This window comes from Eublepharis macularius, chromosome 18 (assembly GCF_028583425.1).
Source record: "Eublepharis macularius isolate TG4126 chromosome 18, MPM_Emac_v1.0, whole genome shotgun sequence".
In the NCBI taxonomy this organism is placed as follows: Eukaryota; Metazoa; Chordata; class Lepidosauria; order Squamata; family Eublepharidae; genus Eublepharis; species Eublepharis macularius.
Window position 1 is genome coordinate 26,899,774 of NC_072807.1, and position 71,215 is coordinate 26,970,988.

Here is a 71,215-nt window from a genome sequence, read left to right on the forward strand (position 1 = left end):
TCACTTAAGGAAGTCGCCGCACCAGCCATGGGCGTGCCCTGGTACTTTGCTGGGGCCACGTCTAGTACGCGCTGCTAATGACTGAGCACCCTGAAAACCTATTTCTGCTTCGAGCCTTTCAACAAATACTCTGACAGAAATAGGCAAAAACACAGGATGGGAACTTCCAAGCCCATAAGTACTGTTTTCTTGATTCATATATACTCAACAGCAGTAAAAGAAAGATAACCAATGTATTATAAGCACATTCACATAGCTGTAACAGTATAAAAGGGAAGGGACCCAACACCGCATGTGTGGAAAAGATATTTAATTGTAAATAGAAAAAGTAGGCCAGAGTACAGTTTTAAGGGCAATTATTTTGTATAGGTAATCTAGATGATTTGTAAAGTTATACATTTTCATAAAAGCACTGAAACATAGACACAGCAAAGCACAAATCAAAGACAAGGTATATGCTGAAATAAAGGAGCTGCACAGTAGTTCCAAGTGTAATGCAATACAGCACTCAATCTTTAAGGCAGTATGGTCTAAGTAAAAGTCTAGAAGCCACAAATATGTCTGAATTTTATTTCCTGGTTCTGTCCCTACAGCAGAATGAGGCGGCAAAGCCCTGAGGAAGTAAAATGGGCTATACCACTTGAGACTACTTCGGGATGGGGAGATCACGTTTCTGAATATTCCCATGTAAAACATGTCCTGCAAGTAGAAAAGAGAGGGAGAGGGGCAGAACAGTTCTCCTTGATGCACTAATGTTCTTAATGAAGACAGGTGTTTTTTTTTTAAAAAAACACATGGGGGGAGGGAGCATTCAAAATGACAATTCTCACCTGCAGTCTCAAGTGGTACCAGTCCCCTACCACCTCATTCTGGGGTATATGTAGACAATGCCTGAGTTGTAGGGCCCTTGGTACGCCACTTAACATGTGTTCCCCTTAAACCCAATTTAGGTACAAATGCTTACTTACCTACCTAATTCCCAGGGATGTGCTAAAGATGAGGGTTCCATTCCTTAAAAAAAAAACCCAGACGCTTATTTCCAATAATCAGTCAGGAACGCTAAACATGTAAGAGCATTTAGGGCTGCTATTACAATGCTTTAAAAAAAAGGTCAACTCTACACTAGAAATGCTAAGTATAATGCCTTTGATTACTGCACAAACACAAACATTATCATAGCAGTCAGAAACAACTGCAGGTGACAACAATGTCAACCCAGAACTTTTTTTTAAAAGGTGATTTTAAATGCAGAAATCTGCTTCTCAAACTCACAATGAGGGCAATCTTCATTTTCGTTTGCTGTGTGAAAAAATCAACAAAGAGACTATTTCGGTTAAGTGCTGCATAGGGACAACAGGCACGCAAGGAACAGGATGCCACACACTCTGTGGCGTCCTAAACTCCCATTAACCGCTCAGTAGCCTTGTGCTACCCCTCTGCGATGTAAGCGCTGCTATCCAATGGCCATAAGGTTCTCTTCTGTGAACCCCACCGAAACGAATGAGAGCCAAAATGACCGGAGCACTAAGTAGCACATGAACATGGATGGAAGCGTCGTCATGCAGTCCCTGTTTTAACTGAATGCAAGCCAATCAAGAGCCCATTTCAGCAAGGGGTCTACAGTCCTCTAGGGGGACCCCTAGTTAATCACCTGTTTGCCCACCATGCCGCTTCCACGCCCAGCAGGCCTCCGCCATTCCACGCATGCTACTCAGTCTTGTGTTGCAGGCAGGGAAATTCATTTGTGACCAATCAGAAAGAATCCAGAACTACGTACAAATAGCCGTTTACTCACTCTCTTCTGTAAGAGATTTCCTTTGGGGAACCCCCGTCCCTATTTCCCCTCCCAAGACAGTGGCCTATATCCTTTGAGGGTTCACCACTTCTGCCTTATTTATAACGCTGTAAAGCAAACAGGCCACCAAATTGTGGCATGTCTGGCATTGCTTGTCAGCCATGGAGGGAATATGGCAGGAAAGGATAGGTTAAGCTAGAAACCTACTGAGAACAGCTCCACATTTTGATCTTTACTTGCAGGACCTTGAGCCAAGTTAAATGAAGACACACTGGAAACATGCTCCCAGTTGTCAAACTCTCAAATAATTAATATATTACAGGAATACTGGTTTTGGTTTACTTTTTTTTCCTGTCAACATACATTCTTTGAAGAAATGCCACTCCCAGTTTAAAAATAAAAAACTGTCCATTGGCTTCCCCTCCCCGTGACCTATAGGCTAAACATTTTTATCATAATTTCCCCCCCACACACACTCTTTCCTGAAAAATGCTTATGTAAGATGTGTATAGAAATTATAAAAAACATGCAGCATATGTACAAACTGAAACATTTAAAAAATATCAGCTTCATATACATGTCAATCTACTTGAATATATCAGAAATTAAATATAAAAAATTACAGTTTTTCTTAAAAAAAAAAAACCACAACACACAAAACATGGTTTTCAGAGGTTGAGGACAACTACTTAAAGCTGTACAAAAAGTTCCCATCAGAAAATGCGTTTTCTCGGCGGCTTGCTAGCTTTCGGGATTGGTTCTGTCACATAATTCATTTTCACACTGTCAGTTTAAATCAACAATTATTACCCTTAAAACTGCTCTGTATTTCAGCAATTTTGTACTAAAATCAAAAAAGTCACAAAAATGTTGGCTTGGCATGTTTGTGGATCCCTTCAAAAAGATTGAGCAACTAATTTTGGAACTGTAAAAAAAAAACTATTTACAGTATTTTTTTAAAATATTTTTGCACAAAATGTCTAAATTTGAGTTTGTTTTTTTTTATGATACAAGAAAATTTCATCAGAGCTCATGGCTTTTTAAGTCCAGTTTCACACCTGTAGCATCTTCTCTAGTCTGTAATTCCTGGGTCTGTGCCTATTACAGCAGACAAATCCAGACTGTGCTGCGGTTTTTAACTGGCGTTATTGCTCCCTTCAAACAGCTTCTTTGTTAGTCTGAAGGCGGGTCATTGCCTCCAACTTCTGCCTATAGGCCTCTGCCTCCTGCTCTTTCTTTAGTAGCTGCTGGCGATACTTCTGCGCCTCCCGATTGGCCTCATCCAGCTGTTTTTGTAAAGTTTCTCTTTCCTGTTAAAAAAACCAGAAAGATCTTGTCAAACATTTAACAGTAAAAATAAACCCATGGGCTGAGTTGACCATTTTTGCTAGAATCTAAGTTAGAGGATTTCCCAGGTCTGGTAAGGGGACTTATGGCCAGCGTCATAGTTACAGTGGGAATTTAGAAGGACAAGGAAGTGGGAGCAAGCTCCTCCTTCTCTGCCACTTTTTTTTGTCAAATGTATTGCCTTTTGTATTGTAGCACCATCCTGTGAGCGATTTAGGAACAAACCCCCGTGAAACAGCTGTTTACAGTCTTAATCAGATTAAGCCTGAGTGCCTGCATTGAAATTTGGTTTTCCTACTCTCACCAATCCGTGTAAGTAAGTATACTGGAAACAAAGCAGCAAGGACAGTAAATATCGCTTGAAAGATTGGGTCACAGGTATCCAAGAGATCACAATTTAGACAAACAATTTAGATTTATTTCCCTCTCTATTTTATTGCATTTTGTAAACCACAGCCTTACATCAAAGTGCTGGGAAAAAACCCCACCAAACTGACTTGGGCAGACAAGTGTCGTTCAAAGGTTTGTGGTGTAGACACAATAGTCAGGCTGCTTGATTTAACAAAACCTGGTAAACGGATCTTGGAATACACACTCTGTGGAGTCCTAAACTCCCATGAGCCGCTCAGTAGCCTTGCGCTGCCCCTCCGCGAGGTAAGAGCTGCTATCCAATGGCCGTTAGAGGAGCTGTGGCTCCTCTGCCTGAGTCGTCATCCCCTTGTCATCGGAACAAATGAGCTGCTTGCTGTCAAGGTCTGATGCAGCATGTTATCATGAACAGGCGTGATCCTCTTTGCTTATGATTTGCAGGCCAAGGAAACAAGCAGGGGGGGGACTGGAGTCTGGGACGTGCGTAGGGCCCCTATTCTCATATCTTGGTGCCTCTAGCTAGCTCCCTCCCCACTACAGGGCTTGACTCCCACACACAAAAAACTGGAGAGGACTTGACCTGCGTCATCTGTTCCCTGTGCCTTCCTATAAGACCCTATGGGAACAAACTCATCCACCGCACCACACCCAGCTATCCAGGCCATGGTTTCTTATCGAAATACTTCTTGCTTAGTAATTACTGGTACTACAGTATTCTCTGTCTTGAGCAGTGTAAGGAAATATAGTACACATGGCTTTGACTGGAGACAGCCACTAGAAGCAGAGTGACAGCTGCACAGCTAATAGAATGGGAGGAAAGATGGGGGGAGCCGAGAAATGGCAACATCTTGGAAGGTTAATGGGAGAGAGGCAACGGGCCAGTGGGCTGCCTCTGTAGGAAGTGGGCACTGTACCTTCACGCAAGGCATGGCAGAGGGAAAAGAAAGGATTGTTGAAAAAGCCCTACTGCTTTCTGGCTGAAAGACGTCAGGTTGGACTCTGCTCCCAACAGTGGCAAAAATATTTCCCGTTCCTGTTACAATCACTATATAGTACCATGATCAAAACGTTACTGCGAGGATGGCTATTGCCATCTGCTAGGATCTTTGGTAATTTGCTCACATTTCTGTTCTCCTTTCTACCTGAGATTCTTATTTAAAGTTATTTTTCCAAAGGACATTCATCTTTAAATGACATTTGTGTAGCTTTTCTTTTTAAACAAACAAGATGTCTTTTAATTCATTCAGCAAGTCAACTGCTACCTAGCCTTCCTAGATAATTTTTTCTTTTGGATGACAGAAAAAAAGAGAATGGGTCCTTAGTAAAGGAAGATACTTGAGTTCAAAGCAACAGACGTGTCCTCCATCCTATAAGGTATCCTGGATTTTTTTTTAATCCAATAGATCAGATCATGAGATTCAGTCATTTTACATGATGCAAAAGGCAGCATTGCTACCTTATTAAAAATAATTGCCTTGGAAGCAGCTTTGTTTTGATCCTTACCCGAGCCAAAATTCTCTGCCTTATTTAAAAGTACTCCATGCTTTTATGAATAAGCGAATTTCAGTCTGGGTTTCCACTTCAATCACTGAATAAAAGGTACTGAGGAAGTTCAGCCGCAAACACAGCTTTGTTGAAACGAGGCGGCAAAAATAATGACAACGATCAACACACACACACACCCTCTATTATATCAGCTCTTTTTGTCCCTTACAGTGTGAGCCTAACCATACTTACTGGGAAGTAAGGCTCACCGATATTTTGTGAAATTCCTTCCAGTTTAGGATTGCAACCTAACTAGCAAATTACTGCACAATATTAGAGATCCTTTACTTTCCCCGTTCTCCAATTCTATGGATTTGTAGGGGAGGGGAGGGGTGTTCCCTTCTTCCAAACCCCTATCCTGTTAGAACTTTTCACACCACCCAATTGAAGCTACACTTTAAAACTCCAAACTGTAACAATCTGGGTATTTAAGAGTGCAGTCCTAAGCAGAGTTACATGCTTCTATGGCTGTTGAAATCAATGGGTTTACAAGGGTGTAACTGTGTTTAGTAAGATCACTGCTGATCAGGTAGTACCTCTAACAACCCCAAAGGGTTCCACCTCTCAAGTCCGCCCTCTCTCTTGCTGCCCATTAGGCCTGGGACTCCCCCTCTGAATAAATAAGTGCATGAACAACTTCCGTGCTTTCGTACCCTTCCTCAGTGCCCATATTTTCCATCAAGCTTTTGGCTTAATCTCTTCGTCTACCTGTATAACAGAAACAGAGCTCACTTTGCTCACAATTATCTCTAGTTGTCTTTGCTTCTCCCTCCCATCTCCATATATTGTCTTTCCCACCATCAAAATACAGATTGACACACACTTCTGTTATTGTCTAAATAATACTAAAACCAGTAAGTCATTTATCTCACAGGGAAGATGGATTCGCATTTGGAATCAGAAGGCAATTAATTATGTTAAATTGAGGATGCCCTGTAAGAATAGCGAGCTTTGCGCAAGAGGAAACAGCCTTACTCTTGTCTAAATCTAGGTATGCTCTGTACCCACGGAGTACTCAAAGTTTCAATTAAAATCTCAATTTACAGCTGACTTTTTGGTGTCTGACTAAATCTTGTTATTGAAAATTTGCTATAAAGGACAATACAAAGAAAATTCAGAGAGATTTTTTTGTGTGCAAACAGAACCTTGTTTATATTGACGAAACTTGTTTGTTTCTATTTTATCTAAATAAACAAAATGTCCACTAAAAAAATCTGTACTAAAGGTCATGCCTGTGAAGGCTTACAAAAAAAACATTTTAAGAGAAGTCACTGAAGAAAGATGATAGCTAAACATTTACTGGATCAACATACTGTTTCTTCCCATACTGTATTCTAGGCACAAAGTAGTAATTTTAAAAATTACTTAATAGGTCTGTGGCTTGGAGTCCAAATGAGAATGAAATTAAAAGGAAAGTTCCTGATACAAGAGCATATATGTGCTCGAGAATGCCTAAATTTTAAGAAACCTCTTTAAACACTGAATGAATACAATACCCATTTTTAAGACAACCCACAGCAAACTATGCCTGGTGGTTAAAATATGTTATCTTTGGGCAAAATCGTAATTTAAGAAATGCAAATTGTTTTTTTCCCAAAAGAAATTCTTTTTTACTTAGCTCCCCCAATAATACTGAGTCTCAGGACAGTGCTGCGGATATTCTTTCATAATTTCTCAATGATCAAAGCGCATGGAACATTCAGAACAGACACACAACTTAAAACAAATCTATGTCCATTCCTTATTTGGCAGCAGCACAACCCCCCCCCCATATAAAGAAAGAAGAAAATAAATATTCACTTGGGGGGTGGGGGGAAGGAATAAAGTCTTTCACAGTTAGCAGATTCCTTACTTCTATTTCCGCAGACTCCATCCGATTTTCAACTATCTCAATGCATTGCCTCTTGACTGGTGGTTCTTCGCTGATCACTGTTTCTTCAGCAATGTCTGTTGCTGGTACTGTAAGTACTTTAATAAAGATAAGTTTCTATCAAAAATATGAAGATCGTGCTTCCAAGTACATAATGTATGCAAATGAAAAACTTGTATAGAAGGCAGAGAAAACTCACATGCTAGAGGAGAGTGGCAGGAGAAAGGGACACACAATCTTGGCTAGTATTAAACCTTCACCAAATCAAGTTGTTGCAAAGTACGGAAGAAGTGTTGAAAATAACAGGAGCCAAACTTTTATAAACATATTTCCCTGAAACTATACTCTACTTCCACAGTGCTTGTTCAGCCAAAAGGAATTGGTCTGGATCTTAGTAAGTACCTACATTTGTCAGCCTTAGCAACACCGTGATTCCTGGACACAAGTAGGGGAAAATGTTCATACATTCATTCAGAGTGGAACAAGACATTTGTGAGAGAAACAAAAGGTTCCCAACCCTGTATAGTTTGTAATCCTACTGTAGGGGATAAAACATACCTTGCAGGAGAGAATTTGCCAATCATGCCCTTACGCAAATAAGTGGCATAAGGACACACCCTTGCTACATCAGAAAAACTAATCAATCTCTGTGAACTATGCAAAAAGCCTCCCAGTGTCTGTCTGTGTGTTTACCCCTTTACCCTCTTCCTTATTCAGGACTTCCGGAGACAAAGGTATCCCTGAAAAGAACATTCCAAGACAGGACACTGGGTTCACTGCATGGAAATTCAGATGTGGTCAGGACTGTTTCCCAAAATTAGAACCTTTCTCTAAACAAACAAGGGATTCCATACTGTTTTCAGTCTCACACCCTTGTTCCTGAATTTGGTCAATCTCAAATTAACTCTGTCAGTCTATCAATTCCACCTGCCTGGCATTTACAAAAACCTTTTATTGTTTACATGATCACTTATCCCGGGTTGACAGAGAAGTGAGCGAAGAGCCTACTTGCCCAGGATTCTCTTACAACTCAACCTGATTCATACCTTGAGTGTGCAAAAGGGTACAGGTCAAACTTACGCTCAACAATTGTAATACCAGCATAACAGATCTTAGTTTAGTTAATTTATTAATAAATAACAGTATCTTTAAGCAATGGAAAGAAATGTGATGGCACAGGAGTGCAGAACTCTTCCCTCCTAGCCTGGAATGTCAGATACATGCTAGCTGCCACCATAACAACTTTTCTTTCTTTCTAACCTATCGGTATTCTTCATTCAATTTTTTTCATAAGGCATTTTTGGGCTGTAGAAAGTACTGAATAAGTCTCTCTAAATTAAAAAAAAAAGATTTGAAGTTCTCATTTCACCACTTGTTCCAACTCACCTTGTTGGCCATCAGGCATGGTCACAATAATAGGCTGACCCATTCCACTGGTCGGAATGGAATGGAGGTTTCCGAGCTGAATGCCGTCTGTTACTATGGTAATCACCTGCTGACCTCCAGAGCTGACAACTTGCTGAATTGCACCATCCACTGATTCTGCAGTCACTACTTCCTCTGTAGCCACAACTGTTTAAAAAAGTATACAATCGATCAGGATGTTTATCATCAAGTCTGCATTTGGAAAAAGAGGTACCCAGCACTTCCAGAAACTGATTTGTGTGTGCTTTGTGTTACTTTCCTACAGACACAGTACTGGTTTGCACAGCAGAGCGCACTACCACAGCAATTCAAACACAAGGCACAGCTAACTGTTCAAAATCTGTGATTATACTACCAAAGCGAGGTTAAAAGTAACTAATGGTTCAGAAGGGGGGAAAAAAGCAAGTAAAACTTTTGTCAGTTTGAAAGTCTGGTATATTTCATATAAATTATGTAGTATTTCTTGCTTTGTTTAAATATATCATGTTTAATATTTATGCCTTCTTTCATATTTCTGCAATTCTAGCCCTATTACATTGTTTATTAGATGTTTCATCCTATTGATTTAATTGACTTTCATTATGTAATCATTATGTAATCTCAGTGAGAAAGGTAAAAAATAAGTTACATAAAGGAACAAACAAAGCTGTAATTTTATACCCAGTTTACATGTAAATGTCTGACGTAAGGCAAACCGGATGTTGCCAGCCGCGCCCCCCCCCCCCCCCGAATCATGGACTCTGTTGCCTGTGCCTGTCTCCTGCCTTCTGAATTATGGACTCTGTTATCTGTGCCTGCTCTTTGCCTCCCTGGATTATGGACTCTCTCTCTCTCTCTCGCCCTGAGACCCGTGGCATGCCTTATGCTGGCCATGAACTGTACCTTGGGCCCAGATCCTGGCAGCTAGCAACGACATGCAAGCAGGAAGAAGTCTCTGTGAAACGGACTAGGCACCCCCTGGCCCGCTTCCACCGGGAAGCCACCGCAGAACAGTCCTGGGTCCGCCTCAATACCCAGAGCAGCATGCCAGCGAGCCCACAGACAGCCATGTTCTCAGGCAACAAGCAGTTACTACAGACGGTTCTCCCTGAGTCCACTATTTCACTGCAAGGCTCCTGTCATGTCCAAAGCTATGCCTTGCCCTGATAGATTGCTTGCAACAGCCCAGGGACGGGAGCGACGTGCCAACTGTACAGGGCGGACAATGGACACTTATCAATATGCCCATCGAACACTGACATTCCAAGCCGATCGCATCAAGAAAAAACTAGCTGCCTGTCAAATTCAATCAACCCACCCTGCACTTCTTCCCTTCCTTTTGTCCAGTCCCAAGGGTGTCACTATCACACAATTAGACTCTAAAGTGGCCCATAAAAGTCATAATACTGGCCCATCATATCCTTTGTTAAAAACATCCTGGGAACCAGTCCAGAGCAGGCAGAAGGGCCCCCACCTCAGGACACATTTCGGCTATTTAAGCAGGCTCAGCCTGATGCTCGGTGCTTGGCGCCATGCCCAGTGCCCAGCGCCATGCTCAGCCAGGCGCTGCGCCCCATCCCCAACCTCGCTGCTGGAATCTCTGCTTCTCGGCGTGATCAGGTACGTATTGCCACTCTGCCATCGATCTCAAGTGGGAACCTGCTAATGCAAATGTCTCTGTAACTCTTTCCAACCTTTATTTCTGAGTTCTTGTATGTCTGCTGTATGTAAGTGCTATGTCAGACATATGCAACACTTTAGTAAACATTATTTATTTGAATATTAGCCTCCTCTTTCTTGTCTGAGAAATCTGAAAGACTGACTGGTATACATTGGTTAAAGATCCGTGCTAGCTCAAGCCGAACTGTGTACTAATTTCCCCTATAAAAATAGCAGTTCTGGTAACACAGATCTAATAGAATATACAGAAACATTGACTTCGCTGACTGCTTAGGTATTAAAAATAGTGAAAAGAACCTCAATAGTACAAGAAGATACCCTGAGATCTGCAAATCCTACATTTTTAACGCTTCTGCCTCTGAAACCCAGATAGGAAATCTGTCTCATAACTGCAGGCAGTATGCCAGAATAGCACCAGCGAACGCACAGAAAGGAGGGAATGCTGGCTTATGGCAGATTCCCCAAACAGGAAGAGGAATCCTCAGTGGAATTATTATTACTTTTATTATTTATTATATTTATATCCTGCCCTCCCTGCAAGTGGGCTCAGGGCGCGTTACAACAGAAGATAAAATATACAAGATAAAATCACAATAAATTAACACAGCTTTCTAATAAAACACCTGCTCACTGTATAAAAACCATATAACATCTGACGGAGGTGGAAGTATGGCTTAACCATGTGTGGTCGCTCATATGTGGGGGGTAGATTGTCAATACCCCCTACAGACATAGAGGAGACCGGGAGAGAGGCTCATTTGGAGGAAACCCTGATGGCCTCAACCATACGCCTGGCAGAACATCTCCATCTTACAGGCCTGCCTGAAGGAGACAAGATCTTGGCGGGCCCGGATGTCCTCAGACAAAGAGTTCCACCAGGTCGGGGCCAGGACTGAAAAGGCCCTGGCCCTGGTTGAGGCAAATTGAGCCTCTCTGGGGTCAGGGACCACCAGTAGGTGCTTACCAGCTGATCTCAGCACCCTCTGGGGAGTATATGGGAAGAGACGGTCCCTCAGGTATGGAAAATATCTATTAGGAAAATATCTATGCTTGCAAACTAAAAGGTAGCCTGAGTATGCACTCAGTACAGTAAAAAAAATTATGCCAAGAAATTGAGGAAGTAATCTTTCTAATAATGTTAGAAGAGTCTACTTTTTCTGGTAAAAGGACTGATTGGCTGAGGAATCCTGTAACTAATTCCAACATCATAAAAATTTCTGTTAAGGAATTTTTTGCAGTTTTCCCCCTAAATTTGCCCTGACCTGGATAGCCCAGGTAAGACTGATCTCATCAGATCTCAGAAGCTAAGCAGGGTTGGTCTTAGTTAGTAATTGGATGGGAGACCGTCAACAGGATTACAGAATACAGGCAATGGCAAACCACCAGGGCCGGATCTAGGGGGAGCGGGGGGGTCGCTTGCCCCAGGCGCTGCCAAACAAAGGGCGCCGAAGCGGCTGCTGGCTGGGAGCATGTGCTCCTGGCCCTCCAGCAGCTGCGCAGGCGGTTGTGCGGGAGAGCTGGGAGGCCACCCATGCCATGCTGGGCACCTGCCACACTGATGGGGCAGTCGGCTTGCCACACGCTCCTGGCCCTCCAGTGGCAGCGTGTGGGGACAAGGGCGCCACTGGATTTGGATTGCCCCGGGTGCTGGCAACCCAAGATATGGCTCTGCAAACCACCTCTGTTACTCTCTTGCCATGAAAACCCCACCTGGGGTCGCCGTAAGTCAGCCACCCCCTAAATTTAAACAGCTACTGTCTGGTCTAATTATAAGTAAATAAATAATGTATTCGCTATTTTAATTATACTAAAGGGTTCAAATTTTACTGGGCCCTTAGAAGTCCTAATAAAACTCAGCAATGAAGTTTTCCAGGCCTCTGGGAACATATTAAGCCCTGTAAAGAAACATGAGGTAGACTCCACACTTGAGTTCTCTAGGTTTTTAAAGAAAAAATACTATCAAAAGTCCATGAAACAATGAATCACGAAAAGCATCATGCAACAGAATCAATTCAAGCATTCAAATTTATATTCAAGTAATGGTAACATCAGGAGCTTTGAAGTATAAAAAATAGGACAGATGCCTGAAGGCTTTCTATCAGAAACAGTAGAGCATGATTTATGTCAGAAATACCAGACACAAAGCTTTCATCTTTGCCATCAATTACAATCCTGTTTACAATGATATTTCCATTCAAACAATCTTTGCAATTATTGTCTTCTGAGGATTTCCTCATCATTGGGACTGTTGTAAGAATCATGTTAAAACTGGTCACAATTTTATGCAGGAGAATTAATTACACCGACTGATCCATAAAACCCTTTCAAAATTTAAAAATAACATCTACTGTCTTCAGCCTTTTCACTCTGAGCAACTGGGGTTGCAGAAAGATAAAAAGCCTTGAACCCTAAGAATCTCAGCAAGCACCTTTTCTCTACCAAGGTAAAATAACAGCACCTCTGTGATGGCACCGTTTTTGTACCATGTTCTAACAGCAAGGTTTTACAGACAGGCAATCCAAGGCCAGGCCCAAAAGGTATAAAAGCTCCTCTTCCCATAGAAGTCCACTATAATCTCAGCCTACACACTTCTCCAGATGAACTGTTGCACATGCTTCTTTACTGAGCAGCCCAAATTAACCATGAGTGTGGGAGCTGTAATTTATTTAGGGGCTTTTTTATTATGTGTTTTATTTTTAAATGGTTATCAGGCCTGAGTGTTGGGAGGGGGGCACAGAATGAAGGAACTAATAAATAGGATTAGTGATTGTGCAGTAGGAATGGCTTCAAAGGACACAAAGTTCCTTCTGCTCGGTTTTCCTGCGTTTTACAAATAGGGTGTCTTTATACTGTACTGACAATTATACTTCTGTGGCACAAGCACCACCTAGAAAAAGCAGAACCATTAGCTTAGAGTTTGGGGGCATAATCAAAATCCTAGCTTTCCTTCTCACAGAATTGTTTCGGTTTTTCTTACATTAACAGATACATACCTATCCACAGATGTAAAAATTTCTGACAGTACATTCCAGAGGGGTAGGTATGTTTCTCTGTTGCAGCAAAAAACAATTCATAGGACACCTTAAAGACTTAACATCTTTATTTGGCATAAACTCTCATGGACTACAGCCCACTTCGCAGAAAAATGTTATGCCATAATAAAACTGTTACTCTTTAAGGTGCCATAATTCAAGCTGCCAATTTTAATGGCAAAATATAGGCAAAAATAAGACACTTAATAAGCATTCATAAATAACTGGTACAGAAAGCGGATTCTAGTACCATGCTTTTCATCTTTCAAAAAAAATTATTAATATCTTTCCCACAATTGCTTGTCCCAAAATTCTAAAACAGCAAATATTTTTAAAGCCAACTTAAAATGAGGAAAGGATGCCCATCTGTCTCCTGTTGCACAAAAGGGAAAGCTGATATCTAATCCCATTTCTTTAAGAAAAAAAATGCAGTTTTACAATAAGCATGCTCTCTCAATGGTTCTTCAGACGGACTTTTGTCCTTCTCTCATCGCTGGTAGTGAGTGACAATGGAATTCACTGTTGATGCGATTTGAAGAGAAACCAGAGTGTAGCAATGTTGACTTAAAGGAATGGGTTTACAAAGAGGATACCCTAACTGATAAATTTTTGATCAGTAAAACAAAATTTGTTCCATGGTATAAAACCATCAAAAAAGACCATACTAGTGCGCATTATCTGACTGATATCACAGTCTATAAGCTCAGGGTAGCATTTACGTCATTACGCTTCCAGTCTATGCCAACTGAGATGCTACTTGGGCGATTCCAAAAAAAACCCCATCGATCAGCGGATATGTATCTGTGGAACCTCAACTGAGGATTTACCACACTATGTTTTAAACTGCCCCTTATACCAGGAACCAAGGGGAAAAATTCTCACAAGTATTTTATCTGGTCTCCATCTTCTGTCTGATTTTGAGAAACTAAATTTTATACTTTCAGATACAGACCCTTTTATTTCGAACAGGATGGCCCTCTACGCCCCGGCTGCTAGGAAAATAAGGGCAAATGTGGCAACCAGGAGAGAAAACACCTGATATAGATTGTTGTCTTATAAGCTGCTAGAAACCATTTGGTTTTAATGTTAACTTTTACATTTTAGGTAAAACGCATTTTATAGTAATCTTATTCATATGCTATTGATGCCATTCATTAATGGCAGCTAACAAGACAAGTTGCTCCTACTTTGTTTGGGGGTTTGATGCTCTCCTATGGGTTTGCACAAGCCACAAGGAGACAAAAAGGGATCTTGTGAAGGAAAACCAAACAGCTTGACAAACCAGGTTGATGGGGCATGGTAACCAAATTGCTTTGCAAGAAACTACAGCGACTGCTAAATTACCGAATCTCAAAATGGAAGGAAAAGCTACTGTCTTCCATTTCTAACTAGGCTTGATTCCTTGTTCTCTTGGATATGGAGACCTAATCCATTTTTGGAGATAATACCAAGGTTTTACATGGTGGGTGAAAAGACTTCAGTTCAATAAAATACAGAACTAAAAAATTTAGCTTATATCTAAATATGGCATTGGCTTACATTACATAAACACTCAGAACTGCAATGAGAATTTATTATGTATCATTTTCTTGTGTGTTTTCTGAAAATAAACATGAATGTATCTTCTAGCAAGCAGGAGTGCGGACATAATGTTATCTGCTTTGCTTACCTGGTGTGTCTGATGAGTTGGATAGTGGAGCTGAAGCTTCTGCTAAGGCAGCCAAAGTTGCCAATACTGAAGTTGAGGAATTACCAAATTGGACAGCAGATACCCCTGTGTCATCTACAAAGAGAAAAAAAAGTAAGTCAGTTCACAAACTACACAGAAATGTAAGAAAATACATTTATTCAAGTTTAATGTGCAAAAAAAAGAGTCTTGTCATGCTTGACAGGCCCTGCAATTGCACACACTCAGGTTCTACATAAGCAGGCCTCCCCTCCATTTTAACAGCAACTCTGGGGTCCACGTCCCTCTGCATGTGTGAAGCTGTAACCTTCACTTAAATCGGTGGGGAAGCACCTATAAGCAGGAATGCTCTAAACATCATTAGAGCTTCTCAAGTCTGCAAGAAAGATGCAACCCACACTACAGCTCCAAAGCCAAGCTTTTATGAAATTTTTAATCACTGTAAACTTCTGTTTTAAAAAAACCTGTTGTTTCAAGAATAAAAATACTAATAATTTCCAAGAGACAAGAAAAGAACGATGCACTTGCTGTAACCTTACCATCACCTTTATTCCCAATCGTTTTTCCTAATACTGTGAAACTCAAATCATTTGCAACGCTCTGTGCATCTGAATACCTGTTGCACGTGATGTATTGGCAGAAGATACCAGACCTGTTAGGTTTACCACCCCGCCAGGTCCAATGATGAACTGCGGTGTTGCTGTGTGTATCGTCACAGTGTCGGGACTTTCTGGGTTGGTGTTGATTTGGTTCTGCATTGCAATCTACAGAAGCACAAAAGGCAATAATCAGATTTCCATACAGTCACCAGGAAAAACGTGTTTTTAAAAAACAAAAGCGTTTGCGGCAGATAAAGGAGACATTTGGAAATTATGCTGGAACTGAATCGCAAGGATTGCAACAGGAATGCAGTTAAGTGCTGTGTGAAACCACAGTTGTAATTCTACTCTCATTTAACAGCAGCAGAGCAACGCAACCACCGAGTTAATAGACATCGGTGTAAAAAAAAGATCCAGGATCCTTGGATACTATGTAAAAACCATTTAAGCAAGCCTATTTAATCACAAAAAAGAATTAAAAACAGCAGTTCTCATATTCACATCTGGAATACGCTCAAGCCTATATAAAAACACAAAAAGCCCCAAACCAAAATATCACAGCTAATTTAAGTCCAACAATCCTGTCGCTTGATTACCAGCAAAGGGGAAAAAACAATGCTGTTACAGAAGAGCAGTAGAGGATTGTTCCTTCGTTTGATTTGTAGGTTGCAATAAATGTCTGTTATGTCAATAAACCACGATCTTATCCCTGAGACCACAATACAGCTTGATGGGTACTTCACCCATAAAAGTCAGGAGAACAGACTTCTCCCCATCAGCTCATTAAATCCCTGCCTGAGAAACCTATGTCTTTTATTCAACCTACTCCTCGTAAATAACTATTATTACTACTCGTAATAATACCTAAGAGTGCAGTGGGCTGCCAGTCTCAAAAGCAGCACAACCAGGCTGTCCATAGATAAGTAAGGAGTTTTACTTGGGAGACTCCCTGGGTATGCTGAGAAATATGGGGGAGGGGAGGGAACACCCAAACCAACTTGGTAAAGTCAGAATACAATCCAGGATGAACAGAAAACTGAGAGTTAATTAAAAGAGGAAACGCAGAGGGAGATGGGGAAATTGGCCTGTTCAAGCTCCTGGGAGTTTTTAGAATCCTGCAGAGGAACAGGTAGGTGAATTTCCATATCATTATTCCCTCCTATCCTTGGTTTGTTCCTTCTAAGTGCAAACATGATGGTCGCACACCTATAGCACTACCCACAGACAAGATAAGATTTCCCTGGTATGCTGGGAAATATGACTTTATCAATTAAAAAGGAGAGGAGAAAAGCCAAAGTTTCATTGAGGAGGACTGAGCATGCTGTAGGAGGTACACTTTGCTGAGGGAAGCTGAGCATAATTATACAGAGGGGTCTCAGGGAACCTATGGTATTTTTGAGGGGGAAATTTTAGTACAGGGAAAAACACTGCCAGTGATTTATTCCTTCTATGATTTCCCCTGGATTCTGAACATCCAGAATTTCTGTTTGTTACACAGAGGCCTACAGACAGAGCCAAGGGGAAGGGAGCGTGCAGGGCCCAGAAAAAGAGACAATGGAACAGACAACGAGAGTCAACAGCATAGAAAAGGTGGTCCAAGAAAGGTTTCGCTGAAGAGATTTTTTTTTAGTTACCTGCAATATTTCTGCTAAGTCTTCATAGCCGTTGTCTACAGCAATATCCAACGCCGTTTTGCAAAATTTACTTTGCGTGTGGACATCAGCTCCGTATTTTATTAAGAGTTCCACTACTTCCTGATGATTGTGTTCTGTAGCCCAATGAAGCGCTGTCATCTTCAGCATGTCCTTTGCATTTACATCGGCGCCATGCTACAATAAAAAATATGACCAAGGACTAGATCAAAACTGCATCAGGATTTTTAAGTACTAAAGGTGCAGCCAATGGAGCAGTGATTTCCATTCCTGCTGCCTTCTATTTCCCTTTTCATAAGCCACAGTGGCAGTCACAAACAGGAAGTGTTTCATTTTCAAATAGAAAAATTAAGAACTCTCATTTTAGCTGCCAGTGCCAAAAGAGAATTTATCTGGGGAAAAACAGAGCATCCAGTTAACTAAAACACACCATGTAAAGCAATATTGCCCATGTTTAGACAAACACATTTGAGGGTTCACATGGCACCAATCTCCCCCTTCCTAGCTGCATCCCCCAAGTTGCGTCAGGTGATTCTTTGACCATCTGGCCTCATGGCTGGAGAAGTCTCAGCATGCACATGAGCCCCTTTGGAGCCCCGCCAATTTTTAAAAATGGTTTTTTTATAGATACTACTGGTCAAAACGAAATTATTCTCATGTTGACTGGAAATTAAGGAGCATTTCAATTTTAACTGCAAGCTACTGTTGGAGAAATGTTTTTACCTTAAGTAAAACTTCTACTATGCTTGCATGGCCTTCGGAAGCAGCCATATGCAATGGAGTTCTGTCCACTTTGGTCCTGGCATCCCGACTGACGCCTGCTCGAAGTAACACTTCAGTGGTTGAGTAATGCCCGTACTGTGCTGCTAGATGAAGCGGAGATGTTCCCAACTGAAACACGATGGACAAGTTAACAAGAATCCATGGAAACTGCTTGCTTTTCTTCCATCTCTTTATAAGTCCTGATTGCACAGAACATGTGCACCCGTTTTTTCTGTCATTTTATAACACTGAATAATGTCACACTTTCCTTTGAGTGCCACAAAATAATATGTATTATTTATTTATTACATTACATTTGTAGACCGCCCTCCCCGTCAGACGGGGAGAATGTACAAATGTTTTAATGTGTGCCTTCCTACAAATTTCAGTTACCTGGCGGAAATTCTGGAGGCACAGGGCTGTTTTCACATCAAGCTATTTTCAATACTCTCAACTTTGGGCTTCATAACCTTTTCCTTTGCTCTTCACTGAAAGTTAGAAAGGGGTCATCTTTTCCAAATAGTCCCTACCACTCCAGAATCCATTAAGATCCTCAATTAACATAATAAGGCAAACAGCAGAAACACTTCTTATAATTTTTTTGCTGCTTTTTGTTTTGAATGAATTATAACTGCCAGTAAGGAAAGCCTTGGACTTGTAGTAAAAAAAAATGGATGTTGGGACCAGACACACAACACAATTGCCATGATGATGAAGCTGTAATGTCTTAGTTGGCGTGACCTGGATGGCTTGAGCTAGCCTGTTCTCTCAGGTCTCAGGAGCTAATCAGAGTCGCCCCAGGTCGGTACATGGATGGGAGACCACCAAGGAAGTCTAAGGGTGCCATGCAACAGTAGGCAAACAACCTCTGTTCATCACTCATGAATCTGCCCGATACTGAATCAGACCCTTGGTTCATCAAAGCTCATTAGTGTCTACCCAGGGGGGCTGCAGCTCTTCAGAGCTTCAGGCAGAGGTTTTTCCCATTACCTACAGCCCAGTCGTTTTAACTAGAGATGCTGGGGATTGAACCTGGAACCTTCTGCATGCCAAGCAAATGTTCTAACACTGAGCGACAGCCTCTCTCCTGCCTTATAACAACAACAACAACAGCAACATTCAATTTACATACCGTTCTTCAGGGCAACTTAACACCCACTCAGAGCGGTTTACAAAGTATGTTACTATTATCTAGGGCTCATTTCGAGGAGGAACGCACAGGAACGCAGTTCCGGCAGTTCCCTAAAGAGGTCACATGTCAGATGTCCCTGCCCACCTGACTCTCAGCCATTTTGGGCCAATTTCAGCCTGGATTGGGGCCGAAACAGCCCAGATCAGGCCTCTGACAGGTGGCGGATCACTCTCCCACTCAGCAGTGGCCCGATCCTGACCATTTTGGGCTCCTTTTTGGCCATTTTCAGCCCCTTTTTGCCATTTTGGGCCCAATTTCAGCCTTGAATGGCCAGGATTGGGTCCAAAACAGCCAGGATAGGTGATGTCAGGGGATGTGGCATACGCAAATCAGTTATGCCAATGACACACTTGCGGTGATGTCAAGGGGCGTGGCATATGCTAATGAATTATGCTAATGAGTTCCTCCTGCTCTTTTTCTATGAAATGACCCGTTATTATCCCCACAGCAAAACACCCTGTGAGGTGGGTGGGGCTGAGAGAGCTCCAAGAAGCTGTGACTGACCCAAGGTCACCCAGCTGGCTTCATGTGGAGGAGTTCTCCAGATCAGAGTCCTGCCGTTCCTACCCATTACACCAAACTGGCTCTTGAAACTCCTATGGGGTCTCCATAAGCCAGCTGCAACCTGATGGTACTTTCTACCACCAATTTCTTATTAACATTGATTATATCAAATTCTATCAGAAAAAATTACAAATGATAACAGTTATAACTAATAGTGCAATCCTAAACAGATTTATGCCCTTCTAAATCCACTGGAGTCAATGGACTTACTAAGGTGCTCCTCTGCTTAGGTTTGTCCTGTAAAGAACGGCTGTGTTTGGCATATCCGGGACGACAATAATAAAATTTGGATTCAAAATGCAGAGGTTCATCATCTAAAGAAACTGAACTTTTAAAAAAGGTTTCTAGATCATACGCTTTCAATGATCAACTTAGAATATGTGAACAATGACAAAAACCTGGGAAGAATTACTCTTAGGAACATGACACGTGCAGACTTTCTTTTTAAACATACACCATATATATCACTTACTACATATGGGATTAATTCAGCAAATTTTCCCCAAAGAGTATTTAAAAACAAAAAACATGTAATTTAAACAATGAGAGGAAGTTTCTGTTACCCAGTCTGTGGTAAAAGGTGCTCCATTGGCCATCAAAATCCGAACTTCATCATCCTGCCCAGCTCGTGCAGCTTCTAAAAGCTTCTTTCCCAAATCTACTAGGGACATCTAATAAAATAATTTAGGCAGAGAATAATGAGGACAATTCAATATGGCATTCTGAAATGAGCAACTATTCTAAAACTTAGTATTTGCCAGATTTTATACTAAATTCTTCAAAAATGAGGTAACTTGCAATTTAAGTACACACACTTCATGGCCAGTTTCTGTATGGAATTCTGGACAACATGCAACGGCCAAAACATACAATCAGTCTGAAGACAGAAGTCACTGCAAGGTGAACAGAATGGGAAGCCCTAAACAATTCCACCTTCCTCTTCAGTTTTTTTTCCACACAGACTTAGCAAATTCTCTCTTTAAGTCTTTTAACCAACGAAGACCTACTGTGACGTCTTGTAGAATGTGCAATTTCTCTGTCTCTGAACTTCTTAGCAGATTGGGTGTGTGTGTGTGTGTTAAAATGCCACAGTATAATAACCTTTTGAGATACTTTTCAAGTATCATTGTATTTAAAGATGCCCCTCTATCTAAAAGGCTGTGCTTAGTAGTTTGTTTTAACTAAATACTGGCTGCAACCTTAGGAACAACTTTTCTGGGAGTAAGCCTCAATGGATATGGGTCTTACTTCTAAGTAGACCTCCTTAGAATTGCTCCATTTGTTGCATAAGCCCAGGTTAAGATACCAGGCGCACATACTTAGCTACTGTTTCTATGTAAATTTATTCTGCTGCTTTCCTCCTTCCCTGTTCTCTCAGATGAAAACCCCCCTCCCATGTGCTACCCCACACATCCATGATGGAGGCAAAGCATTACAGCACAGACAGGCCCCTTATTCTTGGCCAGCCACATCAAAAGAATGGGGAAGCCAAAGCTTAGCCTTCTCAAAGATCTTGAGGGCACTCATAGCACTGCCAACTTGTATATAAATTTCAGACTTCAAAGCTGAACTACTATAATGGAGTTCAACTTGGACTGTCTGGAAACTTAAGCAGAAGAATGTAGTGATAGGTTGCCAGGAATGCATTATAGAAATGCTCCAGCATCTTTATCAGCTTCTCTTGACTTCCAAGCACAAATCTGATTTTACCTATACAGTCTTATGTGGTTTGGATCCTTGACATTGGATCGGAAATATTTCACATTCTGACAAATCCCATCACAATCACTAAAGCCAAGAATGTCACTGAGACCACGTACTAAGCTCAAAGCAAGGAAACAGTGAGGTATTATGGACCTTCATTCCCACAGAGTGCCTTTCAAAACAGCGCAAGATATTTTTGTTTGAGCTGGATTTTGGTGACTGGGGTAACAGATGTGCACATTCAGTATACGTCGTTTTAAAACTTTTTTTGAATATGTAGATACGTTTAAAACTTGTAACCCTCCCTGAACTCTGTTTATTTACTTCATGTATGTGCCACTTTTCTCTGCAATAGGTACCCAAATTTGCTTAACATTATTCACCTACATTTTATCCTCACACCAACCCTGTGAGGTAGGTTTGGTTAGGAGCTTCCATGGCACACTAGGTATTAGAATCTGGGTCTCCTATATCCCATCTGACATTTTAACCACTGCGCCACACTGGCTCTCTAGAGTGGGAATGGGTTCGAAATTCAAATAAAAACATTTCACTTAGGAATTCAGCCTTTGGGCTTAGTTCCTGTTCCCACAGTAGCTAATAGTTAATCTCTGGTTTTGCCATTGAACAATCAGAGATTAAACTTCTGATTTGACTTTACTGGAGATAAAAATAACATTTATGGAGCCATCTAGTGGGGAAAACTACTTTGCCACACAATATTCCACAGTGACATAATATTAGCAACATAGCAAGAAAAGGTTTTTTTAAAATACTAAACTCACAAAAAGGTTGATGGAATAGTATGCATAAATTCAAACCCATCAGCTATCTTTAATACATTCACATATTCAGGCACAACTGGGACAAAATAATTTTGCCAGTCTGAAGCTATCTAGAGCTGGAACTGGATGGGGGCTCCAGTATCAGCGCTGCAACCACCCGACAGGGCTAGAGGGTGAGGCTGCAGCCCCACGTGAGAATGCGAAAGGGACGCAAGGTGTATCTACAGCGCCCAAGCAAGGCCGATGGCTAGTGTGGCTGTAGGCTGGGCTTTCTCTGGGTGGCAGAAGTGGATGGCAAGCTGGCAACGCTGCAGCTTCAAGTCCTGACAGGCCCGAAATCAAAGCCGTCCCTCCGCAGCCCAACAGTGGCCTGAATGGCTCAAGCCACAAAGATTCTGGAGTAAAGTGGGTCACAAGGGGGCACAGACCATTCCCAAACCTTCCCCAGGGATCGGAGGAACGGCTGGCATTGGCTGGTTCCTCGTAAACCAGAGGAAGGGGGAGGGACTTGCAGGGAATGTGAGGAGCTATTTAAGCTCCTCTGTCCCAGAACCAAGGAGGACACAGTAGAACAACTCCTCTCTCCATGGTGCTAATTCACAAAGAAGGGCAGGGCAGTGGAGAGTCCCAGTGTGAGGATACGGGTCAAGGTGAAGATTCAACTCCCTCCCCTCCCAGTTGGAGCCCTCTGCACTGATGGAGGGTAAATCTGGTACACCTTCTGGTGGCCTCAAATCCGAGGCAGACATGCAACACCCTCACTCTATGACTCACCAGCCACAGATCACTGGACTGACTTCCCTTTGCACCACCAGCCTCAGAAGCAACAATCTACATATGAAACAATACTAAATTCATCTTGAAAAATTGCTCAGTCCAATAAAAATCTACGAATGCATTTTAACCCCCATCTTTATCAGCAGCTATTCAATTAATTATATCCTATGCATATTCATGAAAGATCTGCCATAACATCTTAACCTGGATACAAAAATAAAATAACAGCTCATTTAAAACACAGAAACCTTCCAGTTAAAAAATCCTCTGAATAAAATGAAACAGAAACCAAAATCCCAAATTTCAGTGTTATCAGAGGAAGCCTTGAAGTTTTGGATTTTGTATTCCATTTTTCTTCTCATGCTTTAAGCTTGAGGTTCCAGTATTTGAAAGCCTCTTTTGAGCAGCTATTCTTTTTTTTTAATTATTATTATTTTTTCTTTTATTTTTTTAAACCGAGCAGCTATTCTTCATCTGTTTAAGATACAGATGCATGACTATGTACCAAAGATTATGTAATGAAGTCTGGATAGGGTTGCCAACTTCAAGCTGGGAAATTCCTGGAGATCTGGGAGGTGAAACCTGGAAAAACCTGGAGAAAGTGGGGTTTGGGGAGGGAAAGGACCTTGGCATGGCATAATTCCATAGAGTCCACCCCAAAAGTAGCTATTTTCTCCAGGTGAACTGATCTCTGTGGCCTGGAGACCAGTTGTAATTCCAGGAGATCTCCAGCCACTACATGGAGGCTGGCAACCCTAAGTCTGGATGCTGTAGAGGATGGGAGTCAAAACATGTTTGGACTTTTTACTGGCCCAGACCAACATGGGATATATTTGGGATGGTCTGATTTAGAAATTATTACTGCCAGGACTGGTGGAATTTGGAACTTGTCTTAATAGTTTTACTGAGCATTAATAATGTATTTTGAAAGTTGTTACTATACAAAGAAAACTGACTGAATTGAGTATGCACATACTCTTAGAAAAAGTTTTTAGGAACTTTAATATTAAAGTGTAGGGTTGTACCTCCATTTTGCACAGATGTAAAGATTTTCTCCTCTTGACCACGCAAATAAATGTAAATGAGTGTTATTATTTTGATTATGGAAGTTACATTAATACTTCATTTCACCAGGGCTTAGACCGGAGTAATTCTGATTAGGATTGCAATGTAAAGAACTGAAATAGGACTTCTGCTTCTAACTGGACTACCCAGAAGCAAACCCCACTGGAACGAACTTCCCTAATCACAGCTTATATCCATTCTCCCAATGAAACCTAAACAAAGCTCTTGGGTTTTATTCCTACTCATACAGGCCGCTTTCAAACCTCATGATACTCCCAGAAATGTCATCAATGCATACCGGCTATTAAATCCCTAAAACTTCATGTACAAATGCATTAATATGAAGGACATCACTGGTGTTCTAGGTTCATGCAGCAAAAGGAACTCTTTCTTCTTATAAGAACGTACACAATAACATATCTGGTACTAAACACTCAGAACTTGGGTAGAAATAATACTTCCTTTCAATGGCATGCTGTTAAGGACCCCCTCCAACTAGTTAAATGTGATGAAACAGCCATTTCCCACATTTGTAACCATTAGGAAGCAGTCCAAATATTAAAAGGATCTGAAACAGAGAAGACATCCTGCAGCTAAACCAAATAAATGCAACAGGATTTTGAATATAGCAATGCCTCTCTAGTTCTTAAAACTAGACTATGACTAATGAAAAATTTAGTGACGTTAAACTACGTATTTCCCCCAGAAAACTCGTTTCAGAAGACAAGCTACAATGTTCAGAAGAACATTTTGAGAAAATAGGCTTGAGTGACAAAACGTCGTCAAACTTTTAGGATTCAGAGGAAAATTGCTTTTAATTCTAATTTTATGTTCTACTAATATACAAGTTTTATGGTACTTATATTCTGTATCTGCCATTGGAAGCTGCATACTACTAATGGATCATATTTGAAATAAATACCCAGTTGCAGGGTGGGGTGGGAGACTGGTCAACATATCCTACAACCAGAAGTAGATTCAAGAAAATTCCAGAGAGCATAAAAAGTATATTTAAGAAAAATTAGATATGTTCAAGACTGACCTGATTAAAAAAAAATCAAATTCCTTTCCAGCACTGTCATTACCTGCAATTTCCTTCTAGATCTCCCACCACAAGTTTCACTGAAAAGCTCCCAGTATTTGAACATGTATTTCAAACATTAATATGGTTGGTTATGTCTGTAATCCTAAGAACGCTTTCCTGGAAGCCCCATTGATCAAAATGGGACTTGCTTCTGAGTAACCCTGCTTAGGATTGATCTCTCTCTATCATTTCTTTCTTTTTTAAATATTTACCATATTATTTGACAGCACACATGCTGGCAGATGCAGCAAATGCACCAATAAAATCCTATTGTAAATCCATGAAAACAAGCAGCAAAATGACACTTTCAAATGGTAAGTTTAATTCTCACATTTTTCCATACCTATTTATTGAATACTGTTGTATCTGTTGTTTGAAAAACTAGTGGTTGTAGAGAATGCGTCTAAGTAGCACATCTGATTTAGCATACACTTTTAACTCTAAATTAGTATTCAATATCCTGTACTACTGCAGTTTATACTAGAGCAGAATTCAGATGTTAATAATAAACATGTCTATGATATCCATGGCAGTGAGCATGGATCTATTGAACTTTACTACAAAACCATTTCCCCGTATCTGGATGAGGAGGAAGGCTTGTTGCGGCTTTAAACTACAGCCCCGCCTCCAAGTCACAGGTGTTATTCAAAGCATCTCTTGGGCATGCCCAACCCTTACATGTGCCTAATGGAGCTCTTTAGATTCTGGCCCTTGTATTTTTAATTATGGTATGATATGTCTGTGAACAGCTTTCAGCAAGGGAGATTTTAGAACATTCTTACTTTTTAAGCTAACAATGAAAAATTGCTATCAACATACATAACATGTTTCAGACAAACTTCTGGTTGTCTCATTTTAGTGGTACCTTACAGAGTGGTGCCAAGTGATGGAACTCATAATTAAATGATCTTGTGGTACTTAGAAGCTTTCAGAATATACTTGATCAGAAAAGAGACAGATGCAATGCTTTGCTTCCCTGTTACCACATTTGTTCCTGTCCTTCCACCAAGAGGCCTAAGGCAGTTTACATGGTCCTATTCTTTATCTGTGAGGTGGGCTGGGCTATGAAAGAGAGTAACTACTCAAAAGTCATCCTGGGAGCTTATGGATAAGTGGAGATTTGAACCCAGATTTCTCTGGCCCTAGTCCAACTATATACTACACCAGCTCGCTATATCTGTATCTGAATAAAAGCAGACAGCAAATTCTACTGAAATTAATAGCTTTATTTTTAAGATTCACAAATATTAAGCCAGTGCTGGCTTAATTGTGTATTCCAAATACAAACATCAGATTTAAAATATATCTCTGTCCACATATAACTACTGAGTTTTCATAATACCTATTAACATATTTAAAGCCAATACACAGATTTAACACAATGCATGTCACTTCAAAACTAGTAACAGATTTCCCACCCGTAACACTGCAACAATGAAGTCTTGGTAGAATTCTTGATAACGCGTTCACGTCTAGCTAACATTTGCTTGAAATTGCCAATGATTTCAGTTGAAGTTAATATTATATGTTAGTGTATTTACTACCAAATCTTGTGCATTACTACTTCCAAGTAAACATGCAAAAGAATGCAGCTGTAGGCATGAACCTTAAAAGTGCACCGTTTAAAACAGATTCAGTTCAGTTTATCATCTTCAAGCAAACCTGGATAAAACATTCTGAAGAAATGTTTTTACACATCTCAGTAGAAACAATCCCAACAGCCGAATAGTGTACACAAAACACTACACAGTAAAGCAACTGGCTCTTAACAATTTCAGTAAGGCTTGATTGCTGTGAAGGATACCAGGCTCAATCATTTACCATGGAAGCAGTCAATGAAACTCTTCTAGAATGTTTGTAGATGGTTCTCAATGAAACCGCAGTTGGAAAATGAATCATTTATAATTTTCATTTACAAAATATAAAAGACCGTACAGCGGATGGGGAGGGGGGAGTAAGCATCTGAAAAGTCAAGCAGCAGAAATGATCAAAACTGCAGGCCTTCCAAGAGTAATTTTGAATGCATATATAATATTTTTCTTCCCAAAGCAATCAAATGCCTTCTGGAAGTAGTTACAGAAATATGAAGTATAATAAATGTAAATTTTACACTCCACATAAAGCTGTGAAGTTCCTGCTCATGTGAGCATCTTGTTACAGAAGATCCAACAGCAAGTTGCATCTCTAAATCAGAAAGGTGCATATTCAAACTAAAGTCCAATCAAACAAAACGGGGAGAGAAGGGGTGAACAGGTTTTGCTCCCTTATTAAAGATGAACACACATTGCTAGGGATCCCAGAATCAAATACCAAAAGGAGGAAACACTTCAGAACAGATGGGTTATGTTTTGGGCAACCAAAGGAGATACTGGACTTCCATGAATTAGCCCTATCAGCCCTGCCACAAGATTGCACTTTTTAAAAATGGGGCTTTAGGGATGTTGGTACCATGGACAAAGGAAGAAGAGAGAATCTGTTGAGAGATCGTTGTGCTTATGCTTGTAAAAATCATGTCTTATTTTACAGGCTAAAGGGAGTGATGATATCTGTTAAAGCTCAGCAGAAACAAGAGAAAGAATGGTCTATTTATGATTATTGGCCCAACAATGCATGCCTTATGGAACAGAGACATATTTATTCCACAGGGCTTCATGCCCAGGGATTGTCTAATAAATGTGACTCCCAAGGAGATAAGGATATTCATATTTTTTTTTACTTTAGTAGAGATGGAAAATATTGAAAACAAAGAACAGAAGTGTGTTTGTGAAGCATTCAAAGGTGTAGGGTTTATTTTCACTGTCACACAACAGGCAATCCATTCCAGAGTGCTCAGTGAAGAACACACAAGACAGTAGCCCAATACCAACTTGGTCTACTCACAAAGTTTAGTCTCAGTGGTACTTACTGCCTTGTAAGTGGGCACAAGATTGCACTTTGATCTCATGCTCCTTTCCTCAGAACTAATCACCACTCATTTCAACAACTCTCTTCCAAGTAAGCATGCACAGGATCACAACCGTCTAGCCCAACTGCAGTAGTTAGTTATGGAAAAGAAAGCTCCACTGTTTTCAAGAAGGTACACTCCAAGTAAGCATGCCTAACCATACACACAAGCTGAGCTGGTAAGGGATATCCCATGGCTGCTAGGAAAATGAGCTCTGATGCAGAGAAGTTCAAGACTTGCCTTTGGGATAAACTCCCTAGAGGGCCTTATCCAAAACCATTCCCCTTGCCTTACCTTCCACTGAAATCTGTTCTCCTATCAAGGTCAGTATTATCTACTCTGACCAGCAGCAACTCTGCAGGGTCACAGGGAGAGGTCTTTCTTATCACCTACTACCTGATCCTTATCTGGATACCCTGGGGATTACTTGGGACCTTCTGCATACAAACCAGATGCTCTACCTCATAATCCCACCCCAAACAAACATGCCATCAGTAACTGAGTTAAATTCACACACAAAGCTGCCTTTTACAGTCGTATCACTGGTCTATGGATGCCAGTATTGTCTACTCTGACTACCAGCAGCTCTCCAGGGTCTTAGGTAGAGGTTTGCACATCATGCCTGGTCCTTCTATTTGGAGATGTCAGGAGCTGATCCTGGGAGCTATAGAACCGCTCAAAATTATCATGCAAGCAGTAATTCAACTGAACACACACACACAAGAAGCTGTCTGTTGCAGGTAGGTAGCCATGTTGGTCAGTAGCAGAACAGCAGAATGTGAATACAGCGGCACCTTAGAGACCAACAAGCTTTTGAAATATAAGGTATATGCTTTTGAGAGACAAAGCTCCCTTCTTCAGACACAGGGAGAAGTGGAGATTCCTGAGCCTTTATATACCAGTCAGGAGGTGGGAGGAGTGGAGCAAAGAAAGGAGCTAGAATGTAAGTGTACACTGTACAATGCAGTTTAATTAGAACCTAAATTAACATCTGGAGTGAAGTTGCTTGGTCTACTAAGGCTGACAATGGCCACCCTAACTTGCATTAGGTTTCTAGAGTCTTTCAAGTCACCTACTCCATAATTCTTTTAGCTGGAGATGCCAGCGATCTGCAAAGCACAGGTTCTACCAATGAGTTACCAGCCTACTTCACAGGAATCAGCATTAAGAGTGAAGTCAACACAAATGAACATCAGAAGCACTAGGCAAACACACACCACAACCGTCTGAAACACCCACAAAACCACCTGTGGTCCAGGTGGCTCTTGCTCCCCTCCCAAAGACAGCCTGACAAGTAAGCAAGACTTGACTCACCAAAGCTTATGCTGGGAATAAAGTTTTGCTACCCATTTTAACAGCCAGACTGGAGTCCAGTGGTGCCTTAGAGACAAACAAGATTTCCAGGGCATAAGCTTTCCAGACTTAGAGCTGAGTTTATACTTTGAAAATCTTGTTGGTTTCTAAACTGTCACTTGATTCTAATCCTGAATGTTTTGCAGTAGGATCCTAAGGAGACATATGCTTCTAAACCAATGGATTTAGAAGAGTGCACCTCTGTTTAGGGTTGCACTGACAGTCCCTTAGCAAAACCTCCAAACCTGATAATCTTCTCCAAGGTGTCACTGGACTCAAATCCTGCTGTTCTACTTCAGACACACAAGGCTACCCACCTGAAACTATCCTTATTAAAAGCTGCCACACAGCTACTTGAACTTAGCATGGTCATAACTCCAAAGAGGCAGCCACCACCAGGCCTCCGAGGAAGACCCCTCTCAGTCCCGACAAGCAGGGGCTGGCAATGAAGTCTTGCAGGTTTTCTCTGGGTGCCGCTGGGCTCGCTGTTTTAATCTCGCTGCTAGCCCACCTCCCACCCGCTCTGCTGCATTGGCCCAAAGGGGAAGGAGAAAGCAGTGGAGGAGCACAAGGCCCAGCCTAGCCACTTCCCACGAAGGCCAACCCAGAGAAAGAGGGACGGGAGAAAGGGCCGGCGGCGCATGCTCGGAAGCGGGGGAGAAGCACCCCAACACGCGGTTTCGACACGTGTGAACGCCTCCCGCGGGGCAGGGGCGCCGGGGCAGGCGCGCTCACACGTGACGCGCGCCTCCCCTGTTCTTTCCCCGCGTTCCCCCTCAAGCGTGGAGCCTCCCCCCCACCCCAAGGCGCTCGATCCCCGGAAGGCCTCTGCGGGTCCCGCTTTTTTCCCCGACAGGAAATCCTGGCTGGGTTGGGCGCCTGAGGAGCGGAGGGAGCCGCGGCATAGCGCCGGGTTCCGGGGGAAGTGGAATTATTTTTTACCATCGAAGAAGAGATCAACTTCCACATCCGGTAACAAGGGCCCTATACAAAAAGGCGCTGACTGACCTGGAAAAGCTTGGCCCGGCCGGCCATTGAGGGGGTGGTGGTCGGGGGAAGGGGAGAGGCCCGAGGCCAGGGGGAGACGCTTACCGTGCCGGCCCGCGCCTGGCCGCCGCCGCCCGCGAGAAGGCCGAGCCGGGGCGCCCGAGGCCTCCGCCGCTTCTCATAGGCGCCCAAAAGCCCCACGAAAAAGTCCCCCCGCGCGCGCCCGGCGGAGGGACACGGAGGCCGCTCGCGGGGGTGAGGCGGCCCTAAAGGGAGGAAGGAAGGACAGAGACGGGGAGGCGGGAGAGGGAACCCGCGCTGCAGCCCTTCCCTTCCCCGCGACTAGCAAGCAACGGGCTGGAAAAGGCCTTTTTTTGGGTTCTCCTCGCTCTTGAAAAGCGGGATTATTTTTCGGCATGAATAGGCCTTGACAAAAGGTGTGTGTGGGGAGAAACGGCGGAGGGATACGGGGAGCCCGAGAGGCGCATGCGCGGAGGAGGGAGGGAGAGCTGAGGCGAGAAGGGGAGCCGCCATTTTCTCGCCTTGTGTATTTCCCGCCTGAAGGGGAAAGGGGGGGCTTGAGAGGAGAGGCGTCCCTCAGGCTCAACTGCCGCTTTTCTGAAGGGGCGGCTCTTCCCTGTCGTGAGGGTGGCGGAGCTTCTCTCCCTTCTTCTCTCTTTTGGTTGGAAGCTGCAGGTGCCAGGCCTGATGGGTCGTCGGGTTTAAGTCTGCAGGCGCAAAAACACAACGGGAGTCCCAACGGCTCTTCGACAGATTTGCAGCGCAATTGTAAACAGAGTTAGTCTAGTGACTAGTCTAAACTCATTTACTTCAATGGGCATAGTGGGGATTAGATTGCACTGTTAAGCATGCTTATTTCGCCATGAAGCTTTCGACTCTGGCTTCCTCAGAACTCTCTGACTCGCCACAACTTTATGCTGGAATAAATCGTGCGCGCTTTTTAGGCGCTTTCACGCACGTTGGATAATGCACTTTTAAAGCGATGCTTTGCAAGTGGGGTTTCCCGTTTTGCTTTTAAGGACGCGTGTGAACGCCTCCCTCCGTGGGAAAGGTATCGCACACAGGAAAATCTAGTTGCAAACGATCGCTAAAGTGCGCTGAAAAGTTTTAAAAACTTTTGTTGCTTTTATCCAACGTGTTTGAAAGCAGACTTGATAAAGTGTTGTCTTGCTTCGGCTTCTAGGGTTAAGATGAAAATTCCCCATGGGACTGCAATTTGAAAACTTTACTACAGATTATTATTATTAGAGATTCAAAGCGCATTACATAGTGAGTGAATTTCATTATAATAAATGATGTACTAGGGCTTATAAATGCAAATTTGCAAAGATTTAAAACCAGAAAATCCTATAGAGAGTTGAAGAAATGCTGAAACAGCATCATATCCAAAGCAAAAGATAGGACATTGTAAAGTCTATGGTCCCTATGCTTCTACTGGTGCATCCCTCTGAGACCACTTTTCTTACAGTACAGTTTCTTCACCCAGTTATAACTGGTTTTTACTTGCCTGTGGTGGCTGTCAAGTACCCTGCAAAATGGGGGGGGGGGGGTTTGAGTGTATTACCCAGCTGTAGAAAAGGACTAAATAAAGGGAGTTTTTTATTGAACTGTAGCCTAGTTTTATAATCCAGTTTCATTGCATTATTTGTTGTATGTATTAATAGCTTTTTACATTTTAAAACAAATTTTGTAAGCACCTTGCATTGCCGAGAGAAAGATGGACTATAAAGCAAGTAAATAAAGGATATTGCTTTGGCAATACAGGAAGAGAACAGATTTGCTTTCCTTTTACTGCATTATCTTCTACGTTTGTTATCAACTTTATTATGGCATGGCATGCCTTAAATAATTTTTTTAAACCTTTGTTGCATTGTCCAGTTATGTAATTCTAGTCCTGCTGTAATGTATATTAGAATTTTCTGCTCTCTCTTTTATATTCTGTAATCCACCTTTTAGTGAGAAAGATGGGCTATAAATGAAGTAAATAAAATAACAAAAATACCAGTAGAAAATAAAAATATAGTTTTGTTGATTTCATGCTTTATCTTCATTTCAATTTCCCCACTCAATGCCAGTAGAAGACTGAAAAAGTGTAACATTTTTTTCCCCACTTACCGAGGTCAATTTGACCCCAAGTCCTTGGGTTAAACTTCTGTATTCATTCTTGATGTCTGTGTGCCATATCGCCCTTTCCTCCTCCCTCCTCACATCACTATTTACTGAAGAACTAGTTCAAATAAAAATCTAACTTTGAAGTCTAGTTTAAATAGCAAGAATCTTCAGATGAACCTCAAATCTATCATTTTCACAGAAGATATGTGTTCTAGATTGTGGGCACAGCTGCAGTATCCATATTCACTTCCTGTAGACATAACAGATGGAAAAATAAGCAATTGCAATTACAGACATGACTGCCAGGAAACTGCAGAAGTATCAGCGGATGACCTGGGTCAGATATAATGCACTTTATGTGAATGAGTTATCTGGAGTAGGCATAGTGGATGTCTGACCCCTGTGATTATTAACTGGTATTTGCAAATGTATCCCATTTTGAACCCACGAGCTTAATTATGCCTTTATGTATACCACAAATATTACTGTTTTGTGCTGTGGTTCTTTTGCATTGTAATTGAATTGTTACCCAGGGCTCAGTTTAGGGAAGGGATATGTGTTTTCAGTATGGCTTCCTTTTTTTCTATAGCATGCAATAACACAAGTTGATAATGTGTAGGACAAGAGCTTAAAATTTATTTTTATCCTGCCTTTCCTCCACTTGGTGGTGGTGGAGAGAGCCCTCAAGTCAGAGTTGACTTATAGCGACCCCTAGTGGGGTTTTCATGGCAAGAGACTAACAGAGGTGGTTTGCCATTGCCTGCCTCTGCAACCCTGTTTTTTGTTGGAGGTCTCCCATCCAATTACTAAGCAAGGCGGATGACTTACAAAATCCATATGAACAATGCAACAAATCAGCAATGCAGAAAAAAATTCTGTGCTGCCTCCCTGACCCCTTTGCCCCTTTGGAGGTGACTTATCAGCCACAATGTAAGTATTTCCTTACGTTCCCACCCCTAACCTGAAATTGTTGAACTCAGTCGAAGAAGAGGGGGCTGCTTCCACTTCTGTCACTACCACAAAATCTAACTGCTTATTCAGTAACAGCCAAAGAGGTATATCAGGCATGTGTTGTTTCAGTAACTTCTCCCCGGGCCTGGGTTGTTGGAGTGTTAAGCAAGAGGATCCTGCAGAGGGAGTTCGGGGAGGTGGGTGGATTTTTAACCCCGCCCCCTTCAATTCCTTGTAGGTCTCCAATTTATGTACATCCAGGGCTCATTTGGAGGGGGAACACCATTCCAACAGTTCCCCCAACAGGTCACGTATCAGGTGGCCCTGCCCTCCTGACTTTCAGCCATTTTGGGCCATTTAGGCCTCGATTGGGGCCGAAACAGCATTGATCGGGCCACTGCCAGGTGGGGGAACACTCCCCTGTCTGGCAGCAGCCGAATCCCAGCCATTTTGGGCCCGATCAAATCAATTATGCTAATGACACACTTCCGGTAATGGCAAGGGACGTGGCATATGCTAATAAGTTACGCTAATGAGTTCCTGCAGCTCTTTTTCTACGAAATGACCCTTGTGTACATCTATGTATACATGAAAGTATGCTTTTATGGATATGGTCACTTCATTTCACTAGTGTCTGAAGAAGGGAGACGCTTACACACTGAAAATCTTGTTCTCTATGGTACCACTTCCTGCTATTACATTTGAATTAATATAGGTGAAATTAAAGCTTCTCTAAAACCAGCCATTAACTAGTGGTTAGAGTGTCAGACTAGGATATGAGAGACCAATATCTGAATCTCCACTGTACCATGGAAGCTTGTTAGGTAGCCTTGGGCCCGTCACACACTTAGCCGACTCTACCTTGCAGGGTTATTGTGAGGTTAAATGGAAGAGAGAATGATATGTCACTTTGGGTTCTCTACTGAGGAGAAAGGCAGGGCATAAACTATATCCAACATTTCATTTTAGCAATATTGTCAGTGCACAGGAGCGTATGCTTAAAATGACCCAGGTACTTTACTTAAATGTTACCAAAATTGGTCCAATGGAATTAGAAGAACGGAAACTCGGTGGCTCATTTGATGACTCCTCTCTGCAACCAAAATTGCAGCAACTGCATAGCAGAGACAAAGATTAAGAAATTGCCATAATATCGTAATTGACCACATGGCATATTTCAAATGAGGCACCAGATTAATTGCAGTCCCAAATGAAGTGCTGGATTGTACAAGGCTGACAGATACCTCTAACAGTTGGCACAACCCTAAAATTCCTAGCATTCCTCAAAGGACACTCTAGTTCACACTTATCAAGACTGAGGGAGCAGGAACAGGCAAAGCTCCGAGAAGTGTCGATTATTGGATGCAGGGCACATTGTTTAGTGTGCAAACTGCTCTCAGCAAAGTAAAGATTTAAAATGTATTGGGTTAATTAACAAATGAACATTGGCTACCTTCTTTCTACAGACATCTTAAAGTGTGGAAAAGATGCAGAGTTATATGGGCACCTAGACGCTCAGCAGTTCATTCTTCTGAATGCAGCTGCTATCAACAAAAAGGATCCTGAGTCCATATGGGACATCATTTCTATGGATTCAGAATTTTATGTCCTCTTAAATACTATGACATCGTATCACTGAACGCAGCATGAAAAGTTGCCAAATCCAGTGGTTATGAGTGGTGAAAACTGACAAAGGCTGTTACTAGGCAGTACCCTTTCAAAGTTGCTGGTATCACTGGAGCTTTCACAACAAAAATTGTAAATAGCAAGAGAGTAAATTTAAAGTGTTGAGTGGTAACATACTGCAAGTCGTCCTCCAGCACACACAACTTCATAAAGCCGATGGAAAAGTATGTGCCTTCTGCACAAAAAAAGGGGGATGGCATGACATCTCAACAAACTGAGTTGGGTAATGTTTGCAACACTGGAGAAAGGCGGCCATTGACAACAGCAGCTACATCGCGCATACATCAAATGTCCGGAGCTGTGGTTCCTCTTGTACTGCACAGGATTACTATGGTAAACAGCACATCACCAGGTAAAACTAACCTGTTCCAGGATGACTGTGAGTCTGGTTTTACCCCACTTGACCAAAAGAGTTCAGTGAAGCCAGGTCCACTATTGCCCCTTAAAACTGAATTGCTGTAGGAGGGTGTTGAAGGTCCCCTATGCTAGTATATAGTAACTTACTGTCAGCTCCAGATATCCTCTTGGAACTCAAGAAATGTGGGTGTAAAATGAGATGCAAAACTCTGGCTTGTGGTTTAAATCCAATGGTTTTTATCGTTCAAACACACCCACATGTGGTGACAACACTATTCACGATGGCCCAGTCGACCTAGTCAGAAGTCAAGTGTTGTGTACAAAATTCTGGGCTACCCTGAATACAAAGGTTGCATTGTTTTTTTTTTAAAGATGTAAATGATTTTTAAAGTCAAAAACATTTTGTCCAGGTACATCATAAATAAAATATTGATGGTTTCCTTTACTTACCGGTACTTATTTACTGATCTTTTTCAAAATTATGGGCATAGAGTCATGGACTGTACATGAAGGAGTGAGGAGGCAAGTGTGACGAAAGCGTTCGATGCCATCTACAGACTGATGATTCCAAATTTCTTCAGCTGACCACATGTGCATGTTGAACATGAAAGGGAACAATGCAGAAATCTGCTTGATCCCATGGAAAGATCTCAAGGGATGAAGGGTAATCTTTCTCTGTTACATCTCTGCCAAGAAGGAAGAGATCCATTTTTGGGTTCTTTCTTGTCAGGAGGATGCCCCATGAAACAGATCCAGAGGAGTTAGCCATGTTAGTCTGTAGTAGCAAAATCAAAAAGAGTCCAGTAGCACCTTTAAGACTAACCAATTTTATTGTAGCATAAGCTTTCAAGAATCAAGTTCTCTTCGTCAGATGCATCCATGCATCTGACAAAGAGAACTTGATTCTCGAAAGCTTATGCTACAATAAAATTGGTTAGTCTTAAAGGTGCTACGGGACTCTTTTTGACCATGTAACAGACTGACTGCATCCATTTGGGCGGGATCCTCTGTCTAATGAGAGGGCCTGCAAACACTTGTCAAATTTTGATGACTTGGCCTCGGCTTGGTACCTCATTTTTTATTGTTCTATAGATGTTTCAGCAAAGAGACACAAGAGTTTATAGGATGGGATCAGCCGCTAATTACTACTAGGACAAAATGTATGTTCTCAGAGCTGAAAGCCTTGTTATGGAGGCCGCTGACATTCCTTCTAACCTGGCCAAATGCAGCTAATTCAGTGCAATAAGGGAGCTTGCACTTGACAACGGAATGATTGATTCAGGAGCTGAACTTGCTGAACAAGATTCACTGAAAATGGTAAAAGGTTAATCGCATTAAAACCTGTAGGCAGACAGCTGTTCGTCAGCTCTCCCTTTTGGGTAAACTGAGAACATTTTTACAGAAGTTAATAAATATTTTGCATTCTTGCTTGCTTGCTTATAGTATTTTTATCTCATTTATCAACTAAAATGGCTAACATCATTTAAAATTCAATAAAAAATACTATTAAAATGTAATATACAATCCAGGGAGAAGTTATTTAAAGCCTAGGCGCAGGGACAAATGAGGATGGCTCACTACTCCCTTCTCTGCCTCTTATGGCTGACTCTCTTCCTCTTTTGATTTTACAACCCAAAATATTTCATAAGAGGGATGCTACCCATGACCTGTCTAAATCTTTATGCACAAAATTGCTACATTTAATGTGTTTGCACCCTCAGCCTAGCTCTGTTTACCACCATTTATCGCAGTGGAACATTTTCAAATAAGGTTGCAACCTAAACCATACTTACTAGGAAATAAGTCCCATGAAACGTGACTTCGTGGTGGCTGGATGTATATCTGCTGAATGTGAGAACCTCACCTCCTGAGCCTATTCTCTTCCTCCATCAACCATTTTATTTTATTGCTGCTATTCTCTGTGATAAATCAGATATTAAACACATAGTATATTCTTGCTACTCAAGCAGATTTATTTCTGTTAACTTTATTATTACTAATTTCTATATAAGGAGGTGTCTTGTGGCCCCTTGACTAACTGGTTTTTATTCTAATTTAAGCTTTTGTGCATTACTTGAATGCACAGACTAACATGGTTACCCATCTTGATCTACAGTAATAATGTCATAGTCCTTAAGGTGCCAACAAGACTATTTTGCTGCAATTAACACAGCCACTGGATTCATTTCTGTATAACAGGACTTTAAAGTATACAGAGCGCTTTACATTTCTTATCTCCAATAATGTAGTTCATCAAATGGCTCTTATGTTCTCAATTGTGAACAGGATCAACTACAGTAATAATATGCCTATGTGAATGTTTGGTCTACATTGGACACACGCTTCCATACAGGATAAGAGGTTGTCCCATTCCTCCATCCGTCCCTGCTTCATGAACTAGTTACCGCTCCTAAGATGTGAAGGATTATTGTCTACGAATGCTTTGGAATAAATCAAGAACGCTTTTCAGCCGCTAGCTCACCAAATAATGACTGGTGCTGGTAGGCACAAGTAAAACTGAGGAATGGAACAACCTCTTCATTCCAAAATTGTTCTGGTTCCAAACACCATCCTGTTATCTCTATTTGGGCTTGGATTATGCCCTTTGCTTATGCAGCCGTGTAGCTCAGAAAAAGATTTTAAGGTCACTTTACCTTTCACTGTACAGGAGTCCACAAGATAAGACCGAAGCCTAGATTCCAACAATCAAAATAGCAAAAGGCTTGTGCATCCAGTCAAAATTTCCACTGCAGCCCTCTTGTGGACTCCACCCTTCCTCCGGTTCTTTTACTGAATTAGCAGTTCAAGGTCATTTCATCTATTATGTAATTCAAACTAGAGTTTGCTATCATGTGGAGTAACTGTTTGCAAAACTTTTAAATTCACACACTAGGCCTTTTTAGGTGTACTTTTGGTATATGATTAAAATAGTATGCGTGAAGAACCACATGGTGAAACTTGAAGGAGAATCTAGGAGTCCCAATCCCAAATATGCTTACTCAAAAGTTAATTGCAAAGTGCTTTACAGTCCTGCAGAGTGGCATGTGCAACATTTGGACGTGACGTGACAAGTTTCCAAAACTTCTGGAAACAGAACTGGGGTATTTGCCACTGGTTGACTCTGAGCTGCTCAGATCTCCTCCTCGTCAGTTCTTCCAATTACTTTGTGGCCCTAGAATTTGAAAGATAAGTCAGAAGAACGGCTAAGCTTTAAAACAGGTATATTACGGGCAGTGTAGCCATGTGTCAGTGGGCCATATCTAAAGATTATACTGTGATCAAGTATAATTAAGAGTATCCAAGTGACACCATTTTATTCTAACTGACGTTGAAAAATAAATCTATGATGGCCCTTTGTTATCCTACATAACTTCAGTTTTTAGGGTGGGACTGAAAAAATAGCACAATGTATATTGTTGCAAAATAACTTTTGCTTTTTTTTAAGACATGAAAAATTTCTTGCACAAGTATTCATTTTCCTAAACACACTTTTTAAAAACCCTAATAGGCAGGGCAAAGATTTGTGGTGACACACAATTCTGTTTACACAGAAAAAGAAAAAAAACCTCTCACCATAAATTTCCTAATTATCGGCAGACAAGAAGTCTGGAAATAATTAGGAGGTTTTGTGTCATCTTAGATTTTTTATGGCATAAATGGATATGGCTTACAGGCCATTTCATCAAACATACTGAACCCTCCAAAGACAATTATAACCGGGTGAATCAGAAGAGCGCTGCTGGGTCAGACAAGTTGTCCATCTTGCCCAGCATCCAGTTTCACAGAGATTTTCAGGGGACAAGCTTTCAAGAGTCAAAGTTCCATGAAGAAGGGAGTTTTAACTCTCAAAAGTTTATACCCTGAAAATCTTGTTTGTCTTTAAGGTGTCACTGGACCTGAATCTTGCTGTTCTACTGCAGATCAACCCAGCTACCCATCTGAAACCAGTTTCACACAGGATTTGAGTCCACTGGGAACTCTCTCAAAAGCTCATACCCTGAAAATGGACTCAAGTCCTGCTGTTCCACTGCAGACCAATACAGCTACCCACCTAAAACAGTTTCACACAGCAGCCAACAAATACCCTGGAGGGTCAAACGGGGCATAGAGGTTGCGGCCTCCCCCTGATGTTGTCTCCTAGTACTGGGATGCAGAGGTTTATTGCCTCTGGATGTGGAGGTTCCCTTTAGACCTTCTGATGGAGTTCCTCTCTATGAATCTTACCTAATCCCTTTTTCAAGGGAATTAGGTACTTTTAAAGCTTTGCAAATTTGCATGAATATACCTTGTTACCCTGTTTATTGAAACATCCTTGAAATTGACAGTCCTGACTCACACTGCATAATCCACCTTGAGTCTCAGTGAGAAAGGCACACTATAAATAACGTAAATAGTTTTTCTTTTAAAAAGCCATCTTTGCCAGTGGCCATCACTTCACCCACCAGAAGTTGGATTCAACAAACTCAATGAGGAGACAAGCATTTCCTTTCACCTCTGCTGTCTCTATTGCCCACTTCAATAGGTTGCCAGATCCGAGTTGGAAGATTCCTGGAGATTTTGGGAGCCTGGAGAGGGCAGGATTTGGGGATGGGAAAGGCTTCAGCCAGGTATAATGCCAGAGCCCATCCTCCAAAGTAGCCATTTTCTCCTGGGGAAACTGAGCTTTGTGGCCTGGAGATAAGTTTGCCAACCTCCAGGTGGAGCTTGAATCTCCCAGCATTACAGCTGATCTTCAGGCAACAGTTCCCCTGCTTCTGAGGGTGGATTTTTTGGCATTATGCCCTGCTGAGGTCCTTCCCCTCCCCAAACCTTGCCCTCCCCACTCCCCAAATCTCCAGGACTTTCACAACCCAGAGCTGTCAACCCTCCCTGGAGGCTCAGTCGTAATTCCTGGAGATCTCCAGCCCCCTAGGGCTGTACTGTTCATAAGGCTGACTAGACTGAAGCCTAGGGACCCAGAAGGAATTAGGGGCCCGTTATTTTTTTTTTGCTGAGGCCCTAGGGCTCTAATGTTTAAAGGCACTTTGCGCCATAGCATATATAGATCCAGAGGAGTTCACCGTGTTAGTCTGTAGTAGCAAAATAGTAGGAAGTCCAGTAGCACCTTAAAGACTAACCAACTTTATTGTAGCATAAGCTTTCGAGAATCACAGTTCTCTTTGTCAGATACTTGATGAAGTATATATATTTATCCGTATATATACTCTCATAATTATACTATATATAACTTTAATGCCATATTGCTTACCGATTCCTTTTTTGTTCATATCTCTATTCCAATATTCAGGAGAGAGTAATAAAAGGCGGGAGCGTAGCTATAGGACTATATACTGCAGCCTAGTTCCTAGCAGTACCAGGGTCAGGCTGACAGCTGCCGTGGGCTGAAAGACTGAAGTGCCCAAGAGGGGCTGAAATCCCTGAAAGCCTAGGGGCTCGGACATGGGTTAATACAGCTCTGCCCCAACCCTAGAAAGGACCCAGGCGTCCTGAAGCCACCCCCACCCCCTCCTAACCAACCTGGTTGTGTGATTGCAGCATGCCTTACACACACAACCCCATTAACCATGTTTGGGAGGCCACACCTCACGCCTCTATGCCGTTTGCGTGACACTGGGCCGCGCCAGCCAGGCCCCGAAGGCGCTGCCGCTCCCGCCCGACTCCGGCCCGGCCCCTTTTCGGAAAGGAGGGCCCAGCCGCCGAGGAGCGGGCAGAAAATCCACCCCTTTCCCCGCCCACAGGCCGCGTCTCCCTCAGCTGAGCCGAGTTCCGCGTCGGAAGCCATGGCCGCCTGAGAGGCTGCTCTCCTCGGCCCGCAGGGAGATGGGCCTGCCCCGGCTGGAGAAGAGGCCCGGAGACCCCCCGAGCGGTGAGCCGGCGGCCCGCCCTGCCGTGAGGGGAGGCGGCGGCGGAGAAGCGGGCCTCGTCGCCTCTTTCCCCGGCGACAGGCCTGTGCGGGGTCGGGGGCGCTCGGCGGGGCTTCTCCCCAGAAAGGGCGCGGGTGGGGTGGGGGGTCGGTCTGCTGGGCCTGCCCGGTGTGGGGAAAGGGAGGATGGAGGGGAAGGGAAGGGACGGTGAAGGCTGGGGCGGGGGAGCCTTGGGCGAACTCGGCCTGCCCAAGATGCTCGCCCGGGTTTTAAAAAGACGCGACCTTGGTGAGTCACGGAGGGCTGTTTTCACACGTTAGGCAGCAACACACTCGGGGTCTTATTTATGTATTTCCACTATACGTCGTGGCTCTCTTGTCAAGGGGGTTGGAAACCCTTTGGGTCACTTTCACACCTTTACCTTTTCGAAGTGTGTGCTTGAGAGAGCGAGAAATAGGATGGAAAACTGATGTGAATAAGAATATCTAAAGAAGGGAGCTCTGACTCTCAAAAGCTCATGCCCTGAAAATCTTGAGTCTGGTGGCAGCTTAGAGGCCAACAAGATTTTCAGGGTGTAAGCTTTCGAGAGTCAGAGCTCCCTTTGGTCAGATACCTGAAGTATATCTGAAGAAGATATCTAAAGAAAGGAGCTTTTTGACTCTTGAAAGCTTACACCCTAGAAATCTTGTTGGTCTTTAAGCTGCCACTGGACTCAAATCCAAAGGCGAGTATCCTTCATATACCTTCCAAAACGACTTAAAGAAATAAAGGAGAGCCAGAGATGAAGATACCGGATCATCCTTCTTGCCAGTTTTCTTTGGGAGCCACAAGACCACATTTGACAATAATAAATTTCTTCTTCAGATGTTATTCAGGTATCTCACCAAGGGAGCATTCATTACTGCATAAATTTCAGCCCTGCCTGTCCGAATCAATATCTGAAAGGTGCTGCTGGAGAATCTGATTAATTTTTGAACTATATGAACATTAAAACAGCACAGAATTACCACAACGGACTCTCACTTTTTTTCTGTCTGTTGCTCTTGCTCTCCTCTTCAGGTTTTTTTCTGTATGCTTTTAGGTGGGTAGCCGTGTTGGTCTGCACTGTAGAACACCAGGATTTGAGTTCAGTGGCACCTCAGACCAACAAAATTTTCAGAGTATAAGCTCTCAAGAGTCAGAGCTCCCTTCTTAAGATACCTGAAAATTTTATGAAGAAGAGAGGAAAGAAGGGAGCTTTGACTCTCAAAAGCTTAAACCCTGAAAATATTGTTGTCGTGTATGTTTTGTTGCTCTAAATGGCTTGTTGGGTTAGGTCTTTTGGAAAGGGTTATTGTAATGTTATATACCTGGTGAGAAACTGTGTAATGTGTGAAGAGATCTTTAGGAACTTGGCTTCCTTTGGGTTGCTGTACATATGGCAGTAATTCCAAAAGGATTGCCCAGTTGCCATTAAAATGAACAAGAATTTTGTAGCACTTGAACTAAATTTTATTTCAGCATAGGTTTTTGTGAATAAGCCCTCCGCTTCATCAGATGTATGAAGTTGAAGTGAGATCTAACACAAAAAAGCTTACGCTGAAATAAAATTTACTTAGTTTTGAAGGCACTGCAAGATTCCTTTTTACTTTCAGACATGATACCATTCTTATGTACTTTAGTGCATATCACAGCCACACGTTTAAGCACTTGGGCAAACTGGACAGCTACAACATGGAATTGTCATATATGTGATAGTTTGCACACTGGATTAATGGAAAAGATTCATTGAGTCAGGCAGGGAGATCTCTTAATTTTAATTTTATGCTTGACTTTTTGTAACTAGCCTCTCACCCGCTTTCCAGTTCCTAATCCAACACATGGGTGAAAGTTCCCAGCCAAAAGGTATATGATGGGCTGGTTATGTTTATGTGCTGACAAAACAAAATTTTAACTGGTGGTATTCTACCTATGGTATCCATTTGATCGTATTTGTATGTAAGCCTGTAATAGTCAGTGGTATTGGAGTTGCTCAGCATTTCCTCTGTCAGTCATGTGACTGGAAGCCACAGAATTTTTAAGGAATGCAGGAAGTACTTCCCTTCCCCCGTTGGTAAAGATTGTACATATGAGAGTCCAGTAAGTAGTGATAACAATATAGTATCATTTTAATTCTGTTGTTTACAGATATGTAGAAAAAGCCTTAAGTATTTTCCTTTGTATTGATAATGTAACCAACAGTATAAGTCATCCAATGTAGAGCTTTACTTACCTATCTCAGTATAGGATGTATGGTTTCAGTAGTACATGGATGTAAAAAAGAATTTGGGCCATGAGAACTGTGTTAAAATATTTCGTGAGTATATTGGATTTTTCATTCCACCTCCAGATGAGCCCCTGATAAATAAGTACACAAAGGTTTGCTTTTGAAAATTATTCTAAGCCTTCAACATACTCGTGGTGATTGTGATATATATGATGTAAAACGGGATTGGTGTGTGGAAGGTTAAAAGGAATGGGGAAAATGGCTTTTGCTTTGATTGTTGACTGTGCAGTCCCGTGCGTAGGAATGTCTAACAAAGACGTATGAGAACTGTTTGGCTTGATAATTTTGAATGGTGTATAGTTGTATTCTTCAGTTCTATGGAGATTTTTCAGTCATGTCTTAACTCTACCACAGTAAGCAGAATAGCTTTTAACAATTATGGCGGTGAATATTTATTAACATTAACCAGTTCTCTTAATTTTCTAAATCTTGTATCTGTGTACAGACTTGAGATAAAGAGTGTAATCAACAACCTATTGAAGACAGCCACAAAATCCCTCTCTATTGTAATGGACTTGGGTTGCATTCAGATATGGTTTTCAGCCATGCATTTTGTCCATGATGTAGTCTGAGTAGAGTTGTTCTCCAGGAGTGAATGCTATTGGAGGATTTGCAGAGTTCGGTATAGTAGAGTATGTTCCTGGAATCTAAGATGGCTTATAGAGTGGGAAAATAGTAAAAAGTCCAGTAGCACCTTTAAGACTAACCAACTTTATTGAGGCATAAGCTTTCGAGAACCACAGCTCTCTTCATCAGAGTGGGAAAGGAGGTTTTAAAAATAAACGGTTCATTTTTGCTCTTAGTATGTGTGGGTTTGAATGGCCTTAGTATGTGTGGGTTTGAATGGCCCAGGGTCTCCCAGCAAGTTTCCATGGCAGTGTGGAGATGCGAACCAGGGTCTCCAGCTCCTAGTCCAACACTTTAACCACTACACTACACTGGGTCTCAGTAATGCTTTTACGTTCTCAAAGTTAATTTTTTTAGAAATAAAACATCTATCTCCGTATTTAGTTTTTAAAATACTTCTAAGTTTAAGCGTGTGAAGAATTTCTATTACTGTTTATCATGTTAACATGTGTATTTAGAGACTTTTCACGTGACCACTGGGTGTGTGATGTCTGTGGGAAAAGCTGGCACTTAGCAGTTTTCTGCTCCATAATAAGTTGGCAATCAGTTCTCACTGCCAAATGCAGGAGTTAATTCTTAGGACGTATTAGTAGCCTTTAGTCATGTTATATTTAGAAGTCTGTGCTTTAAAAGGGGAGGGATACTTTTTCCCGTGTTCCAATTATACCTAAAAATAATATTGCATTTAATCTCAGCAAAACCTAATTACATGCTGCTTAGGTGGCAAAGAATAAAAATTACATAACATGTTGGACCTTGATGGTTTATTTAAAAAGGACATGAAATTTTCCAGGATATGAAGTTTTGTTTGTAATCTATAGTGTGTGGGGGAGAAAAGCCAGTCAAAGCTACTGTCTCAAGATTCATTGAACAAGGAAGACATACGCATTAGCGAATGGGGAAGTACGGGGATGTCTCTCCATCCTGAGAGCCGTAGAAAACCGTTCATCGCTGTGAATAGCATCTTCTCACTAGTCCGTATGTTTCAGTACATTTCCTAACAGACATTCAACACAACACACAAATAACTCATAGCTAGGGATTACAATTGTTAACTCATCTCGCTTTGAAAGACATTGGGTTGAATAGAGCTCTCCTTGCCTTTTTCAGGAACAATATGGGGTTAGAGCCATTTTCAGGGCGTGCTTCCTTACTCGCATTTCAGAAAAGTGTACAAGCAAGCATTCCGAATATTCCAAGATGTAGGTGCTTGAATTGCCCTTAAGATGTATTTTCAATCTTTTATTTTTCAGAAGATAGCCATTGTTGATCGGTAATTTAAAGATCTGCACTTTCCTTATCGAAGAGGCATATTACCCTCACTACTAACATGCCTGCTGTGGCTTCTGTACCTAAAGACCTGTACCTCTGCACTTCCTTGAAAGATCTTAACAAAAAGACTGAAGTAAAACCTGAGAAAACCAGCACTAAGAGGTATGGATGTTTGCTTAGCTGACTTTACAGGGCAATCCTGAGCAGAGCGACATCCTTCTACGTCCATTGAAGTGAACTTTGCTTAGGATTACACCGTTTACCATCCTATAATTAATTCCATGGATCAGATGTCCTGCTAGATTCTGTACTCCGAACAGACACACACACACAGAGTAAAACCATTCTTATATTGTAACAAGGATGCTAAATCCATTCCAACTAAGTTCCTGTGCTAGTGAGATATGCTCTGTTGATGATAATGCACTTTTCTGTACATATGGTTTATTCTCCTTTATAGCATTGCTGTGAATGGTTAGGCTACCATATATCCCACGCACAGACATGTGTATTACTTCACTTGAGAAAAATCTTGTACTGAAGCATTTTAATAGCTGCAAAAAATGAGCTTCTTTGGAGCTGTGTTAATGGACATTATCACTTGGCAAAAATGCCTTACCTTTGCAAGTTTCAGGTTCAAATTACAGTTCAAAGTATAAAGCTGCTGGATATTTTGTTTTTCTTTTCTGCTGATAGAACGTTTGGTAGGGAGCCAACCACTTGTTGAAAATTCTTTGTCTTAATGTTTTCGAGTGTGTGTGTAAAGTAGCATTCAGTGTACAGTTGAGCGTTTTTTGCAGCACTAACAAAATATAATTTTAACAAAGATAAATAATAAAACGAAAGTGACTTTGCTTCTTGTGCTGGTGAAAGCTTGTTTATACAATAAGATGTCAGATTTCCCCTTAGAGCGTTCTGTTTTTATGCAGTCTGTATTTCTGAAGACAAAACAAACTTTAAAAAAAAATAATTTGCTTCAATTCCAAGCTATGTGCAGAGTGCCCTTAAGATCTTCAAAGCGGCTGAAGAGTGCCGATTGGACAGAGATGAAGAGAAGGCATATGTACTTTACATGAAGTATGTGACTGTCTATAACCTTATTAATAAGAGGCCTGATTTCAAACAGCAACAAGTAGGTATCCAGTTTCCACTGGCTTTATTTATTTTCCGAAGTAAAGATAAGCATTGTGCTTGATAATGGAGTGACTGTTGTCAGAATTACATGTAGTGATTTTCTTAAGCCAATAACGCTATTGTTATTTGCTAAGAAACCATCTTCACTTGTAGTCCCTTTACAAGTATCTTTTTTCATGGTATGTTTACTGTATGCATTCAGGCATGTGAGTTGTGTATTCAACGATAATGTGATTATTTATTTATTTATGTCATTTATAGTCCGCCTTTCTCATTGAGACTCGAGATGGATTACATAGTGTGAGATTAGTACAATCAGTATCAAGGACAGTTTCATACAATGTCAAGGACATTTCCATAAACAATGTCATAGGATTTTACAATGATACAGCATTACCAAGGATCCAATACAAAGTTGAAGAATTGCTGAAACAAAACATAATCAATTCTAGGACTGACATAGATAACATGAAGCACAGTTAGTTTATAGGAGTACATATTCAAAGGAACAAATAATATGTAAGGCAATATAATGGTGATGGTCTCATTAGCAAGGCATCTGAGACTGCCTCCCTACAATACTTCCCTCCTATCTGAGCAAAAAGCCTTTTTGAATAATTTGGTTTTGCATCATTTGCGGAAGGCCAGGAGGGTGGGGGTTCTCCTGACCTCCTCAGGCAAGCCATTCCACAGGGTAGGGGCCACCACAGACAAAGCTCGTGTGCGGGCTGCTGTTGATTTTGCCCATGTGCAGGCTGGCACCTGCACAAGAACCTGTTGAGATGAGTGAAGCTGCCATGGAGGGACATAGGGAGGGAGGCGGTCCTGTAGGTATGCTAGGCCAAGGCCATGAAGAGCTTTGTATGTAATAACCAATACCTTGATCTACCTTGTTTTCCCCTTCTACCATAATGTTGCCATGTATGCAGTGCACCTAGAGCTCCCCAATGTCATTCTACTATAACCAAGAGATGGCTAGGGGCCATGGTTTCTCCACATGCTGGAAAATCAATGAGCATACCCTTCCTGAGATGTTCCCCTGTAGCAGTTTTTAGGAGACACTGTAAGGCTGTTTTATTTGCTAGAGTTTTTGAACTCTCTTATTTGCTAGGATTTTTTAATGAGATCTGAGCTGCAGGTATAGGGGGTATTTGTGGGGTTTATTGTATTATGGATGTTTTTGTTTAAATTGTAAGCAGCCTTGAGCTGCAGGATATAGGCAGAGTTATAAGCATTATTTCCTACTTAAACCCCCATCAGCGATGGAGGAGACTTCATCTGGAGATGGTTGCCTTGGGTGAGGGAGAGAAGTGAGGAGAAGGTTGCTTGGAACAAGAATTACGTTCCACTGCTTCACTCCACTCCTCAGTTTCAGGGCTGCTCTTGTGGCAGAGAGACGAGGAGAAGCGAGGGCCGTTCTTCTATTCCTCACCACTGGCAAAAGGAAAAGCTGAACCTTGACTTAAGAGTTCCTCCTCTGGTCACCGTCTTTCCACCTCAGACTTGCCCATAACTGCCTGCTGCAGAAATGAATGGAGCCAGTTTTCTTCTAAGGCAGAAAGCAAAACACTGTTCTGAGGCATATGGATGTGGGGGGGGGGGCCCTGCACTGAATATTTTGGTTGCCACGTATCCAGTGACAGTGACTTTGTTTCAAAGGTTGGGCAGCGTGCCTCTCTTCATTGAATGCCCACCCCACCCCAGAACTCTGCAGTCAGCTTGGTTTCCCTTCCTGTGTCCTAACCCGTCATGTGATCTCTTAAGTGAAAGAAGAGGTGCTTATCAATGTTTACATTTGAAGTATGGCAGTTCTGCTTCACTGCGGGTGCTGACCGAAGAGGTACAGTGCAGAGAAGCCGGGTGTAGAAAAACGCAGCGACTAAATTAAAACGAGGGCCATGGCACTACTTGCTTCTTGTAACTTCAAAATACTGACTGCCGTCTCCTTTGGAATCTGTTAATGACTCGCCTACCACACAGTGTGCCAAAGTGAGAATGACTGGCAAGCGCCCCCATGTGAAGTGGGTTTCCTTCTTATAATTTCAGGATTACTTTCACTCCTTACTTGGACCTACAAACATTAAAAAAGCTATTGAAGAAGCTGAAAGGCTTTCGGAGAGTCTGAAGCTCAGGTATGTGTAAAGAGCATTAAATGCTAATATGCTTGCGTGCCTTTTCTGTCATTACGTTTTCTCATTCACCATGAGTCCTGCAGAGACTTCTTGAGAATTCCGTGGCTTGAGTTAGAGAACACAAAGACATGAGCTCTCTTTCCCAAATACTACAGATATGAAGCTATGGTTTGCCCACCAACCAGAACTGTGAAACACAATCCCAGCAGATGGTTTCAAAAATCAGAAACATGTCATAGTCTTTTTCGTGCCCTCCCCTGTCCCTTCTGTGACTGGTAACCATAGTTTACCATTAACCTGCAAACTAGGCCAACTCTATGAAATCGCAAATTAAGAAAGAAAAGGGGAGGACATCCAAGCGTGGGGTGGCAAGGGGGAAGAGGGAACACATAAGCCGGTGGCACATCTGAGATATTAGGAATGTTTCAGCTGGGCCAACTCAGCACACTTCCAGTTTGCAGGATTTCTCTGTAAATGGCAATGCATTGTGACTGAAGCAAAATCTGAATTTTCTACTAGCATTGTAAAGTCCAGCATTGCGCACTTGGCTGGATGATGGCTCTCTGCTTTTAGACATGCGGACACAACTTTGGAGGTAGGAAACCCAGGGGTCTGTGTTGAGGATAGCTCCTTTACCAGGCTGCCGCCGCCATCAAACTGGCATTCAGAAATATATTCAGACTCAGCCCTCTAGAACAGGGATCCCCAACCTTTTTGAGCCTGCAGGCACATTTGGAATTCTGACAACATACCAGGTTATTTTATGTCCACTATTAGTTTGTTCTGATTTGTTCACAAATCTATATTCTTTTATAGATATATAAACAGTCTCATATTGTTGAGCCATTCTGTCAAATACAGAAGTATATAGCTGTATACTTTTGCCTTGGCAGCACAAAGATGATGATAATGGAATTATTTGGTATGTGTAAGAAGGGGAAAATCTTGTTTTCGCACATAGTTTTGTAGTCTGGCTTATGAGTATCACATCTGGGTCTGTTTTTGTACAACAGTACTTCTTAGGGAATCTTAGTCTTTTATAGTGTTGGTAAATTCTACACTGGAAAGGGGTAGGATCATATAAGTGGCATAGCTGTTGAACAGTGAAAAAGTACCAATCTTGGAAAACTTAAGAGTGTTTGAATTCTCTTTGAGGGAACTATATGTGATTTTGTTTCAAGTGCAATTGTGCCAGAAAGTATTTGGACTGCTGACAAGTTATTTTGTAATGAAAAGCAGCCCATTTCCCTACATTTCAAGTTTTAGGAGATGTATGTTTGCCTTTTTTTCTTGTGTTATGTGGTAGGGGAGCAGTTAATGGCTAGATTTAAAAATTAATTAATATGCAGATAGCGATCAAACAGTTTCTATTAGAGGAAAGAAAGTTGTGATGGAATTCTGCGATGATAAACCCAGTGTGCAAATGGTACAAGCAGAGGAAATTCATTTCCTTTTCTGTATGAGAAAAACAGAATTCTCATTGCTCAAAACTGTTACTGTTTTTGAATTCATAATGCTTCTTATGTTGGGTAAATAGTTTGGTTATCTGGAAGCTTAATTTGAATAACTAAAACTAGGTACTTCTTACTTGTGTAATGTATTTAAAAATAGAAGTAATTTTTTTTCAGCTTTATGATACTATTATGGCTGTGTTTCTAGTAGAGGTCTTGGCTTCCCCCTTATTCCTATGAAATATTCACCCAACCAAGGAGACTACAAGGGTGCATAAGGCATTGATGGCCTCTTATGTGAACTAGTTCATTGTCCAGTTATTCCTGTTTTGATGAACAGCTGTACAAATAATTAGATTGTCCTTTAAATAATCCTAATTATCTAACATCCCTTCAGCAGGTTGAGTCACCTTTGAAGTTCTGGTACTTTGTTTTACTTTGAAGTCATACACCAAATGCTTTGTCTGAAAAAACACTTTTGTTTTAGTATTATTTCTTAATGAAGTCTGAAATATCAAGCAACATAAAGTTACTTTTAAAAAATGAATGCCTAAATGGCACTGCCTAATATTTGATTTTGCAGTTTCCAGAGGCCTAATGGAGAATTAAGGCTGTGCTATAAATTTAATTGTGGCGATAAGCCCACAGTTGTTGTTGAGCTGGGATCATTGCAGTAAGTTTGCAAGGGTAGGTAACTGTGCAGGAGAGGTAGCCTGTGTGGCATAGAATGCCTAATCAGTTAAAATTCAGCAGCATAGAAATGTCATTGACTACAGCCAAATATTTAACAAAGAAGGTATAAACATAAATGTGGGGATGGAGTATCACGAGTAAACTGCATATCACAAATAAACACACCTCAGTTCAAGAAATAGGATACTGATAGGGGATTTTTTGAATAGTAGTACCCTGCTGCCAATTATAATTTCCCTACTACCACTTAACCCAAATATAATCCAAGACATCAACCACAGTGATACAAAGAAATATGAGTTTTGTTGCTACACAAAACTCAGACACATGAGGTTCTCAGGGCCTGATGCATACTGAGCTAACATCCTTATCTTGAATACTTTAATGCTAAATTGTTTACCGAACACAATGAATCAAAAGATCAAAAAGGTTAATACAAACATCTCTTCAGAATTACATTTCCCAGAATACATGGCACTATAGAAGCTTGAGTGACAGGTCGGTCATGTCTCACTTTTAATAAAAACACCTCAAATCCTGGAGCCATACTTTTGTTACGAGTTCAAAACACTTCTCTGAAGTAATCACTTCCAAGGCTAAAATCTTAGTTATAGAATGAAAACAAAACAAAAAAGTGGTAACTGTTGCCAAAAACTTTCTCTTTTATTATGAGTTCAAGTTGACCTGCAGCTTAATCTCAGCAAAAAAGGAGAGAGAATTTGCCACTAAAACATATCTGCCTTCTGTGTCCATGCCTTGCTTGAATGAATGCTGCTCACACATGATTTTAGAAGGGGGGGGTCTCCCCCCCAAATCCTTTAACAGATACTGGCAACTGGGCCTCAGATGCAGATCTGAATCTTTGAGTAGGTTGATGTAAGAAAAGGTGGCCCTTACAATATCTTCAGCTAATGAGAATGCAGACCATGTATTTAATAGTTCTTGAGTCCCGTTACGGTATGATTTTATTTAACTGATATATCTTCACTCACGTTTAACAGGTGTAAAATCAGTGTTATAGTAGATTCGACACAGCATATTTTTACAGTAACTCACTATGCTTATTGGAATGAGAACATTTAGAAGCAAGGGCGGAAGGTAGAGAAGAAGGAATGAGCAGAGCAAATAGAATCTGATGTTTCCTTTATAGTTCTGCTTTTTATCTGATAGGTAATAGAGTTTGTCGCTCACAGTTCTTGGACAATGACTTCTTTGTAAGCAAGCCAGATGTCTTGAATGCAGTCCATATACTTAAGCCTACAATATTAGAACCTCTCATAATTGACTACGGCAGTATGGTCAATTGTCCACTAGTGGATGTACAGTAGATACATATGGCCTTCCATACTTATAGCCTTTTTGACTATCAACAAAGCTCAAAGAATCCAGGGTGGAGTTTCTTCTTTAAGTTTCTACAGACTTGGAATGTTAGGGACATGTGTATATGAAATGAGAGTTCTGTCTCCGCACTAGATTTGTCTTAACAAAAATGTTTACCCACAAGCCACTAATAACTGTGCAGATCCTTAGCATATGTACTAAACAACCACATCTCCAGCAACTTGCCTCATCAGCCCCTGCCTTTGAAAGATGCAATGCAGTTTAGTGTGATTGAAAAATCAGCCGGGGGGGCGGCGGGGTTGACCAGCCAGTTTTAAATGTATTGTATATGCATTAACCGTAGGCACGTATAACTTGTTATAACTCCTTGTACTAAGGTACGTATAACTTGTTGTTATAACTTCCTGGTACTAAGGCATTATATGTACCTCACAGGTTTGTTGTGAGGATAAAACAGAGGAGGAGAGAATAACGTCAGTCACTTTGAGTCTAATGAATTCCTGATGAGGTGTATTAACATTACACATTGCCGTTTGTATTTGGTTTTATCTTGTACTGTATTATTGGTTTTATATTGTATTTTATGTCATTGTATTTGTAATTTTATTAATGTTGTTACCCGCCCTGAGCCCGCTTGCAAGGAGGGCAGGCTAGAAATGCAATAAATTAATTCATTGGGGAGAGAATATAAATAAATATGTATGAAACAGAACTGATTGAGGATTTACCATCCTATTTTCTGACTTGTATTTTTTAAGCTTGAGGAGGAGTGACTGCCACATGTTTTTGGCAGACTGGTCTTTGATTCCAGCATCTAAAAATTTGCTATGACAGCTGTCTTCAGCAAGCAATGTGGATTTGAGGCTGTGTTCACTTTATTTCAAACAATACTGCTTTTTCTTGCAATAACATGAAGTGAAACCATTATTAAAATGGGGAAAATTTTTCTTAACAAGATATGAGGAAGCAGAAGTACGGAAGAAACTGGAAGAAAAGGAAAGGCAAGAAGAGCTGCAGTTGAAAAAGCAGGAAGCAAAAGATGATACAAAGGTTTCAGCCAAAACCTCGTCAGAAACGTCTTCAGATTTGAAAGGGAAAAATCAAATTGTGAGTGAGACCATTTTTTTAATTGTCTGCTACTGACTTTTATACCTCTTTGGTTCATGCTGGTACAAAGCTACTTTGAGGCTGTTTGTTCTCATTAAAAGCTTGTATATATTTTCCTTGAACCTGTCTTGATGCTACTGACTTCTGTATTTAACTTCTTTAGATTGCTACTTTCTGGGTTTAAAATATGTGACCATACCACAGAACAGAATTCACGGTCATCAAATTCCATCCCTCCAAAGACAGGACATTTCACTCCCCCCCTCCACCAATTTACTTGAATTCATGGTGTTTCATATTCACCACTGTACTATGTGGGGAGGGTCGCTTTTCAAAAACCTTTGCTCATTCATTTGACCGTACTCATCTTTAGTTTAGGAAGGGTTTATTTGCCAAGGGCAAAGAATATCAGACCAAGGGCATCTGCAGGAGTAATTAGGGACAAGTAGGCAAGTTTGCTCAGAGATCACTGTAGACCTGGCTAGTTGGAAGTATAGATGTGCCAGTATACACTAAAAAAGGTGAATTTAGAACGCCAAGGGTGGCAAGCTCTGCCCCCACCCCGCCTAGCAGACACCTTTGTAGCAACAGACCTATTGATGGAGACGTTTGTACAGTTCTCTGCAAGCAACAGTCAGAATTAATTGTAAAGAAGATTTTGCTCAAGCTTCATCTCTATCTTTTCTTAAAGGCCCAGGTGTCTTTCCTAATGGTACAATGGGGTACAATGTCAGTTTCAGTTTGTCAAGTTTCAAGCAGCCGTGTCTGTTCTTGCCCAGTTGACCTCGGTGGTTGTGGCAGAAAGGAGCCATTGGCCCACATTCTGTGGAGGTACAGGAATGGTATTTATACCTGTAACCAAATGAGGTGGTGACTGACTGCACTACTTCAGAGAGCAGGTGAAGAATTAGATTTTCAAAGTAGTAATTAATAATGACCTGTAATTGGACAATTAACACAGCAAAGGGAAGAGCCGGGCTACATTTTTTTTCCTCCTTGTTGCGCTAGTGGGGTTTCTTCACAGGGAATTTTGTTAAAAACATGACTGCCTGGTGCCTACCACTACTTGAAATGGTATAATTCATTTTGCCATTTTTGAATTTGGCTGTATTTACTCAGGAGTCACTGTTTAAGGAATGGGTTTTATTTGTGTGTATGAAGGATATCTCTAAAGCATTTTTTAATGTTTTCCCAAATACAATTTAGATCAATGGTGAGAAGAAAGGTTCGTCAGAAAGGAAGGATCAACCTGAAAGTGGTAAGTGACATGTATAATTCAACCTCCACTCCTATCCCAAAATCCATCTTGCTACAGCTGCCATATTTTCCAATCAACACGCATGCTCTTTTTCCGTCTGTCCAAACACAATCCGCAGTGGACTACATAGGCACGTCTCTTTTCACTGTCTCATTAGTTGTATAACAGATATTTTGCCAGAATTGCTTCAAACCTGGACATCTCCACCATATATGAATGACCGAAGCTTTAGCTTTACCTTGTAAGCAACATCAACATTGGCCGCTGCATTCCATTTGGGCCTGGCTGATCTGGTCTTGCTTGTGGTTCCGGCCAGGACAGAAGTGGTGGAACCTCCCTAGCCTGGCAGTCAATGATAAAGGCCTGAGTGACCTTTCTCCATCATTTATTTGTTTATTTAGGTTATTTATAGTCCGCCTTTCTTGCTGAGATGTAAGGCAGATTATTGCAGCTACAGGGCAGTTGGAGCGGAGTTCTTTTGGGCAGGAAGGAGGAAAGCAAGCTTCCCACAGCTGCTTGTTCTCTGGACAACATCTAGTGGAAGGCTGATCTTCCCTGAGAGGGAGGGAAAGCAGCTACCCTTCGTCCTTAGGCTGGTGGCAGACAGAGGCTGGTATACCCTTGCCGCTGTAGAGAAGGTTTATTATTTGATCATCAGTGTGTTTCGGTGAAACAGCTGAGAACCCGCTGTCTTCCCTGTTCTGTGAAAAAATGTTCTATTTTAATCATCCTTCTAGTCGATCTTCAAACATTCCTTTAGGAAAAGTTGTGCCCATGCTTTAAGATGCCCTTTCTGAATAGTTTCTGTTCCTCAAGGAGGGATTACAGCGGAGAAACTGTTTACCATGATGATGGACAAAAGCATCAAGCTGATGGTCATGGATGCCCGAAGCCTGAAGGATTATAAGGAGTCCTGCATTGTAAACTCCATCAGCGTTCCAGAAGAGGCTGTCAGCCCTGGGTATGGAATGAACTTTTCCTAGCAGAATGATAAGATCCGCATACTTGTTGGATGTTTACCGTTTGTCTGGAATAGAAGGGGGGGGGAACGTTGGGGCATCTGTTTATCCAGCTGCAATAAAAGAGCTAAAGCACACACACGTACACTTTTTTTCCCCTGAGTAGGAGTGTTTAATTGGCCTGTGGAACTTTTGGACACGGGGTGTAGTGCTGCTCACTAGCACAAGTGGATTTCCAAAAAAGGGCAAAGCAAACCCATGAGTGAGATACAGACAGTACAGAGATGAAGCTTAGAATCTTCAGTGGTTGGGGGAATACAATAGGGAAGGAAATATGCCCCCTCCAGTAGAATTCTGATTTAATTGAGAGTAGCGTGGTGGTGGTGGTGGGTAAGAATATTCCGATCAGTATTTGCCCAATTAGTGGCAAGTCGACCCTCTGAAATACTTTCCTGTGTGTCCTTGTATTACATACTTGCTTCAGAGTCACTGCTAACTGGATCGAAGCTAAACTCCCAGATGCTTCTAAAGAGCCGTGGAAAGAGAGGGGGCAAGTCAATTATATTGTTCTGCTTGACTGGTTTAGTTCTGCGAAAGACGTGCAGTTAGGAACACCCCTGCGGAGCCTCAAAGATGCACTTTTCAAGGTGAGCTGGTTCGGACTGATGTCTGCGTAATTACCTTGATCAATGAGAAGCCAGGTACACGTAATCTTGTAGCTCAGGGGCCAGGCTTTTTTATAAACCTTGTTAACAAACTGAATCTTCAGTCTATTGCTTCAAAGCCTGTTAATTAAGTGTATATAAATTTCCATATTGGTTAAGCATTCTGTCTAAATATTCAAACTATGGATAAAGATGGGACATGCCCTAGCAGGTGAAAACAGGGTTTGAATTGGGTTTGTGCTAACTGTGATTAAGTACTCCATCTATATTCGGCCGTAGTTAAGGTAGTTTTCCAAGCTAAATCCTGATTTTGCTGTACATTTGGGATCTTAAGCCAAGGCCAGCACAACAGAGTGTGACTAAATATTAAATACGAAAGGCGGGGTGAGCAACAAGGCCAGCATCCACCAAATGGCCCCAGCTGCAGATCATTGGGCCTTGGAATGGAAGTAACCCCTTCAGCCTCCTTGTTGAAAATTTCAGTGCCGTTTCAGAAAATGGGAAAGGGAGAGATGCGTTTTAAGCAGTCTTGCAAGTGAAGTCGCCATGGCTTTTTAGTGTGTGTGTGTGTGTGTATGTGGCAAGAAGTGTAGACGGGGAAAAGGCACATGGCGGGGAAGCTTTATCTCCTCTTTCAGTTCTTAATGGCTTCAATCGAAATCTTGCGGTAAGATTTGTGCAATTTGTGTGGAAATACAATATAGTCAACAGCTACAACATTCATTGAGCGAAGTACAGTAATTAACAACAGGACATTCAGGAAAAGAGATGCATTAAACTCTTGGGAAGCGCAATGTTCTTCAGTGTCTGCTTTTCCAACCAGCATCACTTCCGTCATGTCTGGGTTTAATTTCAATTTGTTTGCTTTCAGCCATTTGACAACAGCTGTTAGGCAGCGACTCGGTACCTCTCCTGCATCCCAAGGGGATTTGGATAGCGAGAGATAGAGTTGGGTGTCATCTGTATATTAATGGCATCCAGTTCCATAGCTACGAATGAGTTCTCCTAAAGGCTTTACATAGAGGTCTAATAACATGGGGGATAAGATTGAACCTTGTGGAACCTCACACCAAGGAAAGCTCGTCTCTGATAGCAACCCTTTGAGTCTGTCGTATGAGAAATGGTTTAAACTAGTCCAAGGCACACTCCCTGATGCCTCCTCCTGCCTCCAAATGCCTCAGCAAGGTGGCATGGTCGGCTGTGTGTATATAGCCGTGTGGTCTGATCGGGTTGTGATTTTGGAGTTCTTTTGGTTTTTCTGTAAAATCCTCCCGTCTTTTGCTTTCAGTGGGAAAGTAAAGCTGTCCTGCAGAGTGAGCCCTTGGTCTTAGAAGGCGGATATGAGAATTGGCTTCTCTGCTACCCCCAGTACACAACAAATGCAAAAGTAACTCCGCCCCAACGCAGCAAGAGCGAAGCCGTTTCTGTCTCTTGTGAGTATAAAAGACCCTTTTTCTCACTTTGGGGGGAAAGGCCTTCAAGCACTGCAGTCCTGTGCACAACTTCCTTGGGAGCAAGTCCCTTGGAAATCGGTGGGATTTGCCTCCAAGCAGATACTACATAGGATCAAGCTGCAGAGGTCCTGTTCCTAGGCATGCTTATTTTAATTATTTTAAGCCTTAAACACCATTTTTATTTTACAAGAAAAAGACCAAGGTGATTTACAGCCATCAAAATACTTGGATGTACTAAAATCAGACATCTGGCATCTTCCTTGGTCTGCGCTGTCAAGTCTAGGCCTTCCTCAGTCTTTGTCATCAAAAGATTTTTTTTAAAAAAGACTTTCTAAAATACAGCTTAAGGAACAAACACAGCTTGTCCCTCAACCCGCCCTCTGCTTTCACATTTGCAGAGTGCCATTCTGGGTGGCAACATTGCCCAGTAAATAAAGGCTGCTGAAATACTCTGTGTGCTGTGCAAGGCTCACCACCAGTGGCTCGTGATCAGTATCATTTGCAGCTTGCTAATTGGGCTACAAAATTATATTTCTGTTGTTGTCGGCTCAGTTTGGCCCTGTTGTGTGGGTCCCTTTCAGACGTTGCTCCCAAACACAGAGATAGCGGGGGAAATTACGGTGCCGTGAGACAACCTCTCCGTTGCTTTTTTGCCATCCTAGCTGGTTTTATGTCTTCTCTGACTGCTCCCACTGCTGCAGGGAGTGATCCTATGATGCTCTGAACCTTTGGAGTGATGCAGGATGCAAACTGAAACTAAACAGATACAGCTCAAAAGTGTTCAGTTTAGCTTATTTGCAGTATTAATAACCTTGGTTATTTCATTTACTTCTAGATATTTGCTTTGAATATAGTGGCATGTTGTTACTTGAGTAGCTCCTTGCAATGTGAAGGTTTAACTCCCCCCCCCCCTTTAAAAAAAAACTCTTTGTGGTTTTTCAGTGGATTTTACGTATCCCTCTTTGGAAGAGCCGGCTCCACCTGTGCTACCAGTTGTCCGTGTAAAACCTTCCGTCGTAGAAATGACAGAAAGACCCGAAATCACAAATGATAAAGAAGGGCGAGGAGAGGCACTGAACCCAGCAACTCCTGGCGGACCCGTTGCTGCTGCTCAGGCTAACAGTGCATCTGCTGCCGACCAGCCCGTATCTGCTGCGAAGAGTATCCCGCAGGTGTGTGGTTTTTGGCAAGAGATGAGGGCTTGCTTCGATTGCAGCATAACAGCTCTGCCCTGTGTATCTTAAAACCATTCCCACGGGAAAAGCGGGATAGAAACATGCTGCTGTAAACAGAACACTATCCAGACTTCTTAGTAAAGGAAAAGGACAGAGGTTTGCTCTACAGGAATAAAATGATGTAGGTCAGATTTTCATAAATCACAAGTGCTTCTGTTCTTCTTCTCTTTTTTTTTTTACCCGAGACAGCTGCTTCCTTGCACCAAATCACAAGCTGCTTTTGAAAGCCGGGGCCTTCCTTCTGGAAGGAAAACTGTTCTTCTGCAAAACAGAACAGCACCACCCAGGCTCTGTTCAAACCTGTCCCTGCCTCCTGGGTGTTGCCCCCCCTCCCTTCGCTGCAGAAAGGTACGAACGATCTCCAGTGGTCTCTCCTGACCCTGAGACACTGTTAAAATTAGCAGTGTGTTTAAGTATTGCTTGACATCCTTACAACAGCCCTGTCAGGTAGGTCAGTATGAATTGTCTCCGGATGGTAGATGTGAAGGATTGAGAGAGTGGCTTGCTTGAGGCCACCTAGCGACACATGGGATAGAGGATTTCCTGGTTCACAGTGCAGTCTCTTAACTACTGTGCTGTGCTAGACGGAGATATGTTTTCACAGGGTGAGATCTTGTGTTCAGCCTGATCTTTCTCCCAGCACAGTCTTGGATACGGAAGAGGCCATTGATACCATCCTAACAGAGCATGAATGCACGCAGTCAGTTGTGTGTGTCTAAATGAGTGGTTTGGCCATAGCAAACTTTAGCTGCTCAAAACCCTTTCAGCCAGGGGAAAAGGCTAGTAAAGCCAAGTGACTTTTTTTTTTTTAAAAAAAAGAGAGCATAGCAAGTACTTCTTGTGAAATAGTTTTTTTTTTTAATTTTAACATTGATCCAGATTGATCGCACGAAAAAGCCTTCAGGAAAAATTCCAGATGATGCTAATAGGTCAAAAGCTGAGAGCCCAACTGCTGGCAAGCAGCTGATTTCAAACGGAAGAGCAGTTCCAGACCGTTCCACAAAGCCAGCATTGGAGGCAAAACCCAGTCTGGCAGAGGAAGAGAAAAGCAAGCAAGAAAAAGAGCTGCAGGAGAAACAGCAGGAAGAGCAGAGAGAGAGGCTCAGACAGGAAAAGCGAGACCAAAGGCAGAAAGCAAGAGAGGAGCAGGAGGAAAAGGAGAGTCAGGACGATCTCCAAAAAGCAACAGAAGAAATGGAGAGGAGAGAGAGAGAAGCACAGGCCAGCAAAGGGGCGGATGAAAAGCAGGAGCTGGAGAAAGCCCACACAGAGGCCAAAGAAGTTAAAAAAACAACTCACATTGGGAACGAGACCCCTGAAGCAAGGAAACGAGACCTTGGCAGCAGTTTTGTCAGTGAAAAAGAAAAAGTTACCCGGACACCGGAAGCACAAAGGCGGAAATTTGCAGAGGAGTCCAGGGTGCCTGTGAGGGGGGATTTGGTCACAAGCAAGGTGAGCAGCTCAGCTGGTCTGATCAGCAAAGTAGAGAGTCTCCCAGGCCAAATGGTTTTATTTTTCAGGCCAGTCTCTGAAAAGGGGCATGACTCCTGAGAGCAGAGAGTGCCCTTTTTCAACGGTGTTTCAGCCTTGGCTTTACTGTAAGGCAGGATAAGGCTGTGCCTTGGAGAGCTAATGAGTAAGGGAGAATATATGCCAATAAAGGCTAACTTGACTTGACTTGAGTAAGGGAGAAGTGAAGGGTGGCCAGCAAGGAAGGAAGGGAAGTAGTGCACCATCCACTCTGCTTCACGAGTGGTTGGGCCTCCCTCTGCCAAATCCTCTGAGAAACACAGTGGAGGGGAGTCCATACCCCACAGGCCTAGCAGGACTTGTGGCCTAAGAGTTGGCTGGGGAAGTTTCTCCCTGCTCCTGAAGGCAACAGAAGTCGGTTCAAGTCCAGCTATGCCCTGTGCTGGAGAAGGTCAGGGAGGCTGCAGCTTCCATCCCTCATACGTTCTTACAGTGGATGTAGCGACGGCCACAAGCACAGGTGGCTTTAGTAGGGGATTTAGGCAGATGGGTCTGTCGGGGCTAAAGGGAACTTCCACATCCAGAGGCAGGAAACTTCTGAATACCAAAGCAAGGAGGCAGTGTCGGGAGGCCTCTGTAGTCTGTTTGTTGGCCCTTCAGGGCAACTGGTTAGCCACTGTGGCAAGCAAGAGGCTGGGCTAGATAGGACTAATGGGCTGACCTAGCAGGGCTCCTTTTCTGTTCTTACTCCTCCCAGTGTGTGACTAGCAGCTGCAGCAGCCGCTTTCTACTTTCCTGGGCGGCAGAAGTTGTGGCATATCATGTCCAGTCACTTACGCAGACACGCACTCTCCCCACCTCGTTCTCTTTCCCTTCTCTCTCACCCCACCCCAAGTGCACAGGAGTTATTTATCGTGCTGCTTTAAACTTCTGTCAGGTGATATTTGGGACTTTCTGGCTTGGGCGCTTGCTGTCATTTTACTTGCCTGTGTTCTCTGTATGCATGCATACTGAATGTAAGAAACTGTAACCACTCATCAAGGGAAGTATTCATCCGGTATTTAAGTCAAAAATTTAAAGCAAATGGAAGTAAGGAAAATACACTGTCACTGCAGGTACATTAAGGCACATGTGAAACAATAACGAAGTGCCTCTGAGCATGGGTGGAGGACTCTGCCTCCCCCACCACAGACCAAGTTACTAACTATAGTCTGATCCCCAAACCTTTTGGTTCAGTTAAAGAACACGTCTTCCCATACTGCTGGCAGGGGGCAGGTTGTATCCCCAACACTTAATTAAGGCTTTCTCAGTACATGCAGAATGCCTTTCCCACGTCACAGGGACTAGGAGACAAGTTTCAGCTGCTTGTGTACAAGCCTGGCATCAAACATAGCATGGCATTCACCTGATTATTGGTTTAATTAAAAATACTTCATAGTAGACGTAGCAAAAAAAATGTAGTTTCGGGTGAATCCGTACTACTCTCTCTTTAGTCATGAAAATGGATTAAGGCGCTTTCTATTTTTCATTCAATTGAGTCTTTTAAAATCACTAAACATTAACAGCAACGTGGAAGCTTGATAAATTTATATGTGAAAATTTAAAAGTTTCCCTTTCAAAATCTTTTGCAGCCGACTGGGCTTAAAGGACATCCAGAGACAGACTCTCAAAAGCCAGGAGCCAGTAGAGAGGATACTGAACAAGATTCTGAAAGAAATAAAGTAAATGCATTGTGCACAGCTGAAGAAATCTAGAGCAGTTGTCATAACATCAACTCATTTTGTATCTGCTGTCATGTAACAACCTCCTCTTCAAGAGGGATCCATAACCATTTGTGTTATTTCTCATCTAATTATCTGTGTGTACCAACGAAAAGCATATTCGGGGAAGTGCTCCTGTGGGATATTGTTGTCTTGCTGCTCATTTGTTCCAAAGTCCTTTAGAACATCAGGTCCTTCAGCATGAAGTAGCTTTTGTTGGTCTGGATTCTCTTCAGGTCACTAAAGAGAGTGCAGGAAATGAGCTAATTTCATTGTTTTATGTATCCAGGAGGTGGATAATACTTAGCATTTATGTGGTGCCCTCAGGTATTCACAGTGTGTAATATTGTTGTCCTGATAAGAACCTTGTAAGGTAGGCCAGCGTTACCACCTCCGTAGTACAGATGAGGCACTGAGAGAATGAAAGTTTCTCGGGCAAGGCCACCTGGTGAGTTTGGAGCAGAGATGAGATTAGAATTGGGGATCTCCCCAGGTCTTGGCCACTGCGCTGTACTACATGAGTTTCCAACTGAATGTTGTAACCCCCTGAGCTCCGATCTTTGGAAATTCACCTCCAGCTCAACCTACCTTGTATTAGTAGCCAATCCCACTTTAGCAACTAGCTCAGCCAGCTCAGCCAGACTTTTTGCCTTCCAGATCTCCTCTCCTGCCCATTCTCTGATTCTGCGGACAACTTCCCAGATAGGATTTTGCAGTAGCCCGAAATCACTGTGGTGTCCTCCTTTCATGCGCATCATCCCAAAGATATGCAGTGTGTTGTGTTCTTGTATTTTCTTGTGTCTTATTCTTCACCTTTGTTTTTTAAGTCCCAACGGGAGCCATTAACAAGAGCACGGAGCGAGGAAATGGGGAGGATAGTGCCAGGACTGCCTTCTGGTTGGGTGAAGGTAAGCATCATGTCTAACGGTCATGTGGAGCGTCAGTTAAAGGGGGAAAGAGTATGGCAGGGGAAATCAGCCAGCTTTTTGAGTCATCGCTGAATTCTTCCTCATTTCTTTTTCTTTCTTCGTGTTTCACCTGAAGTTTCTTGATCCAGTCACTGGGACCTTTCGCTATTATCATTCCCCGACCAATACCGTCCACATGTACCCACCGGAAATGACTCAGTCAGCCACACCTCCTTCTACACCACCAACTCATAAACCAAAGCCTCAGGCCGTTGTTGACCAGCGGGAGAGGGAACACTCCAAGCTGAAGCGCTCTTACTCTTCGCCAGACATCACTCAGGCCATTCAAGAGGAAGAGAAAAAGAAAAACACCATCACTCCTGCAGTTAATCGCGAGAATAAGTACGTCTTCTACACATGCCCCGATTGTATTGTAGGATACAGTTCTGTGTGGTATTTGCTAAACAGGATTTGGCAGTTAGTGGGACACGTGAAGGGCCATAGATGCTGGACGTTACTGGTTTAAGGATTCTGAGATATGTAGGATTTAGGAACCATCAGAATAATACTTTAAACTGAATAAGACCTCGGACGTTGCCAGATCGTGACCACAGGCAGGGCTGTTTTTTTTTTAAACAAGTCAATACCTCTTGCCTTAAAAAAAGCTGTATTTGGAGTAATTGAAAGCATGCTTGGTTATTACTTACTTCCTCTTTCTGCTTTTTTATAATTCATGGTAGAAAACCCACAGGAATGGACCATGCAAATTGAATAAATAGTAGGCTTACAAAAAGAAAAAGCTCCTACTATGAATGACAATATCACCATTTTAATCATTGTCTCTTTCCTTACAGACCCTCAAGCTATACAAAAGCTGAAATATCGAGGCTTTCTGCTTCTCAGATTCGGAATCTCAACCCTGTTTTTGGCGGATTGGGACCAGCTCTTACAGGCCTTCGAAATTTAGGAAACACTTGCTATATGAACTCGGTGTTACAGTGTCTTTGCAATACACCCCATCTGGCAGATTATTTCAACAGAAACTTCTATCAAGATGATATCAACAGGTAACAGAGTTCCTGTTATGCTCATCATGTTGCTTTCTATAATCCACATTTGAGTGTATCTTTTTATCAGAAATGCTGCTACATCTTCAGTGAATTTTTTTTAAAAATCATAATGCTTTCTTTAGCAGCAATGACTGCAGGTGAAAACAAAATTGCATTCTGCGCAGGAAGTAAGTCTGAGGTGGGTTAACAGTGTAAAGTCACAAAGAAGTTTTGGGTCTTAACCACGGGGCTGCTATTTGTGGCGTTCATAGCAAGTCAAAGGAATGTATTTGTGTTCCTTTGACCTTCTTGGAACGTGCAGTTATTGGCTTTTGTCTAAAGATGGTTTTAACTTCCCTCGGCGTGAAAGGGTATGGCTGTAGTTTCATATCACCTTGGATGACTCAAGGGCCAGTTCTAATTATAACATTTTCTGAATGAGAATACTTTGAGAATGAATTTTGGAAAGACAATAGGAAGGGGATATCCAGTTTTCTGACACAATGTTTTCAGATCGCATTCTTTATTTAGCACTTCTACCAGAAAATGGTACGTTGACTGAGGTGATGAGTGTCTGGCTAGGGGAAACTACCATGGCTAGAGGAGCTAATATCACAGGTGTACTAATCCACACTATCCTCATTCTGTCCCGCAGCTCTCTAACAGAGCTGTCCTAAGTAAAGTTATACCAATTTAAGCCCATTAACTGCAACAGACTCTGAAGGCTGAAACTCTACTGAGGATTGATTACCCTGTTAAAGGTGGTGCCCTAAAAAAGACCCATTGAGAGATGCTTTAAGTTGCAAACTTCTGATTGTTTTGCTAAGTTCTACCCATGCAGAGACAGTGGAAGGCATTAACGCTTTTGTTTCAGATGTTCATTCTGTTTGGATGCTGGCCATTAAACTCTTGCGTTTTTTGCAGGTCAAATCTCTTGGGGCATAAAGGGGAAGTGGCAGAGGAGTTTGGCATAATCATGAAGGCTCTCTGGACTGGGCAGTACAGATATATTAGTCCCAAAGATTTTAAAGTCACCATTGGGAAGATCAATGACCAGTTCGCAGGGTACAGTCAGCAAGACTCTCAAGAACTGCTCCTGTTCTTAATGGATGGTCTCCATGAAGACTTAAATAAAGTAAGTTATATTTGTTAGCATCTCACACATTTTGTTAGGCAATGTAGCGTTATAAAACAGAAGTGTGAAACTTCACGTTTCCGTCGCTGGTTTTGCGTAATTTGATATATATATACATACATTAGTAACAAAGTCCATTGTGGGGAAACAGTACAATGGGCCCTAGAAAGGGCAGGGCAGGTGGGCCAGGCATTGCTGCCTCTGCTATGCCCCGATTGGAGCAGGGGGAGGGCAGGGTGACCAGGCCAGGCACTGCCCCCTCCCCAGTGCCTCAGTGGAAGGGCAGGTGCCATGGAGCGCTCCTGTGCCTGGCAGCCGCCTGGTTCGGCCTCATTCCGGCCAAACCAGGCGGCTGGCGCTACGGGAGTGCTTCCAGGGAGAGGGGAGGTGAGTAGCCTGGTGCGCTCGTGCGGCTGGCACCCTCCCAATTTGGCCCCATTCAGAGAGCGCAGGAGGAGGAGCAGGCAGCATGGTGCGCTCCTGCTCCAGCCTCTTCAGCAAGCCCTGTTGCTGAGGTCTCACCTCCGAGAGCACGCCTGAGCAGTGGAATTGAGATGAGTCGTTGGGAACGCGCTTTCTCATTTATAGGTATAGGTTAAAGCATTTCTATCTTCCCTTTCCACTATTAGGCTCTCAGACAGTTTATGATACTTAAACAATGTAAAGCAAAATACACAACTACAAAAGCAAAAAGCAGAATAAAAGTTCACACATTTAAATTGGCCATTGTAGAGTCACAAGTGGGGGTGGGGGTAACATTTCCCACCGCTCCTGCCCTTAGCCGAACTTTGTCTTTGCTTTGTGATGAAAATATTTGTGTGATAAGGGAACAGTAACCAGCCCAGTTTCTCTCTTCAAGATACAAAAAAAAATTACCATAGACAATACTTCATTAACAAATTCTTTCCTATGAGATGTGAGACAGGCACTAGTTTAAAGTTAGAGAAAAATCCATGAGGAGCTGATGAGTGCATGGCTTTTAGTCATTGTGGCTAGAAAAGGAACCTCTGCATGCAAAGCTGGTGGACTTATGGGAAGCCATAAAAGAATGGAAGCTGCCTTGCCTGTGAGCTTCGTCAGGGTATTGGACTGGCTACAGACAGGCAGGCGGTGGGGGTAGCCTTTTGTTTTATTGGAGCAGCACAGTGTTCATATTCTTGAAAAGCAGTTACAAATCTATCCAGGAACTGGGTTCACGTAGCGTAAATGTTCTTGCAAATAATCCTTTAGGGTTGCCTGGGATCTTGTTCAAGTGGCCCACCTTTGATCCAGGGCTGTCGCATCAGGGATGCCTCTTCTGGCTCCTTTCAGCTTGTTGGGTTGGGGGTTTGTTTGGTTAGCTAATGTGGAAATCCTTTTTTGCCTGGTCTGTTAAAGATCTGCTTTTCAGTCTCTTCTTTCCCCCTATTTTTACAAATATGCCGATGCCTCTTAGAGAGTAAGTAAACACAAAAACTTCAGTATTTTTTCATCTTGTGTCTGGTGGCATACAATTTTCAACTGTTTGGCATCTCAAAACCACGGTCTGCATTTCACTACTGCATGCCAATTTACCCCACTTTTCAGCCAGAAGTAGGCTGAAAAGTTTATAACAATTTAAAAAACAGATATAAGTTTAAAAAAAGAAAAGAAAGAAAGCAGTGCTTAGTGATGAAGATCCAGGGTTCAGGAATAATGGAAAGATGACCTGTTTGCTTCTTGTTCTCTGTCTGGCTTCAACAATGGTATAGTGTAGGGTTTCCCCCTACCTAAGTAGGATCTGGTCTTTATCATGATTTTGTGGAATTGGTAAATCCCCATTCCTAAATGCCAGCTACATACCATTGGACAGTAGAGGGGGATAGGTTTGCTAACCCAGGGTTTAACGGGGGGGGGGCTGTTTCTGGTTCGTAAAACTTCCAAGTGGAGAAGGCCCCTGTAGCAAGTCCCTGAACAACCTGCGCTCATTAATCTTCCTTTCTTAGTCCTGCAAAATGCCTGACACTGCGAGTAAGATTCTACCCCCAAAAATACTCTGTTCAGAGTACCTACCTAGAGGAGGGAAAGAACATGTCTACATAGCTGGGAGGCCCAGAGTGTGTGCGTGTGCATGGTCGTGTGTGCCCACGCACGCGTGTGGCACGTTCCTTCCATCTCCTTCATCACCGCACAGGTTTTCATTCTCATATGGGAATCCATTCTGTGGCTCTCGGACATGCTTCAAAGCATTCCCATCCCCCATTTTGCAGGCTGACAACCGAAAGCGCTGTAAGGAAGAAAACAACGATCATCTCGATGACTTCAAAGCCGCTGAACTTGCCTGGCTCAAGCACAAGCAGCTCAACGAATCGATCATTGTGGCGCTCTTCCAAGGCCAGTTCAAATCAACGGTGCAGTGTCTGACGTGTCACAAGAAGTCCCGGACTTTTGAGGCTTTTATGTATCTGTCCTTGCCCCTCGCATCCACTAGTAAATGCACTCTACAGGTAAGGCCTGTGGGAGAGTTTAGACCAGTGATCAAACCCTTCTTAACACTCCTGACCTTGTGCTGGTGGCATTTCTCGTATCTGTGCTCCCTCCGCCATTTCCCTGACCACAGACAGAAGGTAGCCACCTCACTAGGAGATCCCGATTGAGAGATCGCTCGTCACTCTTTTAGATGAAACCCTTCAAGAGGTTGTTTGCTGCTTCCTGTGGTGGTAGAAGGGTGCTCAAAGGTTACCCTTGATCAGGAAGAGAACACCTGAGCGAGCTGTTAATGTGGGCCAGTGTGGTGGTGTGGTCAGACTAGTATCTGGGAGACGCAGGTTCAAATCCCCATTCTGCCATGGAAGCACATGCGGTGACCGTGGGCCCATCATAGGCTCTCAATCTAACCTACATCACTGGCAGTGAGGAGAGGAGAATGATGTAACCCGCTTTGGGTCCCCCGTGGGGAGAAAGGTGGGATATAAATGACATAAAAATAAATGAATAAATAAAATGAGGATGTTACGCTTCATTGGTGCCTCGCTTTGTAATTCTATGTCTTTCTATACCACCATTTCTTAAAAGTGAAAAATTAATCTCTTGTATACCCAAAATGCAACATATAGGGAATGAGGCATAAGTATATCACTTGCTGATAGCGGAACAGAACCCCCTGTCCTTTAAAAAGAATCAGAGCTCAGGAAGAAAAGCTACAATCCCCAGTAAGCATAAAACATGCAAATATGTGTTTGTTTTCTGTAATATTTTCTGCTCCTAGTGTAAAAATGTGAAAACCTGACACACTGGGCATTTCTGGAATTTCACTGGGCATTGCCTTTGCCTACTTTTAAGTATGTCTGTGTAAACTTGGTTGCTGTTGCCGAATTGTCCAGCCTTGACTACTTGATTCCAATCCCTGAAGTATTGGCTTGCTATCACTTTCAGAATTACAGTCAAGAGGGCTAGAGCCATTCCTCCTTTTTCATTTTTTAAAGGAATGTTTACATTATGCTGGTAGGATGGTGATGAACCTAGATCAGCTGTGAAGTCTGTTCAGAATCCCAACAATTTCATGCCACTCAAATGCCCGTTTGTTCTTTGAATTGAGGCTGTTTTTGTCCTTTCCCCCTCTTCAGGAATGCCTTAGATTATTCTCCAAAGAAGAAAAATTGACTGATAACAACAGATTTTATTGTAGCCATTGCAAGACTCGAAGAGATTCTTTAAAAAAGATAGAAATCTGGAAGCTGCCTCCTGTCCTTTTAGTGCACTTGAAAAGGTAAGGCTTAAAAGCAGGTGTGGTTCTGAACAGAACATGTGAAGTCTAGCCCTTCTGAAAACACTAGGTAGTTTAAGAAAGAAAACAACAAATTCAGAAACATAATCAGTGTCCTGTGCTTTGGTCCTCTCTGGGAGAAGTTAGTGTAGGAAGTTGCGTAGAATACTTTGTACTCTTCAAGCAAGGAGTGCTGGCCGAATGATAAAGAATCCACCACTTGACATGTTTTTCTGGCAAAACTGAGATGTGATCCTACTGTCCTTTCCCTTGCCAAAGTCAATCTGATTATAAACTTTAAATTTTTTAAAAATTATAAACTTCAAATTTAATTAAAAAAAATACACTAGTGGTCTACTCATGCAAAGGACAAACTGAGGAGGCAGTGCTTCAAGGATTACTGTAACAACCACGACATACTGGTGTACATTGAGGAATTCTTTTCACATCTTTTTTTGTGTGGGGGAAGGGCTTGGAACAGTTCCATCCCCCTCCCCCCCCCCCGAGTACCTTGTAGTCTCTGTCATTTGTTTAAAACAATGTTTTTAGCATATTCATATTTTAGCAAATCAAATTCCTTTTGGGTCCCCGCTAGATTTTCCTATGATGGACGATGGAAGCAAAAACTACAAACATCTGTCGATTTCCCTCTGGAAAGCCTTGACCTGTCACAATACATTATTGGTCCAAAAAGCAACTTGAGGAGATACAACCTGTTTGCAGTATCTGTAAGTGACTTAGCACCTTTAAGCCTTGCAGTGCATGATCTATGAGTAACATAGACTAGACATGTAAGGATCTCCACTTTTTATGTTTTTGTGGCTTGGCCTTAACTGATGCTTATTTCATCATTATGATCGTTATATCAGTTTGGGGGTCCGTCATGTTCTGGTTGGGCACTCTTGTGGGGTCTTCTCTCCTTTTGGCATGTCTGCCAATTCATCCATGCATGTGAAAGCTGCAAGGATGCAGGTTCCCCCCTCCCCACTGTAATCTCTGCTTAACCCCTCCTTCCTGCAGCTGGTTAATACATATAAACAGATCAGGGTTTTTTTTAATTCAGCATGAAAGTATGACTAGCTATGGAGCCCTGAGCAAAGGGGACTCTCTAATCTCCAGCTCAATTATTTTTCTCCTTTACAGAATAGCGAGTCTTTGATTTTTGAGTTTTTAGGCCACAGTGGATTACATGATGGCTTCCTAAGCTTCTTCCTGTTCCCTTTAGAATCATTACGGAGGGCTGGATGGAGGACACTACACGGCATACTGCAAAAACGCTGCCAAGCAGCGCTGGTACAAGTTTGACGACCATGAAGTCTCCGATATCTCCTCATCCTCTGTTAAGTCCTCGGCTGCTTATATCCTTTTTTACACTTCTCTTGAACAGCGAGTGGCTGACCTCGTCACATAAAGCAACATTACTGGAGAATATTGGGCCCTGTCTCTCTTTTTTTTTAAATAAATGCACCACAACGCAAGGAGCTGTGACACATATAAGGTCACAGGCTGAGTAAGGAGATGGCTGCCGTGGTTTCTTAGTGAAGACCCTCCTTCCTCTTACCGCTGTTGCTTAACATCCGAAAAGCCAATGGTTAACAAGGCTGTTTAGCGCGAAGCAATTCATTTCAAAAGATTTTATTTTGTAATGCTGCTCCAAAACTATAAATCTAGTTTAGCCATTCCATAGGCATTTAACACACAGGGTTTTTGAGATGTTCCAAAACCCAAAGCATATCTTTTAATTTTCTCTGTCCACGTTTATGGCCTTTTCACACTTCTAACCTTAAGCTTGATTCTACTGTGAATATCCTAGAAATGATGTAAAACAGGTAGGAATGTAATGTGTATATATCGGTTGCATACTTGCACATCCAAACTATTGTATATAAGAGGGTATGTGGTCCTTCAGTGAGCACTACTGGAGTGGGAAGGATTGCTTCTTGTTTTGTCGAAATACTTTAATTCTTACAGATAGGGAAGGGCAGAGCTGTATTTTTCTGTTGAGCTTATATAAATCTGTGCACACACACCTTAATGTATTCTAAAGAACTGAGATGACTTTTCCTTTTTAATATTTAATATAAGAATTTCATGTACTCATGCATTAAAACCTCCAGAAAATTATTTGAAAGTAGACTGTTTAAATGTCTGTTTATTTCAGACTGACAAGCTTGGCTCTAGGGATCCTTGCACAGGGAACAGCAGTCAGTACAGACCTCAGTTTCTTTGAGTAATGAATGGCTGATGACTTTAAGCATCAAGAGAGTAGAGCCTCAACTGAAGTCGGGTTTAACTCTAGCTACCTGGGGAAGGGAGATGGGAGCCCAGGGCAACTTCCACAAGTGTCC

General features: G+C 42.2%; 2 protein-coding genes across 6 annotated transcripts; one reads left to right on the plus strand and one right to left on the minus strand.

The window, feature by feature from the left end:
• Positions 1-295: 295 nt before the first annotated feature.
• GABPB1 (GA binding protein transcription factor subunit beta 1) lies at positions 296-30,611 on the minus strand. Of its 3 annotated transcripts, none has more exons than XM_055002588.1 (9): positions 30,303-30,611; positions 20,062-20,169; positions 17,704-17,871; positions 16,963-17,157; positions 15,382-15,493; positions 14,712-14,825; positions 8,313-8,498; positions 6,909-7,024; positions 296-3,105 (listed from the first exon to the last, which is right to left on the minus strand). In XM_055002588.1, exons 2-9 carry the CDS (start codon positions 20,167-20,169, stop codon positions 2,953-2,955), a joined length of 1,152 nt encoding a protein of 383 aa, XP_054858563.1. In that variant the 5' UTR covers positions 30,303-30,611; the 3' UTR covers positions 296-2,952. The 3 variants fall into 3 exon arrangements, with proteins under 3 accessions (XP_054858563.1, XP_054858561.1, XP_054858562.1); XM_055002586.1 differs by having other exon boundaries at positions 15,346-15,493; XM_055002587.1 differs by lacking the exon at positions 30,303-30,611 and adding an exon at positions 29,528-29,935 and having other exon boundaries at positions 15,346-15,493.
• Positions 30,612-41,079: 10,468 nt separating this feature from the next.
• On the plus strand, positions 41,080-71,001 carry USP8 (ubiquitin specific peptidase 8). 3 transcript variants are annotated; one of them, XM_055002410.1, is made up of 20 exons: positions 41,080-41,190; positions 45,374-45,554; positions 46,380-46,524; positions 48,573-48,658; positions 53,100-53,250; positions 54,457-54,508; positions 55,325-55,469; positions 55,952-56,114; positions 57,421-57,565; positions 58,529-58,758; positions 59,701-60,273; positions 61,923-62,012; positions 62,879-62,959; positions 63,096-63,361; positions 63,814-64,026; positions 64,933-65,143; positions 67,372-67,608; positions 68,728-68,870; positions 69,463-69,595; positions 70,093-71,001. In XM_055002410.1, exons 2-20 carry the CDS (start codon positions 45,451-45,453, stop codon positions 70,276-70,278), a joined length of 3,354 nt encoding a protein of 1,117 aa, XP_054858385.1. In that variant the 5' UTR covers positions 41,080-41,190; positions 45,374-45,450; the 3' UTR covers positions 70,279-71,001. The 3 variants fall into 3 exon arrangements, with proteins under 3 accessions (XP_054858385.1, XP_054858386.1, XP_054858387.1); XM_055002411.1 differs by having other exon boundaries at positions 45,377-45,554; XM_055002412.1 differs by lacking the exon at positions 61,923-62,012.
• Positions 71,002-71,215: the final 214 nt, after the last annotated feature.

Coding starts and splice junctions, on each gene's coding strand:
- GABPB1 (XM_055002586.1), bottom strand. CDS start 20,169: ATGTCCCTAGTAGATTTGGGAAAGAAGCTTTTAGAAGCTGCACGAGCT. Junction 17,872..20,061: donor CACCTTTTACCACAGACTGG/GTAACAGAAACT, acceptor ATCGTGTTTCAG/TTGGGAACATCTCCGCTTCA. Junction 17,158..17,703: donor TAGTAGAAGTTTTACTTAAG/GTAAAAACATTT, acceptor TTTTTATTGTAG/CATGGCGCCGATGTAAATGC.
- USP8 (XM_055002410.1), top strand. CDS start 45,451: ATGCCTGCTGTGGCTTCTGTACCTAAAGACCTGTACCTCTGCACTTCC. Junction 63,362..63,813: donor GCAGTTAATCGCGAGAATAA/GTACGTCTTCTA, acceptor CTTTCCTTACAG/ACCCTCAAGCTATACAAAAG. Junction 65,144..67,371: donor TCCATGAAGACTTAAATAAA/GTAAGTTATATT, acceptor CCCATTTTGCAG/GCTGACAACCGAAAGCGCTG.